The following is a 67,134-nucleotide window of genomic DNA, read 5'->3' as shown; positions in this document are numbered from 1 at the left end:
GGTTAAGTGTCCTCAAAATAGTCAGTGCTTGAGGTTAAGTGTCCTTACAATAGTCAGTGCTTGAGGTTAATTGTCCTAAAAATAGTCAGTGCTTGAGGTTAAGTGTCCTAAAAATAGTTAGTGCTTTGGTTAAGTGTCCTCAAAATAGTTAGTGCTTGAGGTTAAGTGTCCTGGAAATTGTCAGTGCTTGAGGTTAAGTGTCCTCAAAATAGTTAGTGCTTGAGGTTAAGTGTCCTCAAAATAGTCAGTGCTTGAGGTTAAGTGTCCTCAAAATAGTTAGTGCTTGAGGTAAAGTGTCTTCAAAATAGTCAGTGCCTAAGGTTAAGTGTCCTTACAATAGTCAGTGCTTGAGGTTAAGTGTCCTCAAAATAGTTAGTGCTTGAGGTTAAGTGTCCTCAAAATAGTTAATGCGTGAGGTTAAGTGTCCTCAAATAGTTAGTGCTTGAGGTTAAGTGTCCTCAAAATAGTTAGTGCTTGAGGTTAAGTGTCCTCAAAATAGTCAATGCTTGAGGTTAAGTGTCCTCAAAATAGTCAGTGCTTGAGGTTAAGTGTCCTCAAAATAGTTAGTGCTTGAGGTTAAGTGTCCTCAAAATAGTCAGTGCTTGAGGTTAAGTGTCCTTACAATAGTCAGTGCTTGAGGTTAAGTGTCCTCAAAATAGTTAGTGCTTGAGGTTAAGTGTCCTCAAAATAGTCAGTGCTTGAGGTTAAGTGTCCTTACAATAGTCAGTGCTTGAGGTTAATTGTCCTAAAAATAGTCAGTGCTTGAGGTTAAGTGTCCTAAAAATAGTTAGTGCTTTGGTTAAGTGTCCTCAAAATAGTTAGTGCTTGAGGTTAAGTGTCCTGGAAATTGTCAGTGCTTGAGGTTAAGTGTCCTCAAAATAGTTAGTGCTTGAGGTTAAGTGTCCTCAAAATAGTCAGTGCTTGAGGTTAAGTGTCCTCAAAATAGTTAGTGCTTGAGGTAAAGTGTCTTCAAAATAGTCAGTGCCTAAGGTTAAGTGTCCTTACAATAGTCAGTGCTTGAGGTTAAGTGTCCTCAAAATAGTTAGTGCTTGAGGTTAAGTGTCCTCAAAATAGTTAATGCGTGAGGTTAAGTGTCCTCAAATAGTTAGTGCTTGAGGTTAAGTGTCCTCAAAATAGTTAGTGCTTGAGGTTAAGTGTCCTCAAAATAGTCAATGCTTGAGGTTAAGTGTCCTCAAAATAGTCAGTGCTTGAGGTTAAGTGTCCTCAAAATAGTTAGTGCTTGAGGTTAAGTGTCCTCAAAATAGTCAGTGCTTGAGGTTAAGTGTCCTTACAATAGTCAGTGCTTGAGGTTAATTGTCCTAAAAATAGTCAGTGCTTGAGGTTAAGTGTCCTAAAAATAGTTAGTGCTTGAGGTTAAGTGTCCTCAAAATAGTTAATGCGTGAGGTTAAGTGTCCTCAAATAGTTAGTGCTTGAGGTTAAGTGTCCTCAAAATAGTTAGTGCTTGAGGTTAAGTGTCCTCAAAATAGTTAGTGCTTGAGGTTAAGTGTCCTCAAAATAGTCAGTGCTTGAGGTTAAGTGTCCTCAAAATAGTTAGTGCTTGAGGTTAAGTGTCCTTACAATAGTCAGTGCTTGAGGTTAAGTGTCCTCAAAATAGTTAGTGCTTGAGGTTAAGTGTCCTCAAAATAGTTAATGCGTGAGGTTAAGTGTCCTCAAATAGTTAGTGCTTGAGGTTAAGTGTCCTCAAAATAGTTAGTGCTTGAGGTTAAGTGTCCTCAAAATAGTCAATGCTTGAGGTTAAGTGTCCTCAAAATAGTCAGTGCTTGAGGTTAAGTGTCCTCAAAATAGTTAGTGCTTGAGGTTAAGTGTCCTCAAAATAGTCAGTGCTTGAGGTTAAGTGTCCTCAAAATAGTTAGTGCTTGAGGTTAAGTGTCCTCAAAATAGTTAGTGCGTGAAGTTAAGTGTCCTCAAAATAGTTAATGCGTGAGTTTAAGTGTCCTCAAATAGTTAGTGCTTGAGGTTAAGTGTCCTCAAAATAGTCAGTGCTTGAGGTTAAGTGTCCTCAAAATAGTTAGTGCTTGAGGTTAAGTGTCCTTACAATAGTCAGTGCTTGAGGTTAAGTGTCCTCAAAATAGTTAGTGCTTGAGGTTAAGTGTCCTCAAAATAGTTAATGCGTGAGGTTAAGTGTCCTCAAATAGTTAGTGCTTGAGGTTAAGTGTCCTCAAAATAGTTAGTGCTTGAGGTTAAGTGTCCTCAAAATAGTCAATGCTTGAGGTTAAGTGTCCTCAAAATAGTCAGTGCTTGAGGTTAAGTGTCCTCAAAATAGTTAGTGCTTGAGGTTAAGTGTCCTCAAAATAGTTAGTGCTTGAGGTTAAGTGTCCTCGAAATTGTCAGTGCTTGAGGTTAAGTGTCCTCAAAATAGTTAGTGCTTGAGGTTAAGTGTCCTCAAAATAGTTAATGCGTGAGGTTAAGTGTCCTCAAATAGTTAGTGCTTGAGGTTAAGTGTCCTCAAAATAGTTAGTGCTTGAGGTTAAGTGTCCTCAAAATAGTCAATGCTTGAGGTTAAGTGTCCTCAAAATAGTCAGTGCTTGAGGTTAAGTGTCCTCAAAATAGTTAGTGCTTGAGGTTAAGTGTCCTCAAAATAGTCAGTGCTTGAGGTTAAGTGTCCTTACAATAGTCAGTGCTTGAGGTTAATTGTCCTAAAAATAGTCAGTGCTTGAGGTTAAGTGTCCTAAAAACAGTTAGTGCTTGAGGTTAAGTGTCCTCAAAATAGTTAATGCGTGAGGTTAAGTGTCCTCAAATAGTTAGTGCTTGAGGTTAAGTGTCCTCAAAATAGTTAGTGCTTGAGGTTAAGTGTCCTCAAAATAGTTAGTGCTTGAGGTTAAGTGTCCTCAAAATAGTCAGTGCTTGAGGTTAAGTGTCCTCAAAATAGTCAGTGCTTGAGGTTAAGTGTCCTCAAAATAGTTAGTGCTTGAGGTTAAGTGTCCTCAAAATAGTTAGTGCTTGAGGTTAAGTGTCCTCAAAATAATTATTGCGTGAGTTTAAGTGTCCTCAAATATTTAGTGCTTGAGGTTAAGTGTATTAAAATAGTCAGTGCTTGAGGTTAAGTGTCCTCAAAATAGTTAGTGCTTGAGGTTAAGTGTCCTCAAAATAGTTAGTGCTTGAGGTTAGGTGTCCTCAAAATAGTTAATGCGTGAGTTTAAGTGTCCTCAAATAGTTAGTGCTTGAGGTTAAGTGTCCTCAAAATAGTTAGTGCTTGAGGTTAAGTGTCCTCAAATTAGTTAGTGCTTGAGGTTAAGTGTCCTCAAAATAGTCAATGCTTGAGGTTAATTGTCCTCAAAATAGTTAGTGCTTGAGGTTAAGTGTCCTCAAAACAGTCAGTGCTTGAGGTTAATTGTCCTCAAAATAGTTAGTGCTTGAGGTTAAGTGTCCTCAAAATAGTCAGTGCTTGAGGTTAAGTGTCCTCAAAATAGTTAGTGCTTGAGGTTAAGTGTCCTCAAAATAGTCAGTGCTTGAGGTTAAGTGTCCTTACAATAGTCAGTGCTTGAGGTTAAGTGTCCTTACAATAGTCAGTGCTTGAGGTTAAGTGTCCTCAAAATAGTTAGTGCTTGAGGTTAAGTGTCCTCAAAATAGTTAGTGCTTGAGGTTAAGTGTCCTCAAAATAGTTAATGCGTGAGTTTAAGTGTCCTCAAATAGTTAGTGCTTGAGGTTAAGTGTCCTCAAAATAGTTAGTGCTTGAGGTTAAGTGTCCTCAAATTAGATAGTGCTTGAGGTTAAGTGTCCTTACAATAGTCAGTGCTTGAGGTTAAGTGTCCTTACAATAGTCAGTGCTTGAGGTTAATTGTCCTCAAAATAGTTAGTGCTTGAGGTTAAGTGTCCTCAAAATAGTTAATGCGTGAGGTTAAGTGTCCTCAAATAGTTAGTGCTTGAGGTCAAGTGTCCTCAAAATAGTTAGTGCTTGAGGTTAAGTGTCCTCAAAATAGTTAATGCGTGAGGTTAAGTGTCCTCAAATAGTTAGTGCTTGATGTTAAGTGTCCTCAAAATAGTTAGTGCTTGAGGTTAAGTGTCCTCAAAATAGTTAGTGCTTGAGGTTAAGTGTCCTCAAAATAGTCAGTGCTTGAGGTTAAGTGTCCTTACAATAGTCAGTGCTTGAGGTTTAGTGTCCTCAAAATAGTTAGTGCTTGAGGTTAAGTGTCCTCAAAATAGTCAATGCTTGAGGTTAAGTGTCCTCAAAATAGTCAGTGCTTGAGGTTAAGTGTCCTCAAAATAGTTAGTGCTTGAGGTTAAGTGTCCTCAAAATAGTCAGTGCTTGAGGTTAAGTGTCCTTACAATAGTCAGTGCTTGAGGTTAAGTGTCCTAAAAATAGTCAGTGCTTGAGGTTAAGTGTCCTAAAAATAGTTAGTGCTTGAGGTTAAGTGTCCTCAAAATAGTTAATGCGTGAGGTTAAGTGTCCTCAAATAGTTAGTGCCTGAGGTTAAGTGTCCTCAAAATAGTTAGTGCTTGAGGTTAAGTGTCCTCAAAATAGTTAGTGCTTGAGGTTAAGTGTCCTCAAATTAGTTAGTGCTTGAGGTTAAGTGTCCTCAAAATAGTCAATGCTTGAGGTTAATTGTCCTCAAAATAGTTAGTGCTTGAGGTTAAGTGTCCTCAAAACAGTCAGTGCTTGAGGTTAATTGTCCTCAAAATAGTTAGTGCTTGAGGTTAAGTGTCCTCAAAATAGTCAGTGCTTGAGGTTAAGTGTCCTCAAAATAGTTAGTGCTTGAGGTTAAGTGTCCTCAAAATAGTCAGTGCTTGAGGTTAAGTGTCCTTACAATAGTCAGTGCTTGAGGTTAAGTGTCCTTACAATAGTCAGTGCTTGAGGTTAAGTGTCCTCAAAATAGTTAGTGCTTGAGGTTAAGTGTCCTCAAAATAGTTAGTGCTTGAGGTTAAGTGTCCTCAAAATAGTTAATGCGTGAGTTTAAGTGTCCTCAAATAGTTAGTGCTTGAGGTTAAGTGTCCTCAAAATAGTTAGTGCTTGAGGTTAAGTGTCCTCAAATTAGATAGTGCTTGAGGTTAAGTGTCCTTACAATAGTCAGTGCTTGAGGTTAAGTGTCCTTACAATAGTCAGTGCTTGAGGTTAATTGTCCTCAAAATAGTTAGTGCTTGAGGTTAAGTGTCCTCAAAATAGTTAATGCGTGAGGTTAAGTGTCCTCAAATAGTTAGTGCTTGAGGTCAAGTGTCCTCAAAATAGTTAGTGCTTGAAGTTAAGTGTCCTCAAAATAGTTAATGCGTGAGGTTAAGTGTCCTCAAATAGTTAGTGCTTGATGTTAAGTGTCCTCAAAATAGTTAGTGCTTGAGGTTAAGTGTCCTCAAAATAGTTAGTGCTTGAGGTTAAGTGTCCTCAAAATAGTTAGTGCTTGAGGTTAAGTGTCCTCAAAATAGTTAATGCGTGAGTTTAAGTGTCCTCAAATAGTCAGTGCTTGAGGTTAAGTGTCCTCAAAATAGTCAGTGCTTGAGGTTAAGTGTCCTCAAAATAGTCAGTGCTTGAGGTTAAGTGTCCTCAAAATAGTTAGTGCTTGAGGTTAAGTGTCCTCAAAATAGTTAGTGCTTGAGGTTAAGTGTCCTCAAAATAATTATTGCGTGAGTTTAAGTGTCCTCAAATATTTAGTGCTTGAGGTTAAGTGTATTAAAATAGTCAGTGCTTGAGGTTAAGTGTCCTCAAAATAGTTAGTGCTTGAGGTTAAGTGTCCTCAAAATAGTTAATGCGTGAGTTTAAGTGTCCTCAAATAGTTAGTGCTTGAGGTTAAGTGTCCTCAAAATAGTTAGTGCTTGAGGTTAAGTGTCCTCAAATTAGTTAGTGCTTGAGGTTAAGTGTCCTCAAAATAGTCAATGCTTGAGGTTAATTGTCCTCAAAATAGTTAGTGCTTGAGGTTAAGTGTCCTCAAAACAGTCAGTGCTTGAGGTTAATTGTCCTCAAAATAGTTAGTGCTTGAGGTTAAGTGTCCTCAAAATAGTCAGTGCTTGAGGTTAAGTGTCCTCAAAATAGTTAGTGCTTGAGGTTAAGTGTCCTCAAAATAGTCAGTGCTTGAGGTTAAGTGTCCTTACAATAGTCAGTGCTTGAGGTTAAGTGTCCTTACAATAGTCAGTGCTTGAGGTTAAGTGTCCTCAAAATAGTTAGTGCTTGAGGTTAAGTGTCCTCAAAATAGTTAATGCGTGAGGTTAAGTGTCCTCAAATAGTTAGTGCTTGAGGTCAAGTGTCCTCAAAATAGTTAGTGCTTGAGGTTAAGTGTCCTCAAAATAGTTAATGCGTGAGGTTAAGTGTCCTCAAATAGTTAGTGCTTGATGTTAAGTGTCCTCAAAATAGTTAGTGCTTGAGGTTAAGTGTCCTCAAAATAGTTAGTGCTTGAGGTTAAGTGTCCTCAAAATAGTCAGTGCTTGAGGTTAAGTGTCCTTACAATAGTCAGTGCTTGAGGTTAAGTGTCCTCAAAATAGTTAGTGCTTGAGGTTAAGTGTCCTCAAAATAGTCAATGCTTGAGGTTAAGTGTCCTCAAAATAGTTAGTGCTTGAGGTTAAGTGTCCTCAAAATAGTCAGTGCTTGAGGTTAAGTGTCCTTACAATAGTCAGTGCTTGAGGTTAAGTGTCCTAAAAATAGTCAGTGCTTGAGGTTAAGTGTCCTAAAAATAGTTAGTGCTTGAGGTTAAGTGTCCTCAAAATAGTTAATGCGTGAGGTTAAGTGTCCTCAAATAGTTAGTGCTTGAGGTTAAGTGTCCTCAAAATAGTTAGTGCTTGAGGTTAAGTGTCCTCAAAATAGTTAGTGCTTGAGGTTAAGTGTCCTCAAATTAGTTAGTGCTTGAGGTTAAGTGTCCTCAAAATAGTCAATGCTTGAGGTTAATTGTCCTCAAAATAGTTAGTGCTTGAGGTTAAGTGTCCTCAAAACAGTCAGTGCTTGAGGTTAATTGTCCTCAAAATAGTTAGTGCTTGAGGTTAAGTGTCCTCAAAATAGTCAGTGCTTGAGGTTAAGTGTCCTCAAAATAGTTAGTGCTTGAGGTTAAGTGTCCTCAAAATAGTCAGTGCTTGAGGTTAAGTGTCCTTACAAAAGTCAGTGCTTGAGGTTAAGTGTCCTTACAATAGTCAGTGCTTGAGGTTAAGTGTCCTCAAAATAGTTAGTGCTTGAGGTTAAGTGTCCTCAAAATAGTTAGTGCTTGAGGTTAAGTGTCCTCAAAATAGTTAATGCGTGAGTTTAAGTGTCCTCAAATAGTTAGTGCTTGAGGTTAAGTGTCCTCAAAATAGTTAGTGCTTGAGGTTAAGTGTCCTCAAATTAGATAGTGCTTGAGGTTAAGTGTCCTTACAATAGTCAGTGCTTGAGGTTAAGTGTCCTTACAATAGTCAGTGCTTGAGGTTAATTGTCCTCAAAACAGTTAGTGCTTGAGGTTAAGTGTCCTCAAAATAGTTAATGCGTGAGGTTAAGTGTCCTCAAATAGTTAGTGCTTGAGGTCAAGTGTCCTCAAAATAGTTAGTGCTTGAGGTTGAGTGTCCTCAAAATAGTTAATGCGTGAGGTTAAGTGTCCTCAAATAGTTAGTGCTTGATGTTAAGTGTCCTCAAAATAGTTAGTGCTTGAGGTTAAGTGTCCTCAAAATAGTTAGTGCTTGAGGTTAAGTGTCCTCAAAATAGTCAGTGCTTGAGGTTAAGTGTCCTTACAATAGTCAGTGCTTGAGGTTAAGTGTCCTCAAAATAGTTAGTGCTTGAGGTTAAGTGTCCTCAAAATAGTCAATGCTTGAGGTTAAGTGTCCTCAAAATAGTCAGTGCTTGAGGTTAAGTGTCCTCAAAATAGTTAGTGCTTGAGGCTAAGTGTCCTCAAAATAGTCAGTGCTTGAGGTTAAGTGTCCTTACAATAGTCAGTGCTTGAGGTTAAGTGTCCTAAAAATAGTCAGTGCTTGAGGTTAAGTGTCCTAAAAATAGTTAGTGCTTGAGGTTAAGTGTCCTCAAAATAGTTAATGCGTGAGGTTAAGTGTCCTCAAATAGTTAGTGCTTGAGGTTAAGTGTCCTCAAAATAGTTAGTGCTTGAGGTTAAGTGTCCTCAAAATAGTTAGTGCTTGAGGTTAAGTGTCCTCAAAATAGTCAGTGCTTGAGGTTAAGTGTCCTCAAAATAGTCAGTGCTTGAGGTTAAGTGTCCTCAAAATAGTTAGTGCTTGAGGTTAAGTGTCCTCAAAATAGTTAGTGCTTGAGGTTAAGTGTCCTCAAAATAATTATTGCGTGAGTTTAAGTGTCCTCAAATATTTAGTGCTTGAGGTTAAGTGTATTAAAATAGTCAGTGCTTGAGGTTAAGTGTCCTCAAAATAGTTAGTGCTTGGGGTTAAGTGTCCTCAAAATAGTTAATGCGTGAGTTTAAGTGTCCTCAAATAGTTAGTGCTTGAGGTTAAGTGTCCTCAAAACAGTTAGTGCTTGAGGTTAAGTGTCCTCAAAATAGTTAATGCGTGAGGTTAAGTGTCCTCAAATAGTTAGTGCTTGAGGTCAAGTGTCCTCAAAATAGTTAGTGCTTGAGGTTGAGTGTCCTCAAAATAGTTAATGCGTGAGGTTAAGTGTCCTCAAATAGTTAGTGCTTGATGTTAAGTGTCCTCAAAATAGTTAGTGCTTGAGGTTAAGTGTCCTCAAAATAGTTAGTGCTTGAGGTTAAGTGTCCTCAAAATAGTCAGTGCTTGAGGTTAAGTGTCCTTACAATAGTCAGTGCTTGAGGTTAAGTGTCCTCAAAATAGTTAGTGCTTGAGGTTAAGTGTCCTCAAAATAGTCAATGCTTGAGGTTAAGTGTCCTCAAAATAGTCAGTGCTTGAGGTTAAGTGTCCTCAAAATAGTTAGTGCTTGAGGTTAAGTGTCCTCAAAATAGTCAGTGCTTGAGGTTAAGTGTCCTTACAATAGTCAGTGCTTGAGGTTAAGTGTCCTAAAAATAGTCAGTGCTTGAGGTTAAGTGTCCTAAAAATAGTTAGTGCTTGAGGTTAAGTGTCCTCAAAATAGTTAATGCGTGAGGTTAAGTGTCCTCAAATAGTTAGTGCTTGAGGTTAAGTGTCCTCAAAACAGTTAGTGCTTGAGGTTAAGTGTCCTCAAAATAGTTAATGCGTGAGGTTAAGTGTCCTCAAATAGTTAGTGCTTGAGGTTAAGTGTCCTCAAAATAGTTAATGCGTGAGGTTACGTGTCCTCAAATAGTTAGTGCTTGAGGTCAAGTGTCCTCAAAATAGTTAGTGCTTGAAGTTAAGTGTCCTCAAAATAGTTAATGCGTGAGGTTAAGTGTCCTCAAATAGTTAGTGCTTGATGTTAAGTGTCCTCAAAATAGTTAGTGCTTGAGGTTAAGTGTCCTCAAAATAGTTAGTGCTTGAGGTTAAGTGTCCTCAAAATAGTTAGTGCTTGAGGTTAAGTGTCCTCAAAATAGTTAATGCGTGAGTTTAAGTGTCCTCAAATAGTCAGTGCTTGAGGTTAAGTGTCCTCAAAATAGTCAGTGCTTGAGGTTAAGTGTCCTCAAAATAGTCAGTGCTTGAGGTTAAGTGTCCTCAAAATAGTTAGTGCTTGAGGTTAAGTGTCCTCAAAATAGTTAGTGCTTGAGGTTAAGTGTCCTCAAAATAATTATTGCGTGAGTTTAAGTGTCCTCAAATATTTAGTGCTTGAGGTTAAGTGTATTAAAATAGTCAGTGCTTGAGGTTAAGTGTCCTCAAAATAGTTAGTGCTTGAGGTTAAGTGTCCTCAAAATAGTTAATGCGTGAGTTTAAGTGTCCTCAAATAGTTAGTGCTTGAGGTTAAGTGTCCTCAAAATAGTTAGTGCTTGAGGTTAAGTGTCCTCAAATTAGTTAGTGCTTGAGGTTAAGTGTCCTCAAAATAGTCAATGCTTGAGGTTAATTGTCCTCAAAATAGTTAGTGCTTGAGGTTAAGTGTCCTCAAAACAGTCAGTGCTTGAGGTTAATTGTCCTCAAAATAGTTAGTGCTTGAGGTTAAGTGTCCTCAAAATAGTCAGTGCTTGAGGTTAAGTGTCCTCAAAATAGTTAGTGCTTGAGGTTAAGTGTCCTCAAAATAGTCAGTGCTTGAGGTTAAGTGTCCTTACAATAGTCAGTGCTTGAGGTTAAGTGTCCTTACAATAGTCAGTGCTTGAGGTTAAGTGTCCTCAAAATAGTTAGTGCTTGAGGTTAAGTGTCCTCAAAATAGTTAATGCGTGAGGTTAAGTGTCCTCAAATAGTTAGTGCTTGAGGTCAAGTGTCCTCAAAATAGTTAGTGCTTGAGGTTAAGTGTCCTCAAAATAGTTAATGCGTGAGGTTAAGTGTCCTCAAATAGTTAGTGCTTGATGTTAAGTGTCCTCAAAATAGTTAGTGCTTGAGGTTAAGTGTCCTCAAAATAGTTAGTGCTTGAGGTTAAGTGTCCTCAAAATAGTCAGTGCTTGAGGTTAAGTGTCCTTACAATAGTCAGTGCTTGAGGTTAAGTGTCCTCAAAATAGTTAGTGCTTGAGGTTAAGTGTCCTCAAAATAGTCAATGCTTGAGGTTAAGTGTCCTCAAAATAGTTAGTGCTTGAGGTTAAGTGTCCTCAAAATAGTCAGTGCTTGAGGTTAAGTGTCCTTACAATAGTCAGTGCTTGAGGTTAAGTGTCCTAAAAATAGTCAGTGCTTGAGGTTAAGTGTCCTAAAAATAGTTAGTGCTTGAGGTTAAGTGTCCTCAAAATAGTTAATGCGTGAGGTTAAGTGTCCTCAAATAGTTAGTGCTTGAGGTTAAGTGTCCTCAAAATAGTTAGTGCTTGAGGTTAAGTGTCCTCAAAATAGTTAGTGCTTGAGGTTAAGTGTCCTCAAATTAGTTAGTGCTTGAGGTTAAGTGTCCTCAAAATAGTCAATGCTTGAGGTTAATTGTCCTCAAAATAGTTAGTGCTTGAGGTTAAGTGTCCTCAAAACAGTCAGTGCTTGAGGTTAATTGTCCTCAAAATAGTTAGTGCTTGAGGTTAAGTGTCCTCAAAATAGTCAGTGCTTGAGGTTAAGTGTCCTCAAAATAGTTAGTGCTTGAGGTTAAGTGTCCTCAAAATAGTCAGTGCTTGAGGTTAAGTGTCCTTACAAAAGTCAGTGCTTGAGGTTAAGTGTCCTTACAATAGTCAGTGCTTGAGGTTAAGTGTCCTCAAAATAGTTAGTGCTTGAGGTTAAGTGTCCTCAAAATAGTTAGTGCTTGAGGTTAAGTGTCCTCAAAATAGTTAATGCGTGAGTTTAAGTGTCCTCAAATAGTTAGTGCTTGAGGTTAAGTGTCCTCAAAATAGTTAGTGCTTGAGGTTAAGTGTCCTCAAATTAGATAGTGCTTGAGGTTAAGTGTCCTTACAATAGTCAGTGCTTGAGGTTAAGTGTCCTTACAATAGTCAGTGCTTGAGGTTAATTGTCCTCAAAACAGTTAGTGCTTGAGGTTAAGTGTCCTCAAAATAGTTAATGCGTGAGGTTAAGTGTCCTCAAATAGTTAGTGCTTGAGGTCAAGTGTCCTCAAAATAGTTAGTGCTTGAGGTTGAGTGTCCTCAAAATAGTTAATGCGTGAGGTTAAGTGTCCTCAAATAGTTAGTGCTTGATGTTAAGTGTCCTCAAAATAGTTAGTGCTTGAGGTTAAGTGTCCTCAAAATAGTTAGTGCTTGAGGTTAAGTGTCCTCAAAATAGTCAGTGCTTGAGGTTAAGTGTCCTTACAATAGTCAGTGCTTGAGGTTAAGTGTCCTCAAAATAGTTAGTGCTTGAGGTTAAGTGTCCTCAAAATAGTCAATGCTTGAGGTTAAGTGTCCTCAAAATAGTCAGTGCTTGAGGTTAAGTGTCCTCAAAATAGTTAGTGCTTGAGGCTAAGTGTCCTCAAAATAGTCAGTGCTTGAGGTTAAGTGTCCTTACAATAGTCAGTGCTTGAGGTTAAGTGTCCTCAAAATAGTTAGTGCTTGAGGTTAAGTGTCCTCAAAATAGTTAGTGCTTGAGGTTAAGTGTCCTCAAAATAGTCAGTGCTTGAGGTTAAGTGTCCTCAAAATAGTCAGTGCTTGAGGTTAAGTGTCCTCAAAATAGTTAGTGCTTGAGGTTAAGTGTCCTCAAAATAGTTAGTGCTTGAGGTTAAGTGTCCTCAAAATAATTATTGCGTGAGTTTAAGTGTCCTCAAATATTTAGTGCTTGAGGTTAAGTGTATTAAAATAGTCAGTGCTTGAGGTTAAGTGTCCTCAAAATAGTTAGTGCTTGGGGTTAAGTGTCCTCAAAATAGTTAATGCGTGAGTTTAAGTGTCCTCAAATAGTTAGTGCTTGAGGTTAAGTGTCCTCAAAACAGTTAGTGCTTGAGGTTAAGTGTCCTCAAAATAGTTAATGCGTGAGGTTAAGTGTCCTCAAATAGTTAGTGCTTGAGGTCAAGTGTCCTCAAAATAGTTAGTGCTTGAGGTTGAGTGTCCTCAAAATAGTTAATGCGTGAGGTTAAGTGTCCTCAAATAGTTAGTGCTTGATGTTAAGTGTCCTCAAAATAGTTAGTGCTTGAGGTTAAGTGTCCTCAAAATAGTTAGTGCTTGAGGTTAAGTGTCCTCAAAATAGTCAGTGCTTGAGGTTAAGTGTCCTTACAATAGTCAGTGCTTGAGGTTAAGTGTCCTCAAAATAGTTAGTGCTTGAGGTTAAGTGTCCTCAAAATAGTCAATGCTTGAGGTTAAGTGTCCTCAAAATAGTCAGTGCTTGAGGTTAAGTGTCCTCAAAATAGTTAGTGCTTGAGGTTAAGTGTCCTCAAAATAGTCAGTGCTTGAGGTTAAGTGTCCTTACAATAGTCAGTGCTTGAGGTTAAGTGTCCTAAAAATAGTCAGTGCTTGAGGTTAAGTGTCCTAAAAATAGTTAGTGCTTGAGGTTAAGTGTCCTCAAAATAGTTAATGCGTGAGGTTAAGTGTCCTCAAATAGTTAGTGCTTGAGGTTAAGTGTCCTCAAAATAGTTAGTGCTTGAGGTTAAGTGTCCTCAAAATAGTTAGTGCTTGAGGTTAAGTGTCCTCAAAATAGTCAGTGCTTGAGGTTAAGTGTCCTCAAAATAGTCAGTGCTTGAGGTTAAGTGTCCTCAAAATAGTTAGTGCTTGAGGTTAAGTGTCCTCAAAATAGTTAGTGCTTGAGGTTAAGTGTCCTCAAAATAATTATTGCGTGAGTTTAAGTGTCCTCAAATATTTAGTGCTTGAGGTTAAGTGTATTAAAATAGTCAGTGCTTGAGGTTAAGTGTCCTCAAAATAGTTAGTGCTTGAGGTTAAGTGTCCTCAAAATAGTTAATGCGTGAGTTTAAGTGTCCTCAAATAGTTAGTGCTTGAGGTTAAGTGTCCTCAAAATAGTTAGTGCTTGAGGTTAAGTGTCCTCAAAATAGTTAGTGCTTGAGGTTAAGTGTCCTCAAAATAGTTAGTGCTTGAGGTTAAGTGTCCTCAAAATAGTCAGTGCTTGAGGTTAATTGTCCTCAAAATAGTTAGTGCTTGAGGTTAAGTGTCCTCAAAATAGTCAGTGCTTGAGGTTAAGTGTCCTCAAAATAGTTAGTGCTTGAGGTTAAGTGTCCTCAAAATAGTCAGTGCTTGAGGTTAAGTGTCCTTACAAAAGTCAGTGCTTGAGGTTAAGTGTCCTTACAATAGTCAGTGCTTGAGGTTAAGTGTCCTCAAAATAGTTAGTGCTTGAGGTTAAGTGTCCTCAAAATAGTTAGTGCTTGAGGTTAAGTGTCCTCAAAATAGTTAATGCGTGAGTTTAAGTGTCCTCAAATAGTTAGTGCTTGAGGTTAAGTGTCCTCAAAATAGTTAGTGCTTGAGGTTAAGTGTCCTCAAATTAGATAGTGCTTGAGGTTAAGTGTCCTTACAATAGTCAGTGCTTGAGGTTAAGTGTCCTTACAATAGTCAGTGCTTGAGGTTAATTGTCCTCAAAACAGTTAGTGCTTGAGGTTAAGTGTCCTCAAAATAGTTAATGCGTGAGGTTAAGTGTCCTCAAATAGTTAGTGCTTGAGGTCAAGTGTCCTCAAAATAGTTAGTGCTTGAGGTTGAGTGTCCTCAAAATAGTTAATGCGTGAGGTTAAGTGTCCTCAAATAGTTAGTGCTTGATGTTAAGTGTCCTCAAAATAGTTAGTGCTTGAGGTTAAGTGTCCTCAAAATAGTTAGTGCTTGAGGTTAAGTGTCCTCAAAATAGTCAGTGCTTGAGGTTAAGTGTCCTTACAATAGTCAGTGCTTGAGGTTAAGTGTCCTCAAAATAGTTAGTGCTTGAGGTTAAGTGTCCTCAAAATAGTCAATGCTTGAGGTTAAGTGTCCTCAAAATAGTCAGTGCTTGAGGTTAAGTGTCCTCAAAATAGTTAGTGCTTGAGGCTAAGTGTCCTCAAAATAGTCAGTGCTTGAGGTTAAGTGTCCTTACAATAGTCAGTGCTTGAGGTTAAGTGTCCTCAAAATAGTTAGTGCTTGAGGTTAAGTGTCCTCAAAATAGTTAGTGCTTGAGGTTAAGTGTCCTCAAAATAGTCAGTGCTTGAGGTTAAGTGTCCTCAAAATAGTCAGTGCTTGAGGTTAAGTGTCCTCAAAATAGTTAGTGCTTGAGGTTAAGTGTCCTCAAAATAGTTAGTGCTTGAGGTTAAGTGTCCTCAAAATAATTATTGCGTGAGTTTAAGTGTCCTCAAATATTTAGTGCTTGAGGTTAAGTGTATTAAAATAGTCAGTGCTTGAGGTTAAGTGTCCTCAAAATAGTTAGTGCTTGGGGTTAAGTGTCCTCAAAATAGTTAATGCGTGAGTTTAAGTGTCCTCAAATAGTTAGTGCTTGAGGTTAAGTGTCCTCAAAACAGTTAGTGCTTGAGGTTAAGTGTCCTCAAAATAGTTAATGCGTGAGGTTAAGTGTCCTCAAATAGTTAGTGCTTGAGGTCAAGTGTCCTCAAAATAGTTAGTGCTTGAGGTTGAGTGTCCTCAAAATAGTTAATGCGTGAGGTTAAGTGTCCTCAAATAGTTAGTGCTTGATGTTAAGTGTCCTCAAAATAGTTAGTGCTTGAGGTTAAGTGTCCTCAAAATAGTTAGTGCTTGAGGTTAAGTGTCCTCAAAATAGTCAGTGCTTGAGGTTAAGTGTCCTTACAATAGTCAGTGCTTGAGGTTAAGTGTCCTCAAAATAGTTAGTGCTTGAGGTTAAGTGTCCTCAAAATAGTCAATGCTTGAGGTTAAGTGTCCTCAAAATAGTCAGTGCTTGAGGTTAAGTGTCCTCAAAATAGTTAGTGCTTGAGGTTAAGTGTCCTCAAAATAGTCAGTGCTTGAGGTTAAGTGTCCTTACAATAGTCAGTGCTTGAGGTTAAGTGTCCTAAAAATAGTCAGTGCTTGAGGTTAAGTGTCCTAAAAATAGTTAGTGCTTGAGGTTAAGTGTCCTCAAAATAGTTAATGCGTGAGGTTAAGTGTCCTCAAATAGTTAGTGCTTGAGGTTAAGTGTCCTCAAAATAGTTAGTGCTTGAGGTTAAGTGTCCTCAAAATAGTTAGTGCTTGAGGTTAAGTGTCCTCAAAATAGTCAGTGCTTGAGGTTAAGTGTCCTCAAAATAGTCAGTGCTTGAGGTTAAGTGTCCTCAAAATAGTTAGTGCTTGAGGTTAAGTGTCCTCAAAATAGTTAGTGCTTGAGGTTAAGTGTCCTCAAAATAATTATTGCGTGAGTTTAAGTGTCCTCAAATATTTAGTGCTTGAGGTTAAGTGTATTAAAATAGTCAGTGCTTGAGGTTAAGTGTCCTCAAAATAGTTAGTGCTTGAGGTTAAGTGTCCTCAAAATAGTTAATGCGTGAGTTTAAGTGTCCTCAAATAGTTAGTGCTTGAGGTTAAGTGTCCTCAAAATAGTTAGTGCTTGAGGTTAAGTGTCCTCAAATTAGTTAGTGCTTGAGGTTAAGTGTCCTCAAAATAGTTAGTGCTTGAGGTTAAGTGTCCTCAAAATAGTTAATGCGTGAGGTTAAGTGTCCTCAAATAGTTAGTGCTTGAGGTTAAGTGTCCTCAAAATAGTTAGTGCTTGAGGTTAAGTGTCCTCAAAATAGTTAGTGCTTGAGGTTAAGTGTCCTCAAATTAGTTAGTGCTTGAGGTTAAGTGTCCTCAAAATAGTCAATGCTTGAGGTTAATTGTCCTCAAAATAGTTAGTGCTTGAGGTTAAGTGTCCTCAAAACAGTCAGTGCTTGAGGTTAATTGTCCTCAAAATAGTTAGTGCTTGAGGTTAAGTGTCCTCAAAATAGTCAGTGCTTGAGGTTAAGTGTCCTTACAATAGTCAGTGCTTGAGGTTAAGTGTCCTCAAAATAGTTAGTGCTTGAGGTTAAGTGTCCTCAAAATAGTCAATGCTTGAGGTTAAGTGTCCTCAAAATAGTCAGTGCTTGAGGTTAAGTGTCCTCAAAATAGTTAGTGCTTGAGGCTAAGTGTCCTCAAAATAGTCAGTGCTTGAGGTTAAGTGTCCTTACAATAGTCAGTGCTTGAGGTTAAGTGTCCTCAAAATAGTTAGTGCTTGAGGTTAAGTGTCCTCAAAATAGTTAGTGCTTGAGGTTAAGTGTCCTCAAAATAGTCAGTGCTTGAGGTTAAGTGTCCTCAAAATAGTCAGTGCTTGAGGTTAAGTGTCCTCAAAATAGTTAGTGCTTGAGGTTAAGTGTCCTCAAAATAGTTAGTGCTTGAGGTTAAGTGTCCTCAAAATAATTATTGCGTGAGTTTAAGTGTCCTCAAATATTTAGTGCTTGAGGTTAAGTGTATTAAAATAGTCAGTGCTTGAGGTTAAGTGTCCTCAAAATAGTTAGTGCTTGGGGTTAAGTGTCCTCAAAATAGTTAATGCGTGAGTTTAAGTGTCCTCAAATAGTTAGTGCTTGAGGTTAAGTGTCCTCAAAACAGTTAGTGCTTGAGGTTAAGTGTCCTCAAAATAGTTAATGCGTGAGGTTAAGTGTCCTCAAATAGTTAGTGCTTGAGGTCAAGTGTCCTCAAAATAGTTAGTGCTTGAGGTTGAGTGTCCTCAAAATAGTTAATGCGTGAGGTTAAGTGTCCTCAAATAGTTAGTGCTTGATGTTAAGTGTCCTCAAAATAGTTAGTGCTTGAGGTTAAGTGTCCTCAAAATAGTTAGTGCTTGAGGTTAAGTGTCCTCAAAATAGTCAGTGCTTGAGGTTAAGTGTCCTTACAATAGTCAGTGCTTGAGGTTAAGTGTCCTCAAAATAGTTAGTGCTTGAGGTTAAGTGTCCTCAAAATAGTCAATGCTTGAGGTTAAGTGTCCTCAAAATAGTCAGTGCTTGAGGTTAAGTGTCCTCAAAATAGTTAGTGCTTGAGGTTAAGTGTCCTCAAAATAGTCAGTGCTTGAGGTTAAGTGTCCTTACAATAGTCAGTGCTTGAGGTTAAGTGTCCTAAAAATAGTCAGTGCTTGAGGTTAAGTGTCCTAAAAATAGTTAGTGCTTGAGGTTAAGTGTCCTCAAAATAGTTAATGCGTGAGGTTAAGTGTCCTCAAATAGTTAGTGCTTGAGGTTAAGTGTCCTCAAAATAGTTAGTGCTTGAGGTTAAGTGTCCTCAAAATAGTTAGTGCTTGAGGTTAAGTGTCCTCAAAATAGTCAGTGCTTGAGGTTAAGTGTCCTCAAAATAGTCAGTGCTTGAGGTTAAGTGTCCTCAAAATAGTTAGTGCTTGAGGTTAAGTGTCCTCAAAATAGTTAGTGCTTGAGGTTAAGTGTCCTCAAAATAATTATTGCGTGAGTTTAAGTGTCCTCAAATATTTAGTGCTTGAGGTTAAGTGTATTAAAATAGTCAGTGCTTGAGGTTAAGTGTCCTCAAAATAGTTAGTGCTTGAGGTTAAGTGTCCTCAAAATAGTTAATGCGTGAGTTTAAGTGTCCTCAAATAGTTAGTGCTTGAGGTTAAGTGTCCTCAAAATAGTTAGTGCTTGAGGTTAAGTGTCCTCAAATTAGTTAGTGCTTGAGGTTAAGTGTCCTCAAAATAGTTAGTGCTTGAGGTTAAGTGTCCTCAAAATAGTTAATGCGTGAGGTTAAGTGTCCTCAAATAGTTAGTGCTTGAGGTTAAGTGTCCTCAAAATAGTTAGTGCTTGAGGTTAAGTGTCCTCAAAATAGTTAGTGCTTGAGGTTAAGTGTCCTCAAATTAGTTAGTGCTTGAGGTTAAGTGTCCTCAAAATAGTCAATGCTTGAGGTTAATTGTCCTCAAAATAGTTAGTGCTTGAGGTTAAGTGTCCTCAAAACAGTCAGTGCTTGAGGTTAATTGTCCTCAAAATAGTTAGTGCTTGAGGTTAAGTGTCCTCAAAATAGTCAGTGCTTGAGGTTAAGTGTCCTCAAAATAGTTAGTGCTTGAGGTTAAGTGTCCTCAAAATAGTCAGTGCTTGAGGTTAAGTGTCCTTACAATAGTCAGTGCTTGAGGTTAAGTGTCCTTACAATAGTCAGTGCTTGAGGTTAAGTGTCCTCAAAATAGTTAGTGCTTGAGGTTAAGTGTCCTCAAAATAGTTAGTGCTTGAGGTTAAGTGTCCTCAAAATAGTTAATGCGTGAGTTTAAGTGTCCTCAAATAGTTAGTGCTTGAGGTTAAGTGTCCTCAAAATAGTCAGTGCTTGAGGTTAAGTGTCCTTACAATAGTCAGTGCTTGAGGTTAAGTGTCCTCAAAATAGTTAGTGCTTGAGGTTAAGTGTCCTCAAAATAGTCAATGCTTGAGGTTAAGTGTCCTCAAAATAGTCAGTGCTTGAGGTTAAGTGTCCTCAAAATAGTCAATGCTTGAGGTTAAGTGTCCTCAAAATAGTCAGTGCTTGAGGTTAAGTGTCCTCAAAATAGTCAGTGCTTGAGGTTAAGTGTCCTTACAATAGTCAGTGCTTGAGGTTAAGTGTCCTAAAAATAGTCAGTGCTTGAGGTTAAGTGTCCTAAAAATAGTTAGTGCTTGAGGTTAAGTGTCCTCAAAATAGTTAATGCGTGAGGTTAAGTGTCCTCAAATAGTTAGTGCTTGAGGTTAAGTGTCCTCAAAATAGTTAGTGCTTGAGGTTAAGTGTCCTCAAAATAGTTAGTGCTTGAGGTTAAGTGTCCTCAAAATAATTATTGCGTGAGTTTAAGTGTCCTCAAATATTTAGTGCTTGAGGTTAAGTGTATTAAAATAGTCAGTGCTTGAGGTTAAGTGTCCTCAAAATAGTTAGTGCTTGAGGTTAAGTGTCCTCAAAATAGTTAATGCGTGAGTTTAAGTGTCCTCAAATAGTTAGTGCTTGAGGTTAAGTGTCCTCAAAATAGTTAGTGCTTGAGGTTAAGTGTCCTCAAATTAGTTAGTGCTTGAGGTTAAGTGTCCTCAAAATAGTTAGTGCTTGAGGTTAAGTGTCCTCAAAATAGTTAATGCGTGAGGTTAAGTGTCCTCAAATAGTTAGTGCTTGAGGTTAAGTGTCCTCAAAATAGTTAGTGCTTGAGGTTAAGTGTCCTCAAAATAGTTAGTGCTTGAGGTTAAGTGTCCTCAAATTAGTTAGTGCTTGAGGTTAAGTGTCCTCAAAATAGTCAATGCTTGAGGTTAATTGTCCTCAAAATAGTTAGTGCTTGAGGTTAAGTGTCCTCAAAACAGTCAGTGCTTGAGGTTAATTGTCCTCAAAATAGTTAGTGCTTGAGGTTAAGTGTCCTCAAAATAGTCAGTGCTTGAGGTTAAGTGTCCTCAAAATAGTTAGTGCTTGAGGTTAAGTGTCCTCAAAATAGTCAGTGCTTGAGGTTAAGTGTCCTTACAATAGTCAGTGCTTGAGGTTAAGTGTCCTTACAATAGTCAGTGCTTGAGGTTAAGTGTCCTCAAAATAGTTAGTGCTTGAGGTTAAGTGTCCTCAAAATAGTTAGTGCTTGAGGTTAAGTGTCCTCAAAATAGTTAATGCGTGAGTTTAAGTGTCCTCAAATAGTTAGTGCTTGAGGTTAAGTGTCCTCAAAATAGTCAGTGCTTGAGGTTAAGTGTCCTTACAATAGTCAGTGCTTGAGGTTAAGTGTCCTCAAAATAGTTAGTGCTTGAGGTTAAGTGTCCTCAAAATAGTCAATGCTTGAGGTTAAGTGTCCTCAAAATAGTCAGTGCTTGAGGTTAAGTGTCCTCAAAATAGTCAATGCTTGAGGTTAAGTGTCCTCAAAATAGTCAGTGCTTGAGGTTAAGTGTCCTCAAAATAGTCAGTGCTTGAGGTTAAGTGTCCTTACAATAGTCAGTGCTTGAGGTTAAGTGTCCTAAAAATAGTCAGTGCTTGAGGTTAAGTGTCCTAAAAATAGTTAGTGCTTGAGGTTAAGTGTCTTCAAAATAGTTAATGCGTGAGGTTAAGTGTCCTCAAATAGTTAGTGCTTGAGGTTAAGTGTCCTCAAAATAGTTAGTGCTTGAGGTTAAGTGTCCTCAAAATAGTTAGTGCTTGAGGTTAAGTGTCCTCAAATTAGTTAGTGCTTGAGGTTAAGTGTCCTCAAAATAGTCAATGCTTGAGGTTAATTGTCCTCAAAATAGTTAGTGCTTGAGGTTAAGTGTCCTCAAAACAGTCAGTGCTTGAGGTTAATTGTCCTCAAAATAGTTAGTGCTTGAGGTTAAGTGTCCTCAAAATAGTCAGTGCTTGAGGTTAAGTGTCCTCAAAATAGTTAGTGCTTGAGGTTAAGTGTCCTCAAAATAGTCAGTGCTTGAGGTTAAGTGTCCTTACAATAGTCAGTGCTTGAGGTTAAGTGTCCTTACAATAGTCAGTGCTTGAGGTTAAGTGTCCTCAAAATAGTTAGTGCTTGAGGTTAAGTGTCCTCAAAATAGTTAGTGCTTGAGGTTAAGTGTCCTCAAAATAGTTAATGCGTGAGTTTAAGTGTCCTCAAATAGTTAGTGCTTGAGGTTAAGTGTCCTCAAAATAGTTAGTGCTTGAGGTTAAGTGTCCTCAAATTAGATAGTGCTTGAGGTTAAGTGTCCTTACAATAGTCAGTGCTTGAGGTTAAGTGTCCTTACAATAGTCAGTGCTTGAGGTTAATTGTCTTCAAAATAGTTAGTGCTTGAGGTTAAGTGTCCTCAAAATAGTTAATGCGTGAGGTTAAGTGTCCTCAAATAGTTAGTGCTTGAGGTCAAGTGTCCTCAAAATAGTTAGTGCTTGAGGTTAAGTGTCCTCAAAATAGTTAATGCGTGAGGTTAAGTGTCCTCAAATAGTTAGTGCTTGATGTTAAGTGTCCTCAAAATAGTTAGTGCTTGAGGTTAAGTGTCCTCAAAATAGTTAGTGCTTGAGGTTAAGTGTCCTCAAAATAGTCAGTGCTTGAGGTTAAGTGTCCTTACAATAGTCAGTGCTTGAGGTTAAGTGTCCTCAAAATAGTTAGTGCTTGAGGTTAAGTGTCCTCAAAATAGTCAATGCTTGAGGTTAAGTGTCCTCAAAATAGTCAGTGCTTGAGGTTAAGTGTCCTCAAAATAGTCAGTGCTTGAGGTTAAGTGTCCTTACAATAGTCAGTGCTTGAGGTTAAGTGTCCTAAAAATAGTCAGTGCTTGAGGTTAAGTTTCCTAAAAATAGTTAGTGCTTGAGGTTAAGTGTCCTCAAAATAGTTAATGCGTGAGGTTAAGTGTCCTCAAATAGTTAGTGCTTGAGGTTAAGTGTCCTCAAAATAGTCAGTGCTTGAGGTTAAGTGTCCTTACAATAGTCAGTGCTTGAGGTTAAGTGTCCTCAAAATAGTTAGTGCTTGAGGTTAAGTGTCCTCAAAATAGTCAATGCTTGAGGTTAAGTGTCCTCAAAATAGTCAGTGCTTGAGGTTAAGTGTCCTCAAAATAGTCAATGCTTGAGGTTAAGTGTCCTCAAAATAGTCAGTGCTTGAGGTTAAGTGTCCTCAAAATAGTCAGTGCTTGAGGTTAAGTGTCCTTACAATAGTCAGTGCTTGAGGTTAAGTGTCCTAAAAATAGTCAGTGCTTGAGGTTAAGTGTCCTAAAAATAGTTAGTGCTTGAGGTTAAGTGTCTTCAAAATAGTTAATGCGTGAGGTTAAGTGTCCTCAAATAGTTAGTGCTTGAGGTTAAGTGTCCTCAAAATAGTTAGTGCTTGAGGTTAAGTGTCCTCAAAATAGTTAGTGCTTGAGGTTAAGTGTCCTCAAATTAGTTAGTGCTTGAGGTTAAGTGTCCTCAAAATAGTCAATGCTTGAGGTTAATTGTCCTCAAAATAGTTAGTGCTTGAGGTTAAGTGTCCTCAAAACAGTCAGTGCTTGAGGTTAATTGTCCTCAAAATAGTTAGTGCTTGAGGTTAAGTGTCCTCAAAATAGTCAGTGCTTGAGGTTAAGTGTCCTCAAAATAGTTAGTGCTTGAGGTTAAGTGTCCTCAAAATAGTCAGTGCTTGAGGTTAAGTGTCCTTACAATAGTCAGTGCTTGAGGTTAAGTGTCCTTACAATAGTCAGAGCTTGAGGTTAAGTGTCCTCAAAATAGTTAGTGCTTGAGGTTAAGTGTCCTCAAAATAGTTAGTGCTTGAGGTTAAGTGTCCTCAAAATAGTTAATGCGTGAGTTTAAGTGTCCTCAAATAGTTAGTGCTTGAGGTTAAGTGTCCTCAAAATAGTTAGTGCTTGAGGTTAAGTGTCCTCAAAATAGTTAATGCGTAAGGTTAAGTGTCCTCAAATAGTTAGTGCTTGATGTTAAGTGTCCTCAAAATAGTTAGTGCTTGAGGTTAAGTGTCCTCAAAATAGTTAGTGCTTGAGGTTAAGTGTCCTCAAAATAGTCAGTGCTTGAGGTTAAGTGTCCTTACAATAGTCAGTGCTTGAGGTTAAGTGTCCTCAAAATAGTTAGTGCTTGAGGTTAAGTGTCCTCAAAATAGTCAATGCTTGAGGTTAAGTGTCCTCAAAATAGTCAGTGCTTGAGGTTAAGTGTCCTCAAAATAGGCAGTGCTTGAGGTTAAGTGTCCTTACAATAGTCAGTGCTTGAGGTTAAGTGTCCTAAAAATAGTCAGTGCTTGAGGTTAAGTGTCCTAAAAATAGTTAGTGCTTGAGGTTAAGTGTCCTCAAAATAGTTAATGCGTGAGGTTAAGTGTCCTCAAATAGTTAGTGCTTGAGGTTAAGTGTCCTCAAAATAGTTAGTGCTTGAGGTTAAGTGTCCTCAAAATAGTTAGTGCTTGAGGTTAAGTGTCCTCAAAATAGTCAGTGCTTGAGGTTCAGTGTCCTCAAAATAGTCAGTGCTTGAGGTTAAGTGTCCTCAAAATAGTTAGTGCTTGAGGTTAAGTGTCCTCAAAATAGTTAGTGCTTGAGGTTAAGTGTCCTCAAAATAATTATTGCGTGAGTTTAAGTGTCCTCAAATATTTTGTGCTTGAGGTTAAGTGTATTAAAATAGTCAGTGCTTGAGGTTAAGTGTCCTCAAAATAGTTAGTGCTTGAGGTTAAGTGTCCTCAAAATAGTTAATGCGTGAGTTTAAGTGTCCTCAAATAGTTAGTGCTTGAGGTTAAGTGTCCTCAAAATAGTTAGTGCTTGAGGTTAAGTGTCCTCAAATTAGTTAGTGCTTGAGGTTAAGTGTCCTCAAAATAGTTAGTGCTTGAGGTTAAGTGTCCTTACAATAGTCAGTGCTTGAGGTTAATTGTCCTCAAAATAGTTAGTGCTTGAGGTTAAGTGTCCTCAAAATAGTTAATGCGTGAGGTTAAGTGTCCTCAAATAGTTAGTGCTTGATGTTAAGTGTCCTCAAAATATTTAGTGCTTGAGGTTAAGTGTCCTCAAAATAGTTAGTGCTTGAGGGTAAGTGTCCTCAAAATAGTCAGTGCTTGAGGTTAAGTGTCCTTACAATAGTCAGTGCTTGAGGTTAAGTGTCCTCAAAATAGTTAGTGCTTGAGGTTAAGTGTCCTCGAAATTGTCAGTGCTTGAGGTTAAGTGTCCTCAAAATAGTTAGTGCTTGAGGTTAAGTGTCCTCAAAATAGCCAGTGCTTGAGGTTAAGTGTCCTCAAAATAGTTAGTGCTTGAGGTTAAGTGTCTTCAAAATAGTCAGTGCTTGAGGTTAAGTGTCCTTACAATAGTCAGTGCTTGAGGTTAAGTGTCCTCAAAATAGTTAGTGCTTGAGGTTAAGTGTCCTCAAAATAGTTAATGCGTGAGGTTAGGTGTCCTCAAATAGTTAGTGCTTGAGGTTAAGTGTCCTCAAAATAGTTAGTGCTTGAGGTTAAGTGTCCTCAAAATAGTCAATGCTTGAGGTTAAGTGTCCTCAAAATAGTCAGTGCTTGAGGTTAAGTGTCCTCAAAATAGTTAGTGCTTGAGGTTAAGTGTCCTCAAAATAGTCAGTGCTTGAGGTTAAGTGTCCTTACAATAGTCAGTGCTTGAGGTTAATTGTCCTAAAAATAGTCAGTGCTTGAGGTTAAGTGTCCTAAAAATAGTTAGTGCTTGAGGTTAAGTGTCCTCAAAATAGTTAGTGCTTGAGGTTAAGTGTCCTCAAAATAGTTAGTGCTTGAGGTTAAGTGTCCTCAAAATAGTCAGTGCTTGAGGTTAAGTGTCCTCAAAATAGTCAGTGCTTGAGGTTAAGTGTCCTCAAAATAGTTAGTGCTTGAGGTTAAGTGTCCTCAAAATAGTTAGTGCTTGAGGTTAAGTGTCCTCAAAATAATTATTGTGTGAGTTTAAGTGTCCTCAAATATTTAGTGCTTGAGGTTAAGTGTATTAAAATAGTCAGTGCTTGAGGTTAAGTGTCCTCAAAATAGTTAGTGCTTGAGGTTAAGTGTCCTCAAAATAGTTAATGTGTGAGGTTAAGTGTCCTCAAATAGTTAGTGCTTGATGTTAAGTGTCCTCAAAATAGTTAGTGCTTGAGGTTAAGTGTCCTCAAAATAGTTAGTGCTTGAGGTTAAGTGTCCTCAAAATAGTCAGTGCTTGAGGTTAAGTGTCCTTACAATAGTCAGTGCTTGAGGTTAAGTGTCCTCAAAATAGTTAGTGCTTGAGGTTAAGTGTCCTCAAAATAGTCAATGCTTGAGGTTAAGTGTCCTCAAAATAGTTAGTGCTTGAGGTTAAGTGTCCTCAAAATAGTAAGTGCTTGAGGTTAAGTGTCCTTACAATAGTCAGTGCTTGAGGTTAAGTGTCCTAAAAATAGTCAGTGCTTGAGGTTAAGTGTCCTAAAAATAGTTAGTGCTTGAGGTTAAGTGTCCTCAAAATAGTTAATGCGTGAGGTTAAGTGTCCTCAAATAGTTAGTGCTTGAGGTTAAGTGTCCTCAAAATAGTTAGTGCTTGAGGTTAAGTGTCCTCAAAATAGTTAGTGCTTGAGGTTAAGTGTCCTCAAATTAGTTAGTGCTTGAGGTTAAGTGTCCTCAAAATAGTCAATGCTTGAGGTTAATTGTCCTCAAAATAGTTAGTGCTTGAGGTTAAGTGTCCTCAAAACAGTCAGTGCTTGAGGTTAATTGTCCTCAAAATAGTTAGTGCTTGAGGTTAAGTGTCCTCAAAATAGTCAGTGCTTGAGGTTAAGTGTCCTCAAAATAGTTAGTGCTTGAGGTTAAGTGTCCTCAAAATAGTCAGTGCTTGAGGTTAAGTGTCCTTACAAAAGTCAGTGCTTGAGGTTAAGTGTCCTTACAATAGTCAGTGCTTGAGGTTAAGTGTCCTCAAAATAGTTAGTGCTTGAGGTTAAGTGTCCTCAAAATAGTTAGTGCTTGAGGTTAAGTGTCCTCAAAATAGTTAATGCGTGAGTTTAAGTGTCCTCAAATAGTTAGTGCTTGAGGTTAAGTGTCCTCAAAATAGTCAGTGCTTGAGGTTAAGTGTCCTCAAAATAGTTAGTGCTTGAGGTTAAGTGTCCTCAAATATTTAGTGCTTGAGGTTAAGTGTATTAAAATAGTCAGTGCTTGAGGTTAAGTGTCCTCAAAATAGTTAGTGCTTGAGGTTAAGTGTCCTCAAAACAGTTAATGCGTGAGTTTAAGTGTCCTCAAATAGTTAGTGCTTGAGGTTAAGTGTCCTCAAAATAGTCAGTGCTTGAGGTTAAGTGTCCTCAAAATAGTTAGTGCTTGAGGTTAAGTGTCCTCAAAATAGTTAATGCGTGAGTTTAAGTGTCCTCAAATAGTTAGTGCTTGAGGTTAAGTGTCCTCAAAATAGTTAGTGCTTGAGGTTAAGTGTCCTCAAATTAGTTAGTGCTTGAGGTTAAGTGTCCTCAAAATAGTTAGTGCTTGAGGTTAAGTGTCCTTACAATAGTCAGTGCTTGAGGTTAATTGTCCTCAAAATAGTTAGTGCTTGAGGTTAAGTGTCCTCAAAATAGTTAACGCGTGAGGTTAAGTGTCCTCAAATAGTTAGTGCTTGAGGTTAAGTGTCCTCAAAATAGTTAGTGCTTGAGGTTAAGTGTCCTCAAAATAGTCAATGCTTGAGGTTAAGTGTCCTCAAAATAGTCAGTGCTTGAGGTTAAGTGTCCTCAAAATAGTTAGTGCTTGAGGTTAAGTGTCCTCAAAATAGTCAGTGCTTGAGGTTAAGTGTCCTTACAATAGTCAGTGCTTGAGGTTAATTGTCCTAAAAATAGTCAGTGCTTGAGGTTAAGTGTCCTAAAAATAGTTAGTGCTTGAGGTTAAGTGTCCTCAAAATAGTTAATGCGTGAGGTTAAGTGTCCTCAAATAGTTAGTGCTTGAGGTTAAGTGTCCTAAAAATAGTTAGTGCTTGAGGTTAAGTGTCCTCAAAATAGTTAGTGCTTGAGGTTAAGTGTCCTCAAAATAGTCAGTGCTTGAGGTTAAGTGTCCTCAAAATAGTCAGTGCTTGAGGTTAAGTGTCCTCAAAATAGTTAGTGCTTGAGGTTAAGTGTCCTCAAAATAGTTAGTGCTTGAGGTTAAGTGTCCTCAAAATAATTATTGCGTGAGTTTAAGTGTCCTCAAATATTTAGTGCTTGAGGTTAAGTGTATTAAAATAGTCAGTGCTTGAGGTTAAGTGTCCTCAAAATAGTTAGTGCTTGAGGTTAAGTGTCCTCAAAATAGTTAATGCGTGAGTTTAAGTGTCCTCAAATAGTTAGTGCTTGAGGTTAAGTGTCCTCAAAATAGTCAGTGCTTGAGGTTAAGTGTCCTCAAAATAGTTAGTGCTTGAGGTTAAGTGTCCTCAAAATAGTTAATGCGTGAGTTTAAGTGTCCTCAAATAGTTAGTGCTTGAGGTTAAGTGTCCTCAAAATAGTTAGTGCGTGAGGTTAAGTGTCCTCAAATAGTTAGTGCTTGAGGTTAAGTGTCCTCAAAATAGTTATTGCTTGAGGTTAAGTGTCCTCAAAATAGTCAATGCTTGAGGTTAAGTGTCCTCAAAATAGTCAGTGCTTGAGGTTAAGTGTCCTCAAAATAGTTAGTGCTTGAGGTTAAGTGTCCTCAAAATAGTCAGTGCTTGAGGTTAAGTGTCCTTACAATAGTCAGTGCTTGAGGTTACTTGTCCTAAAAATAGTCAGTGCTTGAGGTTAAGTGTCCTAAAAATAGTTAGTGCTTGAGGTTAAGTGTCCTCAAAATAGTTAATGCGTGAGGTTAAGTGTCCTCAAATAGTTAGTGCTTGAGGTTAAGTGTCCTCAAAATAGTTAGTGCTTGAGGTTAAGTGTCCTCAAAATAGTTAGTGCTTGAGGTTAAGTGTCCTCAAAATAGTCAGTGCCTGAGGTTAAGTGTCCTCAAAATAGTCAGTGCTTGAGGTTAAGTGTCCTCAAAATAGTTAGTGCTTGAGGTTAAGTGTCCTCAAAATAGTTAGTGCTTGAGGTTAAGTGTCCTCAAAATAATTATTGCGTGAGTTTAAGTGTCCTCAAATATTTAGTGCTTGAGGTTAAGTGTATTAAAATAGTCAGTGCTTGAGGTTAAGTGTCCTCAAAATAGTTAGTGCTTGAGGTTAAGTGTCCTCAAAATAGTTAATGCGTGAGTTTAAGTGTCCTCAAATAGTTAGTGCTTGAGGTTAAGTGTCCTCAAAATAGTCAGTGCTTGAGGTTAAGTGTCCTCAAAATAGTTAGTGCTTGAGGTTAAGTGTCCTCAAAATAGTTAATGCGTGAGTTTAAGTGTCCTCAAATAGTTAGTGCTTGAGGTTAAGTGTCCTCAAAATAGTTAGTGCTTGAGGTTAAGTGTCCTCAAATTAGTTAGTGCTTGAGGTTAAGTGTCCTCAAATTAGTTAGTGCTTGAGGTTAAGTGTCCTTACAATAGTCAGTGCTTGAGGTTAATTGTCCTCAAAATAGTTAGTGCTTGAGGTTAAGTGTCCTCAAAATAGTTAATGCGTGAGGTTAAGTGTCCTCAAATAGTTAGTGCTTGAGGTTAAGTGTCCTCAAAATAGTTAGTGCTTGAGGTTAAGTGTCCTCAAAATAGTCAATGCTTGAGGTTAAGTGTCCTCAAAATAGTCAGTGCTTGAGGTTAAGTGTCCTCAAAATAGTTAGTGCTTGAGGTTAAGTGTCCTCAAAATAGTCAGTGCTTGAGGTTAAGTGTCATCAAAATAGTTAGTGCTTGAGGTTAAGTGTCCTCAAAATAGTCAGTGCTTGAGGTTAAGTGTCCTCAAAATAGTCAGTGCTTGAGGTTAAGTGTCCTCAAAATAGTTAGTGCTTGAGGTTAAGTGTCCTCAAAATAGTTAGTGCTTGAGGTTAAGTGTCCTCAAAATAATTATTGCGTGAGTTTAAGTGTCCTCAAATATTTAGTGCTTGAGGTTAAGTGTATTAAAATAGTCAGTGCTTGAGGTTAAGTGTCCTCAAAATAGTTAGTGCTTGAGGTTAAGTGTCCTCAAAATAGTTAATGCGTGAGTTTAAGTGTCCTAAAATAGTTAGTGCTTGAGGTTAAGTGTCCTCAAAATAGTCAGTGCTTGAGGTTAAGTGTCCTCAAAATAGTTAGTGCTTGAGGTTAAGTGTCCTCAAAATAGTTAATGCGTGAGTTTAAGTGTCCTCAAATAGTTAGTGCTTGAGGTTAAGTGTCCTCAAAATAGTTAGTGCTTGAGGTTAAGTGTCCTCAAATTAGTTAGTGCTTGAGGTTAAGTGTCCTTACAATAGTCAGTGCTTGAGGTTAATTGTCCTCAAAATAGTTAGTGCTTGAGGTTAAGTGTCCTCAAAATAGTTAATGCGTGAGGTTAAGTGTCCTCAAATAGTTAGTGCTTGAGGTTAAGTGTCCTCAAAATAGTTAGTGCTTGAGGTTAAGTGTCCTCAAAATAGTCAGTGCTTGAGGTTAAGTGTCCTTACAATAGTCAGTGCTTGAGGTTAAGTGTCCTTACAATAGTCAGTGCTTGAGGTTAAGTGTCCTCAAAATAGTTAGTGCTTGAGGTTAAGTGTCCTCAAAATAGTTAGTGCTTGAGGTTAAGTGTCCTCAAAATAGTTAATGCGTGAGTTTAAGTGTCCTCAAATAGTTAGTGCTTGAGGTTAAGTGTCCTCAAAATAGTTAGTGCTTGAGGTTAAGTGTCCTCAAATTAGATAGTGCTTGAGGTTAAGTGTCCTTACAATAGTCAGTGCTTGAGGTTAAGTGTCCTTACAATAGTCAGTGCTTGAGGTTAATTGTCCTCAAAATAGTTAGTGCTTGAGGTTAAGTGTCCTCAAAATAGTTAATGCGTGAGGTTAAGTGTCCTCAAATAGTTAGTGCTTGAGGTCAAGTGTCCTCAAAATAGTTAGTGCTTGAGGTTAAGTGTCCTCAAAATAGTTAATGCGTGAGGTTAAGTGTCCTCAAATAGTTAGTGCTTGATGTTAAGTGTCCTCAAAATAGTTAGTGCTTGAGGTTAAGTGTCCTCAAAATAGTTAGTGCTTGAGGTTAAGTGTCCTCAAAATAGTCAGTGCTTGAGGTTAAGTGTCCTTACAATAGTCAGTGCTTGAGGTTAAGTGTCCTCAAAATAGTTAGTGCTTGAGGTTAAGTGTCCTCAAAATAGTCAATGCTTGAGGTTGAGTGTCCTCAAAATAGTCAGTGCTTGAGGTTAAGTGTCCTCAAAATAGTTAGTGCTTGAGGTTAAGTGTCCTCAAAATAGTCAGTGCTTGAGGTTAAGTGTCCTTACAATAGTCAGTGCTTGAGGTTAAGTGTCCTAAAAATAGTCAGTGCTTGAGGTTAAGTGTCCTAAAAATAGTTAGTGCTTGAGGTTAAGTGTCCTCAAAATAGTTAATGCGTGAGGTTAAGTGTCCTCAAATAGTTAGTGCTTGAGGTTAAGTGTCCTCAAAATAGTTAGTGCTTGAGGTTAAGTGTCCTCAAAAAAGTTAGTGCTTGAGGTTAAGTGTCCTCAAAATAGTCAGTGCTTGAGGTTAAGTGTCCTCAAAATAGTCAGTGCTTGAGGTTAAGTGTCCTCAAAATAGTTAGTGCTTGAGGTTAAGTGTCCTCAAAATAGTTAGTGCTTGAGGTTAAGTGTCCTCAAAATAATTATTGCGTGAGTTTAAGTGTCCTCAAATATTTAGTGCTTGAGGTTAAGTGTATTAAAATAGTTAGTGCTTGAGGTTAAGTGTCCTTACAATAGTCAGTGCTTGAGGTTAATTGTCCTCAAAATAGTTAGTGCTTGAGGTTAAGTGTCCTCAAAATAGTTAATGCGTGAGGTTAAGTGTCCTCAAATAGTTAGTGCTTGAGGTTAAGTGTCCTCAAAATAGTTAGTGCTTGAGGTTAAGTGTCCTCAAAATAGTTAATGCGTGAGGTTAAGTGTCCTCAAATAGTTAGTGCTTGATGTTAAGTGTCCTCAAAATAGTTAGTGCTTGAGGTTAAGTGTCCTCAAAATAGTTAGTGCTTGAGGTTAAGTGTCCTCAAAATAGTCAGTGCTTGAGGTTAAGTGTCCTTACAATAGTCAGTGCTTGAGGTTAAGTGTCCTCAAAATAGTTAGTGCTTAAGGTTAAGTGTCCTCGAAATTGTCAGTGCTTGAGGTTAAGTGTCCTCAAAATAGTTAGTGCTTGAGGTTAAGTGTCCTCAAAATAGTCAGTGCTTGAGGTTAAGTGTCCTCAAAATAGTTAGTGCTTGAGGTTAAGTGTCTTCAAAATAGTCAGTGCTTGAGGTTAAGTGTCCTTACAATAGTCAGTGCTTGAGGTTAAGTGTCCTCAAAATAGTTAGTGCTTGAGGTTAAGTGTCCTCAAAATAGTTAATGCGTGAGGTTAAGTGTCCTCAAATAGTTAGTGCTTGAGGTTAAGTGTCCTCAAAATAGTTAGTGCTTGAGGTTAAGTGTCCTCAAAATAGTCAATGCTTGAGGTTAAGTGTCCTCAAAATAGTCAGTGCTTGAGGTTAAGTGTCCTCAAAATAGTTAGTGCTTGAGGTTAAGTGTCCTCAAAATAGTCAGTGCTTGAGGTTAAGTGTCCTTACAATAGTCAGTGCTTGAGGTTAATTGTCCTAAAAATAGTCAGTGCTTGAGGTTAAGTGTCCTAAAAAAAGTCAGTGCTTGAGGTTAAGTGTCCTCAAAATAGTCAGTGCTTGAGGTTAAGTGTCCTCAAAATAGTTAGTGCTTGAGGTTAAGTGTCCTCAAAATAGTTAGTGCTTGAGGTTAAGTGTCCTCAAAATAATTATTGCGTGAGTTTAAGTGTCCTCAAATATTTAGTGCTTGAGGTTAAGTGTATTAAAATAGTCAGTGCTTGAGGTTAAGTGTCCTCAAAATAGTTAGTGCTTGAGGTTAAGTGTCCTCAAAATAGTTAATGCGTGAGTTTAAGTGTCCTCAAATAGTTAGTGCTTGAGGTTAAGTGTCCTCAAAATAGTCAGTGCTTGAGGTTAAGTGTCCTCAAAATAGTTAGTGCTTGAGGTTAAGTGTCCTTACAATAGTCAGTGCTTGAGGTTAATTGTCCTCAAAATAGTTAGTGCTTGAGGTTAAGTGTCCTCAAAATAGTTAATGCGTGAGGTTAAGTGTCCTCAAATAGTTAGTGCTTGAGGTCAAGTGTCCTCAAAATAGTTAGTGCTTGAGGTTAAGTGTCCTCAAAATAGTTAATGCGTGAGGTTAAGTGTCCTCAAATAGTTAGTGCTTGATGTTAAGTGTCCTCAAAATAGTTAGTGCTTGAGGTTAAGTGTCCTCAAAATAGTTAGTGCTTGAGGTTAAGTGTCCTCAAAATAGTCAGTGCTTGAGGTTAAGTGTCCTTACAATAGTCAGTGCTTGAGGTTAAGTGTCCTCAAAATAGTTAGTGCTTGAGGTTAAGTGTCCTCAAAATAGTCAATGCTTGAGGTTAAGTGTCCTCAAAATAGTCAGTGCTTGAGGTTAAGTGTCCTCAAAATAGTTAGTGCTTGAGGTTAAGTGTCCTCAAAATAGTCAGTGCTTGAGGTTAAGTGTCCTTACAATAGTCAGTGCTTGAGGTTAAGTGTCCTAAAAATAGTCAGTGCTTGAGGTTAAGTGTCCTAAAAATAGTTAGTGCTTGAGGTTAAGTGTCCTCAAAATAGTTAATGCGTGAGGTTAAGTGTCCTCAAATAGTTAGTGCTTGAGGTTAAGTGTCCTTACAATAGTCAGTGCTTGAGGTTAATTGTCCTCAAAATAGTTAGTGCTTGAGGTTAAGTGTCCTCAAAATAGTTAATGCGTGAGGTTAAGTGTCCTCAAATAGTTAGTGCTTGAGGTTAAGTGTCCTCAAAATAGTTAGTGCTTGAGGTTAAGTGTCCTCAAAATAGTTAATGCGTGAGGTTAAGTGTCCTCAAATAGTTAGTGCTTGAGGTTAAGTGTCCTCAAAATAGTTAGTGCTTGAGGTTAAGTGTCCTCAAAATAGTCAATGCTTGAGGTTAAGTGTCCTCAAAATAGTCAGTGCTTGAGGTTAAGTGTCCTCAAAATAGTTAGTGCTTGAGGTTAAGTGTCCTCAAAATAGTCAGTGCTTGAGGTTAAGTGTCCTTACAATAGTCAGTGCTTGAGGTTAATTGTCCTAAAAATAGTCAGTGCTTGAGGTTAAGTGTCCTAAAAAAAGTCAGTGCTTGAGGTTAAGTGTCCTCAAAATAGTCAGTGCTTGAGGTTAAGTGTCCTCAAAATAGTTAGTGCTTGAGGTTAAGTGTCCTCAAAATAGTTAGTGCTTGAGGTTAAGTGTCCTTACAATAGTCAGTGCTTGAGGTTAATTGTCCTCAAAATAGTTAGTGCTTGAGGTTAAGTGTCCTCAAAATAGTTAATGCGTGAGGTTAAGTGTCCTCAAATAGTTAGTGCTTGAGGTTAAGTGTCCTCAAAATAGTTAGTGCTTGAGGTTAAGTGTCCTCAAAATAGTCAGTGCTTGAGGTTAAGTGTCCTTACAATAGTCAGTGCTTGAGGTTAAGTGTCCTTACAATAGTCAGTGCTTGAGGTTAAGTGTCCTCAAAATAGTTAGTGCTTGAGGTTAAGTGTCCTCAAAATAGTTAGTGCTTGAGGTTAAGTGTCCTCAAAATAGTTAATGCGTGAGTTTAAGTGTCCTCAAATAGTTAGTGCTTGAGGTTAAGTGTCCTCAAAATAGTTAGTGCTTGAGGTTAAGTGTCCTCAAATTAGATAGTGCTTGAGGTTAAGTGTCCTTACAATAGTCAGTGCTTGAGGTTAAGTGTCCTTACAATAGTCAGTGCTTGAGGTTAATTGTCCTCAAAATAGTTAGTGCTTGAGGTTAAGTGTCCTCAAAATAGTTAATGCGTGAGGTTAAGTGTCCTCAAATAGTTAGTGCTTGAGGTCAAGTGTCCTCAAAATAGTTAGTGCTTGAGGTTAAGTGTCCTCAAAATAGTTAATGCGTGAGGTTAAGTGTCCTCAAATAGTTAGTGCTTGATGTTAAGTGTCCTCAAAATAGTTAGTGCTTGAGGTTAAGTGTCCTCAAAATAGTTAGTGCTTGAGGTTAAGTGTCCTCAAAATAGTCAGTGCTTGAGGTTAAGTGTCCTTACAATAGTCAGTGCTTGAGGTTAAGTGTCCTCAAAATAGTTAGTGCTTGAGGTTAAGTGTCCTCAAAATAGTCAATGCTTGAGGTTGAGTGTCCTCAAAATAGTCAGTGCTTGAGGTTAAGTGTCCTCAAAATAGTTAGTGCTTGAGGTTAAGTGTCCTCAAAATAGTCAGTGCTTGAGGTTAAGTGTCCTTACAATAGTCAGTGCTTGAGGTTAAGTGTCCTAAAAATAGTCAGTGCTTGAGGTTAAGTGTCCTAAAAATAGTTAGTGCTTGAGGTTAAGTGTCCTCAAAATAGTTAATGCGTGAGGTTAAGTGTCCTCAAATAGTTAGTGCTTGAGGTTAAGTGTCCTCAAAATAGTTAGTGCTTGAGGTTAAGTGTCCTCAAAAAAGTTAGTGCTTGAGGTTAAGTGTCCTCAAAATAGTCAGTGCTTGAGGTTAAGTGTCCTCAAAATAGTCAGTGCTTGAGGTTAAGTGTCCTCAAAATAGTTAGTGCTTGAGGTTAAGTGTCCTCAAAATAGTTAGTGCTTGAGGTTAAGTGTCCTCAAAATAATTATTGCGTGAGTTTAAGTGTCCTCAAATATTTAGTGCTTGAGGTTAAGTGTATTAAAATAGTTAGTGCTTGAGGTTAAGTGTCCTTACAATAGTCAGTGCTTGAGGTTAATTGTCCTCAAAATAGTTAGTGCTTGAGGTTAAGTGTCCTCAAAATAGTTAATGCGTGAGGTTAAGTGTCCTCAAATAGTTAGTGCTTGAGGTTAAGTGTCCTCAAAATAGTTAGTGCTTGAGGTTAAGTGTCCTCAAAATAGTTAATGCGTGAGGTTAAGTGTCCTCAAATAGTTAGTGCTTGATGTTAAGTGTCCTCAAAATAGTTAGTGCTTGAGGTTAAGTGTCCTCAAAATAGTTAGTGCTTGAGGTTAAGTGTCCTCAAAATAGTCAGTGCTTGAGGTTAAGTGTCCTTACAATAGTCAGTGCTTGAGGTTAAGTGTCCTCAAAATAGTTAGTGCTTAAGGTTAAGTGTCCTCGAAATTGTCAGTGCTTGAGGTTAAGTGTCCTCAAAATAGTTAGTGCTTGAGGTTAAGTGTCCTCAAAATAGTCAGTGCTTGAGGTTAAGTGTCCTCAAAATAGTTAGTGCTTGAGGTTAAGTGTCTTCAAAATAGTCAGTGCTTGAGGTTAAGTGTCCTTACAATAGTCAGTGCTTGAGGTTAAGTGTCCTCAAAATAGTTAGTGCTTGAGGTTAAGTGTCCTCAAAATAGTTAATGCGTGAGGTTAAGTGTCCTCAAATAGTTAGTGCTTGAGGTTAAGTGTCCTCAAAATAGTTAGTGCTTGAGGTTAAGTGTCCTCAAAATAGTCAATGCTTGAGGTTAAGTGTCCTCAAAATAGTCAGTGCTTGAGGTTAAGTGTCCTCAAAATAGTTAGTGCTTGAGGTTAAGTGTCCTCAAAATAGTCAGTGCTTGAGGTTAAGTGTCCTTACAATAGTCAGTGCTTGAGGTTAATTGTCCTAAAAATAGTCAGTGCTTGAGGTTAAGTGTCCTAAAAAAAGTCAGTGCTTGAGGTTAAGTGTCCTCAAAATAGTCAGTGCTTGAGGTTAAGTGTCCTCAAAATAGTTAGTGCTTGAGGTTAAGTGTCCTCAAAATAGTTAGTGCTTGAGGTTAAGTGTCCTCAAAATAATTATTGCGTGAGTTTAAGTGTCCTCAAATATTTAGTGCTTGAGGTTAAGTGTATTAAAATAGTCAGTGCTTGAGGTTAAGTGTCCTCAAAATAGTTAGTGCTTGAGGTTAAGTGTCCTCAAAATAGTTAATGCGTGAGTTTAAGTGTCCTCAAATAGTTAGTGCTTGAGGTTAAGTGTCCTCAAAATAGTCAGTGCTTGAGGTTAAGTGTCCTCAAAATAGTTAGTGCTTGAGGTTAAGTGTCCTTACAATAGTCAGTGCTTGAGGTTAATTGTCCTCAAAATAGTTAGTGCTTGAGGTTAAGTGTCCTCAAAATAGTTAATGCGTGAGGTTAAGTGTCCTCAAATAGTTAGTGCTTGAGGTCAAGTGTCCTCAAAATAGTTAGTGCTTGAGGTTAAGTGTCCTCAAAATAGTTAATGCGTGAGGTTAAGTGTCCTCAAATAGTTAGTGCTTGATGTTAAGTGTCCTCAAAATAGTTAGTGCTTGAGGTTAAGTGTCCTCAAAATAGTTAGTGCTTGAGGTTAAGTGTCCTCAAAATAGTCAGTGCTTGAGGTTAAGTGTCCTTACAATAGTCAGTGCTTGAGGTTAAGTGTCCTCAAAATAGTTAGTGCTTGAGGTTAAGTGTCCTCAAAATAGTCAATGCTTGAGGTTAAGTGTCCTCAAAATAGTCAGTGCTTGAGGTTAAGTGTCCTCAAAATAGTTAGTGCTTGAGGTTAAGTGTCCTCAAAATAGTCAGTGCTTGAGGTTAAGTGTCCTTACAATAGTCAGTGCTTGAGGTTAAGTGTCCTAAAAATAGTCAGTGCTTGAGGTTAAGTGTCCTAAAAATAGTTAGTGCTTGAGGTTAAGTGTCCTCAAAATAGTTAATGCGTGAGGTTAAGTGTCCTCAAATAGTTAGTGCTTGAGGTTAAGTGTCCTTACAATAGTCAGTGCTTGAGGTTAATTGTCCTCAAAATAGTTAGTGCTTGAGGTTAAGTGTCCTCAAAATAGTTAATGCGTGAGGTTAAGTGTCCTCAAATAGTTAGTGCTTGAGGTTAAGTGTCCTCAAAATAGTTAGTGCTTGAGGTTAAGTGTCCTCAAAATAGTTAATGCGTGAGGTTAAGTGTCCTCAAATAGTTAGTGCTTGAGGTTAAGTGTCCTCAAAATAGTTAGTGCTTGAGGTTAAGTGTCCTCAAAATAGTCAATGCTTGAGGTTAAGTGTCCTCAAAATAGTCAGTGCTTGAGGTTAAGTGTCCTCAAAATAGTTAGTGCTTGAGGTTAAGTGTCCTCAAAATAGTCAGTGCTTGAGGTTAAGTGTCCTTACAATAGTCAGTGCTTGAGGTTAATTGTCCTAAAAATAGTCAGTGCTTGAGGTTAAGTGTCCTAAAAAAAGTCAGTGCTTGAGGTTAAGTGTCCTCAAAATAGTCAGTGCTTGAGGTTAAGTGTCCTCAAAATAGTTAGTGCTTGAGGTTAAGTGTCCTCAAAATAGTTAGTGCTTGAGGTTAAGTGTCCTCAAAATAATTATTGCGTGAGTTTAAGTGTCCTCAAATATTTAGTGCTTGAGGTTAAGTGTATTAAAATAGTCAGTGCTTGAGGTTAAGTGTCCTCAAAATAGTTAGTGCTTGAGGTTAAGTGTCCTCAAAATAGTTAATGCGTGAGTTTAAGTGTCCTCAAATAGTTAGTGCTTGAGGTTAAGTGTCCTCAAAATAGTCAGTGCTTGAGGTTAAGTGTCCTCAAAATAGTTAGTGCTTGAGGTTAAGTGTCCTCAAAATAGTCAGTGCTTGAGGTTAAGTGTCCTTACAATAGTCAGTGCTTGAGGTTAAGTGTCCTAAAAATAGTCAGTGCTTGAGGTTAAGTGTCCTAAAAATAGTTAGTGCTTGAGGTTAAGTGTCCTCAAAATAGTTAATGCGTGAGGTTAAGTGTCCTCAAAATAGTTAGTGCTTGAGGTTAAGTGTCCTCAAAATAGTTAGTGCTTGAGGTTAAGTGTCCTCAAAAAAGTTAGTGCTTGAGGTTAAGTGTCCTCAAAATAGTCAGTGCTTGAGGTTAAGTGTCCTCAAAATAGTCAGTGCTTGAGGTTAATTGTCCTCAAAATAGTTAATGCTTGAGTTTAAGTGTCCTCAAATAGTTAGTGCTTGAGGTTAAGTGTCCTCAAAATAGTTAGTGCTTGAGGTTAAGTGTCCTCAAATTAGATAGTGCTTGAGGTTAAGTGTCCTTACAATAGTCAGTGCTTGAGGTTAAGTGTCCTTACAATAGTCAGTGCTTGAGGTTAATTGTCCTCAAAATAGTTAGTGCTTGAGGTTAAGTGTCCTCAAAATAGTTAATGCGTGAGGTTAAGTGTCCTCAAATAGTTAGTGCTTGAGGTCAAGTGTCCTCAAAATAGTTAGTGCTTGAGGTTAAGTGTCCTCAAAATAGTTAATGCGTGAGGTTAAGTGTCCTCAAATAGTTAGTGCTTGATGTTAAGTGTCCTCAAAATAGTTAGTGCTTGAGGTTAAGTGTCCTCAAAATAGTTAGTGCTTGAGGTTAAGTGTCCTTACAATAGTCAGTGCTTGAGGTTAAGTGTCCTCAAAATAGTTAGTGCTTGAGGTTAAGTGTCCTCAAAATAGTCAATGCTTGAGGTTAAGTGTCCTCAAAATAGTCAGTGCTTGAGGTTAAGTGTCCTCAAAATAGTTAGTGCTTGAGGTTAAGTGTCCTCAAAATAGTCAGTGCTTGAGGTTAAGTGTCCTTACAATAGTCAGTGCTTGAGGTTAAGTGTCCTAAAAATAGTCAGTGCTTGAGGTTAAGTGTCCTAAAAATAGTTAGTGCTTGAGGTTAAGTGTCCTCAAAATAGTTAATGCGTGAGGTTAAGTGTCCTCAAATAGTTAGTGCTTGAGGTTAAGTGTCCTCAAAATAGTTAGTGCTTGAGGTTAAGTGTCCTCAAAAAAGTTAGTGCTTGAGGTTAAGTGTCCTCAAAATAGTCAGTGCTTGAGGTTAAGTGTCCTCAAAATAGTCAGTGCTTGAGGTTAAGTGTCCTCAAAAAAGTTAGTGCTTGAGGTTAAGTGTCCTCAAAATAGTCAGTGCTTGAGGTTAAGTGTCCTCAAAATAGTCAGTGCTTGAGGTTAAGTGTCCTCAAAATAGTTAGTGCTTGAGGTTAAGTGTCCTCAAAATAGTTAGTGCTTGAGGTTAAGTGTCCTCAAAATAATTATTGCGTGAGTTTAAGTGTCCTCAAATATTTAGTGCTTGAGGTTAAGTGTATTAAAATAGTTAGTGCTTGAGGTTAAGTGTCCTTACAATAGTCAGTGCTTGAGGTTAATTGTCCTCAAAATAGTTAGTGCTTGAGGTTAAGTGTCCTCAAAATAGTTAATGCGTGAGGTTAAGTGTCCTCAAATAGTTAGTGCTTGAGGTTAAGTGTCCTCAAAATAGTTAGTGCTTGAGGTTAAGTGTCCTCAAAATAGTTAATGCGTGAGGTTAAGTGTCCTCAAATAGTTAGTGCTTGATGTTAAGTGTCCTCAAAATAGTTAGTGCTTGAGGTTAAGTGTCCTCAAAATAGTTAGTGCTTGAGGTTAAGTGTCCTCAAAATAGTCAGTGCTTGAGGTTAAGTGTCCTTACAATAGTCAGTGCTTGAGGTTAAGTGTCCTCAAAATAGTTAGTGCTTGAGGTTAAGTGTCCTCGAAATTGTCAGTGTGTGAGGTTAAGTGTCCTCAAAATAGTTAGTGCTTGAGGTTAAGTGTCCTCAAAATAGTCAGTGCTTGAGGTTAAGTGTCCTCAAAATAGTTAGTGCTTGAGGTTAAGTGTCTTCAAAATAGTCAGTGCTTGAGGTTAAGTGTCCTTACAATAGTCAGTGCTTGAGGTTAAGTGTCCTCAAAATAGTTAGTGCTTGAGGTTAAGTGTCCTCAAAATAGTTAATGCGTGAGGTTAAGTGTCCTCAAATAGTTAGTGCTTGAGGTTAAGTGTCCTCAAAATAGTTAGTGCTTGAGGTTAAGTGTCCTCAAAATAGTCAATGCTTGAGGTTAAGTGTCCTCAAAATAGTCAGTGCTTGAGGTTAAGTGTCCTCAAAATAGTTAGTGCTTGAGGTTAAGTGTCCTCAAAATAGTCAGTGCTTGAGGTTAAGTGTCCTTACAATAGTCAGTGCTTGAGGTTAATTGTCCTAAAAATAGTCAGTGCTTGAGGTTAAGTGTCCTAAAAAAAGTCAGTGCTTGAGGTTAAGTGTCCTCAAAATAGTCAGTGCTTGAGGTTAAGTGTCCTCAAAATAGTTAGTGCTTGAGGTTAAGTGTCCTCAAAATAGTTAGTGCTTGAGGTTAAGTGTCCTCAAAATAATTATTGCGTGAGTTTAAGTGTCCTCAAATATTTAGTGCTTGAGGTTAAGTGTATTAAAATAGTCAGTGCTTGAGGTTAAGTGTCCTCAAAATAGTTAGTGCTTGAGGTTAAGTGTCCTCAAAATAGTTAATGCGTGAGTTTAAGTGTCCTCAAATAGTTAGTACTTGAGGTTAAGTGTCCTCAAAATAGTCAGTGCTTGAGGTTAAGTGTCCTCAAAATAGTTAGTGCTTGAGGTTAAGTGTCCTCAAAATAGTCAGTGCTTGAGGTTAAGTGTCCTTACAATAGTCAGTGCTTGAGGTTAAGTGTCCTAAAAATAGTCAGTGCTTGAGGTTAAGTGTCCTAAAAATAGTTAGTGCTTGAGGTTAAGTGTCCTCAAAATAGTTAATGCGTGAGGTTAAGTGTCCTCAAATAGTTAGTGCTTGAGGTTAAGTGTCCTCAAAATAGTTAGTGCTTGAGGTTAAGTGTCCTCAAAAAAGTTAGTGCTTGAGGTTAAGTGTCCTCAAAATAGTCAGTGCTTGAGGTTAAGTGTCCTCAAAATAGTCAGTGCTTGAGGTTAATTGTCCTCAAAATAGTTAATGCGTGAGTTTAAGTGTCCTCAAATAGTTAGTGCTTGAGGTTAAGTGTCCTCAAAATAGTTAGTGCTTGAGGTTAAGTGTCCTCAAATTAGTTAGTGCTTGAGGTTAAGTGTCCTCAAAATAGTTAGTGCTTGAGGTTAAGTGTCCTTACAATAGTCAGTGCTTGAGGTTAATTGTCCTCAAAATAGTTAGTGCTTGAGGTTAAGTGTCCTCAAAATACTAACGCGTGAGGTTAAGTGTCCTCAAATAGTTAGTGCTTGAGGTTAAGTGTCCTCAAAATAGTTAGTGCTTGAGGTTAAGTGTCCTCAAAATAGTTAATGCGTGAGGTTAAGTGTCCTCAAATAGTTAGTGCTTGATGTTAAGTGTCCTCAAAATAGTTAGTGCTTGAGGTTAAGTGTCCTCAAAATAGTTAGTGCTTGAGGTTAAGTGTCCTCAAAATAGTCAGTGCTTGAGGTTAAGTGTCCTTACAATAGTCAGTGCTTGAGGTTAAGTGTCCTCAAAATAGTTAGTGCTTGAGGTTAAGTGTCCTCGAAATTGTCAGTGCTTGAGGTTAAGTGTCCTCAAAATAGTTAGTGCTTGAGGTTAAGTGTCCTCAAAATAGTCAGTGCTTGAGGTTAAGTGTCCTCAAAATAGTTAGTGCTTGAGGTTAAGTGTCTTCAAAATAGTCAGTGCTTGAGGTTAAGTGTCCTTACAATAGTCAGTGCTTGAGGTTAAGTGTCCTCAAAATAGTTAGTGCTTGAGGTTAAGTGTCCTCAAAATAGTTAATGCGTGAGGTTAAGTGTCCTCAAATAGTTAGTGCTTGAGGTTAAGTGTCCTCAAAATAGTTAGTGCTTGAGGTTAAGTGTCCTCAAAATAGTCAATGCTTGAGGTTAAGTGTCCTCAAAATAGTCAGTGCTTGAGGTTAAGTGTCCTCAAAATAGTTAGTGCTTGAGGTTAAGTGTCCTCAAAATAGTCAGTGCTTGAGGTTAAGTGTCCTTACAATAGTCAGTGATTGAGGTTAATTGTTCTAAAAATAGTCAGTGCTTGAGGTTAAGTGTCCTAAAAATAGTTAGTGCTTGAGGTTAATTGTCCTAAAAATAGTCAGTGCTTGAGGTTAAGTGTCCTAAAAATAGTTAGTGCTTGAGGTTAAGTGTCCTCAAAATAGTTAATGCTTGAGGTTAAGTGTCCTCAAAATAGTTAGTGCTTGAGGTTAAGTGTCCTCAAAAAAGTCAGTGCTTGAGGTTAAGTGTCCTCAAAATAGTCAGTGCTTGAGGTTAAGTGTCCTCAAAATAGTTAGTGCTTGAGGTTAAGTGTCCTCAAAATAGTTAGTGCTTGAGGTTAAGTGTCCTCAAAATAATTATTGCGTGAGTTTAAGTGTCCTCAAATATTTAGTGCTTGAGGTTAAGTGTATTAAAATAGTCAGTGCTTGAGGTTAAGTGTCCTCAAAATAGTTAGTGCTTGAGGTTAAGTGTCCTCAAAATAGTTAATGCGTGAGTTTAAGTGTCCTCAAATAGTTAGTGCTTGAGGTTAAGTGTCCTCAAAATAGTCAGTGCTTGAGGTTAAGTGTCCTCAAAATAGTTAGTGCTTGAGGTTAAGTGTCCTCAAAATAGTTAGTGCTTGAGGTTAAGTGTCCTTACAATAGTCAGTGCTTGAGGTTAAGTGTCCTAAAAATAGTCAGTGCTTGAGGTTAAGTGTCCTAAAAATAGTTAGTGCTTGAGGTTAAGTGTCCTCAAAATAGTTAATGCGTGAGGTTAAGTGTCCTCAAATAGTTAGTGCTTGAGGTTAAGTGTCCTCAAAATAGTTAGTGCTTGAGGTTAAGTGTCCTCAAAAAAGTTAGTGCTTGAGGTTAAGTGTCCTCAAAATAGTCAGTGCTTGAGGTTAAGTGTCCTCAAAATAGTCAGTGCTTGAGGTTAAGTGTCCTCAAAATAGTTAGTGCTTGAGGTTAAGTGTCCTCAAAATAGTTAGTGCTTGAGGTTAAGTGTCCTCAAAATAATTATTGCGTGAGTTTAAGTGTCCTCAAATATTTAGTGCTTGAGGTTAAGTGTATTAAAATAGTCAGTGCTTGAGGTTAAGTGTCCTCAAAATAGTTAGTGCTTGAGGTTAAGTGTCCTCAAAATAGTTAATGCGTGAGTTTAAGTGTCCTCAAATAGTTAGTGCTTGAGGTTAAGTGTCCTCAAAATAGTTAGTGCTTGAGGTTAAGTGTCCTCAAATTAGTTAGTGCTTGAGGTTAAGTGTCCTCAAAATAGTTAGTGCTTGAGGTTAAGTGTCCTTACAATAGTCAGTGCTTGAGGTTAATTGTCCTCAAAATAGTTAGTGCTTGAGGTTAAGTGTCCTCAAAATAGTTAATGCGTGAGGTTAAGTGTCCTCAAATAGTTAGTGCTTGATGTTAAGTGTCCTCAAAATAGTTAGTGCTTGAGGTTAAGTGTCCTCAAAATAGTTAGTGCTTGAGGTTAAGTGTCCTCAAAATAGTCAGTGCTTGAGGTTAAGTGTCCTTACAATAGTCAGTGCTTGAGGTTAAGTGTCCTCAAAATAGTTAGTGCTTGAGGTTAAGTGTCCTCGAAATTGTCAGTGCTTGAGGTTAAGTGTCCTCAAAATAGTTAGTGCTTGAGGTTAAGTGTCCTCAAAATAGTCAGTGCTTGAGGTTAAGTGTCCTCAAAATAGTTAGTGCTTGAGGTTAAGTGTCTTCAAAATAGTCAGTGCTTGAGGTTAAGTGTCCTTACAATAGTCAGTGCTTGAGGTTAAGTGTCCTCAAAATAGTTAGTGCTTGAGGTTAAGTGTCCTCAAAATAGTTAATGCGTGAGGTTAAGTGTCCTCAAATAGTTAGTGCTTGAGGTAAAGTGTCCTCAAAATAGATTAGTGCTTGAGGTTAAGTGTCCTCAAAATAGTCAATGCTTGAGGTTAAGTGTCCTCAAAATAGTTAGTGCTTGAGGTTAAGTGTCCTCAAAATAGTTAGTGCTTGAGGTTAAGTGTCCTCAAAATAGTTAGTGCGTTGAGGTTAAGTGTCCTCAAAATAGTTAGTGCTTGAGGTTAAGTGTCCTCAAAATAGTTAGTGCTTGAGGTTAAGTGTCCTCAAAATAGTTATTATTGCGTGAGGTTTAAGTGTCCTCAAATAGTTTAGTGCTTGAGGTTAAGTGTCCTCATTAAAATAGTCAGTGCTTGAGGTTAAGTGTCCTCAAAATAGTTAGTGCTTGAGGTTAAGTGTCCTCAAAATAGTTAATGCGTGAGTTTAAGTGTCCTCAAATAGTTAGTGCTTGAGGTTTAAGTGTCCTCAAAATAGTCAGTGCTTGAGGTTAAGTGTCCTCAAAATAGTTAGTGCTTGAGGTTAAGTGTCCTCAAAATAGTCAGTGCTTGAGGTTAAGTGTCCTTACAATAGTCAGTGCTTGAGGTTAAGTGTCCTAAAAATAGTCAGTGCTTGAGGTTAAGTGTCCTAAAAATAGTTAGTGCTTGAGGTTAAGTGTCCTCAAAATAGTTAATGCGTGAGGTTAAGTGTCCTCAAATAGTTAGTGCTTGAGGTTAAGTGTCCTCAAAATAGTTAGTGCTTGAGGTTAAGTGTCCTCAAAAAAGTTAGTGCTTGAGGTTAAGTGTCCTCAAAATAGTCAGTGCTTGAGGTTAAGTGTCCTCAAAATAGTCAGTGCTTGAGGTTAAGTGTCCTCAAAATAGTTAGTGCTTGAGGTTAAGTGTCCTCAAAATAGTTAGTGCTTGAGGTTAAGTGTCCTCAAAATAATTATTGCGTGAGTTTAAGTGTCCTCAAATATTTAGTGCTTGAGGTTAAGTGTATTAAAATAGTCAGTGCTTGAGGTTAAGTGTCCTCAAAATAGTTAGTGCTTGAGGTTAAGTGTCCTCAAAATAGTTAATGCGTGAGTTTAAGTGTCCTCAAATAGTTAGTGCTTGAGGTTAAGTGTCCTCAAAATAGTTAGTGCTTGAGGTTAAGTGTCCTCAAATTAGTTAGTGCTTGAGGTTAAGTGTCCTCAAAATAGTTAGTGCTTGAGGTTAAGTGTCCTTACAATAGTCAGTGCTTGAGGTTAATTGTCCTCAAAATAGTTAGTGCTTGAGGTTAAGTGTCCTCAAAATAGTTAATGCGTGAGGTTAAGTGTCCTCAAATAGTTAGTGCTTGAGGTTAAGTGTCCTCAAAATAGTTAGTGCTTGAGGTTAAGTGTCCTCAAAATAGTTAGTGCTTGAGGTTAAGTGTCCTCAAATAGTTAGTGCTTGAGGTTAAGTGTCCTCAAAATAGTTAGTGCTTGAGGTTAAGTGTCCTCAAAATAGTTAGTGCTTGAGGTTAAGTGTCCTCAAAATAGTCAGTGCTTGAGGTTAAGTGTCCTCAAAATAGTTAGTGCTTGAGGTTAAGTGTCCTCAAAATAGTTAGTGCTTGAGGTTAAGTGTCCTCGAAATTGTTAGTGCTTGAGGTTAAGTGTCCTCAAAATAGTTAGTGCTTGAGGTTAAGTGTCCTCAAAATAGTCAGTGCTTGAGGTTAAGTGTCCTCAAAATAGTTAGTGCTTGAGGTTAAGTGTCCTCAAAATAGTCAGTGCTTGAGGTTAAGTGTCCTTACAATAGTCAGTGCTTGAGGTTAAGTGTCCTCAAAATAGTTAGTGCTTGAGGTTAAGTGTCCTCAAAATAGTTAATGCTGTGAGGTTAAGTGTCCTCAAATAGTTAGTGCTTGAGGTTAAGTGTCCTCAAAATAGTTAGTGCTTGAGGTTAAGTGTCCTCAAAATAGTCAATGCTTGAGGTTAAGTGTCCTCAAAATAGTTAGTGCTTGAGGTTAAGTGTCCTCAAAATAGTTAGTGCTTGAGGTTAAGTGTCCTCAAAATAGTTAGTGCTTGAGGTTAAGTGTCCTCACAATAGTCAGTGCTTGAGGTTAAGTGTCCTAAAAATAGTCAGTGCTTGAGGTTAAGTGTCCTAAAAATAGTTAGTGCTTGAGGTTAAGTGTCCTAAAAATAGTCAGTGCTTGAGGTTAAGTGTCCTAAAAATAGTTAGTGCTTGAGGTTAAGTGTCCTCAAAATAGTTAATGCTTGAGGTTAAGTGTCCTCAAAATAGTTAGTGCTTGAGGTTAAGTGTCCTCAAAAAAGTCAGTGCTTGAGGTTAAGTGTCCTCAAAATAGTCAGTGCTTGAGGTTAAGTGTCCTCAAAATAGTTAGTGCTTGAGGTTAAGTGTCCTCAAAATAGTTAGTGCTTGAGGTTAAGTGTCCTCAAAATAATTATTGCGTGAGTTTAAGTGTCCTCAAATATTTAGTGCTTGAGGTTAAGTGTATTAAAATAGTCAGTGCTTGAGGTTAAGTGTCCTCAAAATAGTTAGTGCTTGAGGTTAAGTGTCCTCAAAATAGTTAATGCGTGAGTTTAAGTGTCCTCAAATAGTTAGTGCTTGAGGTTAAGTGTCCTCAAAATAGTCAGTGCTTGAGGTTAAGTGTCCTCAAAATAGTTAGTGCTTGAGGTTAAGTGTCCTCAAAATAGTTAATGCGTGAGTTTAAGTGTCCTCAAATAGTTAGTGCTTGAGGTTAAGTGTCCTCAAAATAGTTAGTGCTTGAGGTTAAGTGTCCTCAAATTAGTTAGTGCTTGAGGTTAAGTGTCCTCAAAATAGTTAGTGCTTGAGGTTAAGTGTCCTTACAATAGTCAGTGCTTGAGGTTAATTGTCCTCAAAATAGTTAGTGCTTGAGGTTAAGTGTCCTCAAAATAGTTAATGCGTGAGGTTAAGTGTCCTTAAATAGTTAGTGCTTGAGGTTAAGTGTCCTCAAAATAGTTAGTGCTTGAGGTTAAGTGTCCTCAAAATAGTTAATGCGTGAGGTTAAGTGTCCTCAAATAGTTAGTGCTTGATGTTAAGTGTCCTCAAAATAGTTAGTGCTTGAGGTTAAGTGTCCTCAAAATAGTTAGTGCTTGAGGTTAAGTGTCCTCAAAATAGTCAGTGCTTGAGGTTAAGTGTCCTTACAATAGTCAGTGCTTGAGGTTAAGTGTCCTCAAAATAGTTAGTGCTTGAGGTTAAGTGTCCTCGAAATTGTCAGTGCTTGAGGTTAAGTGTCCTCAAAATAGTTAGTGCTTGAGGTTAAGTGTCCTCAAAATAGTCAGTGCTTGAGGTTAAGTGTCCTCAAAATAGTTAGTGCTTGAGGTTAAGTGTCTTCAAAATAGTCAGTGCTTGAGGTTAAGTGTCCTTACAATAGTCAGTGCTTGAGGTTAAGTGTCCTCAAAATAGTTAGTGCTTGAGGTTAAGTGTCCTCAAAATAGTTAATGCGTGAGGTTAAGTGTCCTCAAATAGTTAGTGCTTGAGGTTAAGTGTCCTCAAAATAGTTAGTGCTTGAGGTTAAGTGTCCTCAAAATAGTCAATGCTTGAGGTTAAGTGTCCTCAAAATAGTCAGTGCTTGAGGTTAAGTGTCCTCAAAATAGTTAGTGCTTGAGGTTAAGTGTCCTCAAAATAGTCAGTGCTTGAGGTTAAGTGTCCTTACAATAGTCAGTGCTTGAGGTTAATTGTCCTAAAAATAGTCAGTGCTTGAGGTTAAGTGTCCTAAAAATAGTTAGTGCTTGAGGTTAAGTGTCCTCAAAATAGTTAATGCGTGAGGTTAAGTGTCCTCAAATAGTTAGTGCTTGAGGTTAAGTGTCCTCAAAATAGTTAGTGCTTGAGGTTAAGTGTCCTCAAAATAGTTAGTGCTTGAGGTTAAGTGTCCTCAAAATAGTCAGTGCTTGAGGTTAAGTGTCCTCAAAATAGTCAGTGCTTGAGGTTAAGTGTCCTCAAAATAGTTAGTGCTTGAGGTTAAGTGTCCTCAAAATAGTTAGTGCTTGAGGTTAAGTGTCCTCAAAATAATTATTGCGTGAGTTTAAGTGTCCTCAAATATTTAGTGCTTGAGGTTAAGTGTATTAAAATAGTCAGTGCTTGAGGTTAAGTGTCCTCAAAATAGTTAGTGCTTGAGGTTAAGTGTCCTCAAAATAGTTAATGCGTGAGTTTAAGTGTCCTCAAATAGTTAGTGCTTGAGGTTAAGTGGCCTCAAAATAGTTAGTGCTTGAGGTTAAGTGTCCTCAAATTAGTTAGTGCTTGAGGTTAAGTGTCCTCAAAATAGTCAATGCTTGAGGTTAATTGTCCTCAAAATAGTTAGTGCTTGAGGTTAAGTGTCCTCAAAATAGTCAGTGCTTGAGGTTAATTGTCCTCAAAATAGTTAGTGCTTGAGGTTAAGTGTCCTCAAAATAGTCAGTGCTTGAGGTTAAGTGTCCTCAAAATAGTTAGTGCTTGAGGTTAAGTGTCCTCAAAATAGTTAGTGCTTGAGGTTAAGTGTCCTCAAAATAGTTAATGCGTGAGTTTAAGTGTCCTCAAATAGTTAGTGCTTGAGGTTAAGTGTCCTCAAAATAGTCAGTGCTTGAGGTTAAGTGTCCTCAAAATAGTTAGTGCTTGAGGTTAAGTGTCCTCAAAATAGTTAATGCGTGAGTTTAAGTGTCCTCAAATAGTTAGTGCTTGAGGTTAAGTGTCCTCAAATTAGTTAGTGCTTGAGGTTAAGTGTCCTCAAAATAGTTAGTGCTTGAGGTTAAGTGTCCTTACAATAGTCAGTGCTTGAGGTTAATTGTCCTCAAAATAGTTAGTGCTTGAGGTTAAGTGTCCTCAAAATAGTTAATGCGTGAGGTTAAGTGTCCTCAAATAGTTAGTGCTTGAGGTTAAGTGTCCTCAAAATAGTTAGTGCTTGAGGTTAAGTGTCCTCAAAATAGTTAATGCGTGAGGTTAAGTGTCCTCAAATAGTTAGTGCTTGATGTTAAGTGTCCTCAAAATAGTTAGTGCTTGAGGTTAAGTGTCCTCAAAATAGTTAGTGCTTGAGGTTAAGTGTCCTCAAAATAGTCAGTGCTTGAGGTTAAGTGTCCTTACAATAGTCAGTGCTTGAGGTTAAGTGTCCTCAAAATAGTTAGTGCTTGAGGTTAAGTGTCCTCGAAATTGTCAGTGCTTGAGGTTAAGTGTCCTCAAAATAGTTAGTGCTTGAGGTTAAGTGTCCTCAAAATAGTCAGTGCTTGAGGTTAAGTGTCCTCAAAATAGTTAGTGCTTGAGGTTAAGTGTCTTCAAAATAGTCAGTGCTTGAGGTTAAGTGTCCTTACAATAGTCAGTGCTTGAGGTTAAGTGTCCTCAAAATAGTTAGTGCTTGAGGTTAAGTGTCCTCAAAATAGTTAATGCGTGAGGTTAAGTGTCCTCAAATAGTTAGTGCTTGAGGTTAAGTGTCCTCAAAATAGTTAGTGCTTGAGGTTAAGTGTCCTCAAAATAGTCAATGCTTGAGGTTAAGTGTCCTCAAAATAGTCAGTGCTTGAGGTTAAGTGTCCTCAAAATAGTTAGTGCTTGAGGTTAATTGTCCTAAAAATAGTCAGTGCTTGAGGTTAAGTGTCCTAAAAATAGTTAGTGCTTGAGGTTAAGTGTCCTCAAAATAGTTAATGCGTGAGGTTAAGTGTCCTCAAATAGTTAGTGCTTGAGGTTAAGTGTCCTCAAAATAGTTAGTGCTTGAGGTTAAGTGTCCTCAAAATAGTTAGTGCTTGAGGTTAAGTGTCCTCAAAATAGTCAGTGCTTGAGGTTAAGTGTCCTCAAAATAGTCAGTGCTTGAGGTTAAGTGTCCTCAAAATAGTTAGTGCTTGAGGTTAAGTGTCCTCAAAATAATTATTGCGTGAGTTTAAGTGTCCTCAAATATTTAGTGCTTGAGGTTAAGTGTATTAAAATAGTCAGTGCTTGAGGTTAAGTGTCCTCAAAATAGTTAGTGCTTGAGGTTAAGTGTCCTCAAAATAGTTAATGCGTGAGTTTAAGTGTCCTCAAATAGTTAGTGCTTGAGGTTAAGTGGCCTCAAAATAGTTAGTGCTTGAGGTTAAGTGTCCTCAAATTAGTTAGTGCTTGAGGTTAAGTGTCCTCAAAATAGTCAATGCTTGAGGTTAATTGTCCTCAAAATAGTTAGTGCTTGAGGTTAAGTGTCCTCAAAATAGTCAGTGCTTGAGGTTAATTGTCCTCAAAATAGTTAGTGCTTGAGGTTAAGTGTCCTCAAAATAGTCAGTGCTTGAGGTTAAGTGTCCTCAAAATAGTTAGTGCTTGAGGTTAAGTGTCCTCAAAATAGTTAGTGCTTGAGGTTAAGTGTCCTCAAAATAGTTAATGCGTGAGTTTAAGTGTCCTCAAATAGTTAGTGCTTGAGGTTAAGTGTCCTCAAAATAGTCAGTGCTTGAGGTTAAGTGTCCTCAAAATAGTTAGTGCTTGAGGTTAAGTGTCCTCAAAATAGTTAATGCGTGAGTTTAAGTGTCCTCAAATAGTTAGTGCTTGAGGTTAAGTGTCCTCAAATTAGTTAGTGCTTGAGGTTAAGTGTCCTCAAAATAGTTAGTGCTTGAGGTTAAGTGTCCTTACAATAGTCAGTGCTTGAGGTTAATTGTCCTCAAAATAGTTAGTGCTTGAGGTTAAGTGTCCTCAAAATAGTTAATGCGTGAGGTTAAGTGTCCTCAAATAGTTAGTGCTTGAGGTTAAGTGTCCTCAAAATAGTTAGTGCTTGAGGTTAAGTGTCCTCAAAATAGTTAATGCGTGAGGTTAAGTGTCCTCAAATAGTTAGTGCTTGATGTTAAGTGTCCTCAAAATAGTTAGTGCTTGAGGTTAAGTGTCCTCAAAATAGTTAGTGCTTGAGGTTAAGTGTCCTCAAAATAGTCAGTGCTTGAGGTTAAGTGTCCTTACAATAGTCAGTGCTTGAGGTTAAGTGTCCTCAAAATAGTTAGTGCTTGAGGTTAAGTGTCCTCGAAATTGTCAGTGCTTGAGGTTAAGTGTCCTCAAAATAGTTAGTGCTTGAGGTTAAGTGTCCTCAAAATAGTCAGTGCTTGAGGTTAAGTGTCCTCAAAATAGTTAGTGCTTGAGGTTAAGTGTCTTCAAAATAGTCAGTGCTTGAGGTTAAGTGTCCTTACAATAGTCAGTGCTTGAGGTTAAGTGTCCTCAAAATAGTTAGTGCTTGAGGTTAAGTGTCCTCAAAATAGTTAATGCGTGAGGTTAAGTGTCCTCAAATAGTTAGTGCTTGAGGTTAAGTGTCCTCAAAATAGTTAGTGCTTGAGGTTAAGTGTCCTCAAAATAGTCAATGCTTGAGGTTAAGTGTCCTCAAAATAGTCAGTGCTTGAGGTTAAGTGTCCTCAAAATAGTTAGTGCTTGAGGTTAAGTGTCCTCAAAATAGTCAGTGCTTGAGGTTAAGTGTCCTTACAATAGTCAGTGCTTGAGGTTAATTGTCCTAAAAATAGTCAGTGCTTGAGGTTAAGTGTCCTAAAAATAGTTAGTGCTTGAGGTTAAGTGTCCTCAAAATAGTTAATGCGTGAGGTTAAGTGTCCTCAAATAGTTAGTGCTTGAGGTTAAGTGTCCTCAAAATAGTTAGTGCTTGAGGTTAAGTGTCCTCAAAATAGTTAGTGCTTGAGGTTAAGTGTCCTCAAAATAGTCAGTGCTTGAGGTTAAGTGTCCTCAAAATAGTCAGTGCTTGAGGTTAAGTGTCCTCAAAATAGTTAGTGCTTGAGGTTAAGTGTCCTCAAAATAATTATTGCGTGAGTTTAAGTGTCCTCAAATATTTAGTGCTTGAGGTTAAGTGTATTAAAATAGTCAGTGCTTGAGGTTAAGTGTCCTCAAAATAGTTAGTGCTTGAGGTTAAGTGTCCTCAAAATAGTTAATGCGTGAGTTTAAGTGTCCTCAAATAGTTAGTGCTTGAGGTTAAGTGGCCTCAAAATAGTTAGTGCTTGAGGTTAAGTGTCCTCAAATTAGTTAGTGCTTGAGGTTAAGTGTCCTCAAAATAGTCAATGCTTGAGGTTAATTGTCCTCAAAATAGTTAGTGCTTGAGGTTAAGTGTCCTCAAAATAGTCAGTGCTTGAGGTTAATTGTCCTCAAAATAGTTAGTGCTTGAGGTTAAGTGTCCTCAAAATAGTCAGTGCTTGAGGTTAAGTGTCCTCAAAATAGTTAGTGCTTGAGGTTAAGTGTCCTCAAAATAGTTAGTGCTTGAGGTTAAGTGTCCTCAAAATAGTTAATGCGTGAGTTTAAGTGTCCTCAAATAGTTAGTGCTTGAGGTTAAGTGTCCTCAAAATAGTCAGTGCTTGAGGTTAAGTGTCCTCAAAATAGTTAGTGCTTGAGGTTAAGTGTCCTCAAAATAGTTAATGCGTGAGTTTAAGTGTCCTCAAATAGTTAGTGCTTGAGGTTAAGTGTCCTCAAATTAGTTAGTGCTTGAGGTTAAGTGTCCTCAAAATAGTTAGTGCTTGAGGTTAAGTGTCCTTACAATAGTCAGTGCTTGAGGTTAATTGTCCTCAAAATAGTTAGTGCTTGAGGTTAAGTGTCCTCAAAATAGTTAATGCGTGAGGTTAAGTGTCCTCAAATAGTTAGTGCTTGAGGTTAAGTGTCCTCAAAATAGTTAGTGCTTGAGGTTAAGTGTCCTCAAAATAGTTAATGCGTGAGGTTAAGTGTCCTCAAATAGTTAGTGCTTGATGTTAAGTGTCCTCAAAATAGTTAGTGCTTGAGGTTAAGTGTCCTCAAAATAGTTAGTGCTTGAGGTTAAGTGTCCTCAAAATAGTCAGTGCTTGAGGTTAAGTGTCCTTACAATAGTCAGTGCTTGAGGTTAAGTGTCCTCAAAATAGTTAGTGCTTGAGGTTAAGTGTCCTCGAAATTGTCAGTGCTTGAGGTTAAGTGTCCTCAAAATAGTTAGTGCTTGAGGTTAAGTGTCCTCAAAATAGTCAGTGCTTGAGGTTAAGTGTCCTCAAAATAGTTAGTGCTTGAGGTTAAGTGTCTTCAAAATAGTCAGTGCTTGAGGTTAAGTGTCCTTACAATAGTCAGTGCTTGAGGTTAAGTGTCCTCAAAATAGTTAGTGCTTGAGGTTAAGTGTCCTCAAAATAGTTAATGCGTGAGGTTAAGTGTCCTCAAATAGTTAGTGCTTGAGGTTAAGTGTCCTCAAAATAGTTAGTGCTTGAGGTTAAGTGTCCTCAAAATAGTCAATGCTTGAGGTTAAGTGTCCTCAAAATAGTCAGTGCTTGAGGTTAAGTGTCCTCAAAATAGTTAGTGCTTGAGGTTAAGTGTCCTAAAAATAGTCAGTGCTTGAGGTTAAGTGTCCTAAAAATAGTTAGTGCTTGACGTTAAGTGTCCTCAAAATAGTTAATGCGTGAGGTTAAGTGTCCTCAAATAGTTAGTGCTTGAGGTTAAGTGTCCTCAAAATAGTTAGTGCTTGAGGTTAAGTGTCCTCAAAATAATTATTGCGTGAGTTTAAGTGTCCTCAAATATTTAGTGCTTGAGGTTAAGTGTATTAAAATAGTCAGTGCTTGAGGTTAAGTGTCCTCAAAATAGTTAGTGCTTGAGGTTAAGTGTCCTCAAAATAGTTAATGCGTGAGTTTAAGTGTCCTCAAATAGTTAGTGCTTGAGGTTAAGTGTCCTCAAAATAGTCAGTGCTTGAGGTTAAGTGTCCTCAAAATAGTTAGTGCTTGAGGTTAAGTGTCCTCAAAATAGTTAATGCGTGAGTTTAAGTGTCCTCAAATAGTTAGTGCTTGAGGTTAAGTGTCCTCAAAATAGTTAGTGCTTGAGGTTAAGTGTCCTCAAATTAGTTAGTGCTTGAGGTTAAGTGTCCTCAAAATAGTTAGTGCTTGAGGTTAAGTGTCCTTACAATAGTCAGTGCTTGAGGTTAATTGTCCTCAAAATAGTTAGTGCTTGAGGTTAAGTGTCCTCAAAATAGTTAATGCGTGAGGTTAAGTGTCCTCAAATAGTTAGTGCTTGAGGTTAAGTGTCCTCAAAATAGTTAGTGCTTGAGGTTAAGTGTCCTCAAAATAGTTAATGCGTGAGGTTAAGTGTCCTCAAATAGTTAGTGCTTGATGTTAAGTGTCCTCAAAATAGTTAGTGCTTGAGGTTAAGTGTCCTCAAAATAGTTAGTGCTTGAGGTTAAGTGTCCTCAAAATAGTCAGTGCTTGAGGTTAAGTGTCCTTACAATAGTCAGTGCTTGAGGTTAAGTGTCCTCAAAATAGTTAGTGCTTGAGGTTAAGTGTCCTCGAAATTGTCAGTGCTTGAGGTTAAGTGTCCTCAAAATAGTTAGTGCTTGAGGTTAAGTGTCCTCAAAATAGTCAGTGCTTGAGGTTAAGTGTCCTCAAAATAGTTAGTGCTTGAGGTTAAGTGTCTTCAAAATAGTCAGTGCTTGAGGTTAAGTGTCCTCAAAATAGTTAGTGCTTGAGGTTAAGTGTCCTCAAAATAGTCAGTGCTTGAGGTTAAGTGTCCTTACAATAGTCAGTGCTTGAGGTTAATTGTCCTAAAAATAGTCAGTGCTTGAGGTTAAGTGTCCTAAAAATAGTTAGTGCTTGAGGTTAAGTGTCCTCAAAATAGTTAATGCGTGAGGTTAAGTGTCCTCAAATAGTTAGTGCTTGAGGTTAAGTGTCCTCAAAATAGTTAGTGCTTGAGGTTAAGTGTCCTCAAAATAGTTAGTGCTTGAGGTTAAGTGTCCTCAAAATAGTCAGTGCTTGAGGTTAAGTGTCCTCAAAATAGTCAGTGCTTGAGGTTAAGTGTCCTCAAAATAGTTAGTGCTTGAGGTTAAGTGTCCTCAAAATAATTATTGCGTGAGTTTAAGTGTCCTCAAATATTTAGTGCTTGAGGTTAAGTGTATTAAAATAGTCAGTGCTTGAGGTTAAGTGTCCTCAAAATAGTTAGTGCTTGAGGTTAAGTGTCCTCAAAATAGTTAATGCGTGAGTTTAAGTGTCCTCAAATAGTTAGTGCTTGAGGTTAAGTGGCCTCAAAATAGTTAGTGCTTGAGGTTAAGTGTCCTCAAATTAGTTAGTGCTTGAGGTTAAGTGTCCTCAAAATAGTCAATGCTTGAGGTTAATTGTCCTCAAAATAGTTAGTGCTTGAGGTTAAGTGTCCTCAAAATAGTCAGTGCTTGAGGTTAATTGTCCTCAAAATAGTTAGTGCTTGAGGTTAAGTGTCCTCAAAATAGTCAGTGCTTGAGGTTAAGTGTCCTCAAAATAGTTAGTGCTTGAGGTTAAGTGTCCTCAAAATAGTTAGTGCTTGAGGTTAAGTGTCCTCAAAATAGTTAATGCGTGAGTTTAAGTGTCCTCAAATAGTTAGTGCTTGAGGTTAAGTGTCCTCAAAATAGTCAGTGCTTGAGGTTAAGTGTCCTCAAAATAGTTAGTGCTTGAGGTTAAGTGTCCTCAAAATAGTTAATGCGTGAGTTTAAGTGTCCTCAAATAGTTAGTGCTTGAGGTTAAGTGTCCTCAAATTAGTTAGTGCTTGAGGTTAAGTGTCCTCAAAATAGTTAGTGCTTGAGGTTAAGTGTCCTTACAATAGTCAGTGCTTGAGGTTAATTGTCCTCAAAATAGTTAGTGCTTGAGGTTAAGTGTCCTCAAAATAGTTAATGCGTGAGGTTAAGTGTCCTCAAATAGTTAGTGCTTGAGGTTAAGTGTCCTCAAAATAGTTAGTGCTTGAGGTTAAGTGTCCTCAAAATAGTTAATGCGTGAGGTTAAGTGTCCTCAAATAGTTAGTGCTTGATGTTAAGTGTCCTCAAAATAGTTAGTGCTTGAGGTTAAGTGTCCTCAAAATAGTTAGTGCTTGAGGTTAAGTGTCCTCAAAATAGTCAGTGCTTGAGGTTAAGTGTCCTTACAATAGTCAGTGCTTGAGGTTAAGTGTCCTCAAAATAGTTAGTGCTTGAGGTTAAGTGTCCTCGAAATTGTCAGTGCTTGAGGTTAAGTGTCCTCAAAATAGTTAGTGCTTGAGGTTAAGTGTCCTCAAAATAGTCAGTGCTTGAGGTTAAGTGTCCTCAAAATAGTTAGTGCTTGAGGTTAAGTGTCTTCAAAATAGTCAGTGCTTGAGGTTAAGTGTCCTTACAATAGTCAGTGCTTGAGGTTAAGTGTCCTCAAAATAGTTAGTGCTTGAGGTTAAGTGTCCTCAAAATAGTTAATGCGTGAGGTTAAGTGTCCTCAAATAGTTAGTGCTTGAGGTTAAGTGTCCTCAAAATAGTTAGTGCTTGAGGTTAAGTGTCCTCAAAATAGTCAATGCTTGAGGTTAAGTGTCCTCAAAATAGTCAGTGCTTGAGGTTAAGTGTCCTCAAAATAGTTAGTGCTTGAGGTTAAGTGTCCTTACAATAGTCAGTGCTTGAGGTTAATTGTCCTAAAAATAGTCAGTGCTTGAGGTTAAGTGTCCTAAAAATAGTTAGTGCTTGAGGTTAAGTGTCCTCAAAATAGTTAATGCGTGAGGTTAAGTGTCCTCAAATAGTTAGTGCTTGAGGTTAAGTGTCCTCAAAATAGTTAGTGCTTGAGGTTAAGTGTCCTCAAAATAGTTAGTGCTTGAGGTTAAGTGTCCTCAAAATAGTCAGTGCTTGAGGTTAAGTGTCCTCAAAATAGTCAGTGCTTGAGGTTAAGTGTCCTCAAAATAGTTAGTGCTTGAGGTTAAGTGTCCTCAAAATAATTATTGCGTGAGTTTAAGTGTCCTCAAATATTTAGTGCTTGAGGTTAAGTGTATTAAAATAGTCAGTGCTTGAGGTTAAGTGTCCTCAAAATAGTTAGTGCTTGAGGTTAAGTGTCCTCAAAATAGTTAATGCGTGAGTTTAAGTGTCCTCAAATAGTTAGTGCTTGAGGTTAAGTGGCCTCAAAATAGTTAGTGCTTGAGGTTAAGTGTCCTCAAATTAGTTAGTGCTTGAGGTTAAGTGTCCTCAAAATAGTTAGTGCTTGAGGTTAAGTGTCCTCAAAATAGTTAGTGCTTGAGGTTAAGTGTCCTCAAAATAGTCAGTGCTTGAGGTTAAGTGTCCTCAAAATAGTTAGTGCTTGAGGTTAAGTGTCCTCAAAATAATTATTGCGTGAGTTTAAGTGTCCTCAAATATTTAGTGCTTGAGGTTAAGTGTATTAAAATAGTCAGTGCTTGAGGTTAAGTGTCCTCAAAATAGTTAGTGCTTGAGGTTAAGTGTCCTCAAAATAGTTAATGCGTGAGTTTAAGTGTCCTCAAATAGTTAGTGCTTGAGGTTAAGTGGCCTCAAAATAGTTAGTGCTTGAGGTTAAGTGTCCTCAAATTAGTTAGTGCTTGAGGTTAAGTGTCCTCAAAATAGTCAATGCTTGAGGTTAATTGTCCTCAAAATAGTTAGTGCTTGAGGTTAAGTGTCCTCAAAATAGTCAGTGCTTGAGGTTAATTGTCCTCAAAATAGTTAGTGCTTGAGGTTAAGTGTCCTCAAAATAGTCAGTGCTTGAGGTTAAGTGTCCTCAAAATAGTTAGTGCTTGAGGTTAAGTGTCCTCAAAATAGTTAGTGCTTGAGGTTAAGTGTCCTCAAAATAGTTAATGCGTGAGTTTAAGTGTCCTCAAATAGTTAGTGCTTGAGGTTAAGTGTCCTCAAAATAGTCAGTGCTTGAGGTTAAGTGTCCTCAAAATAGTTAGTGCTTGAGGTTAAGTGTCCTCAAAATAGTTAATGCGTGAGTTTAAGTGTCCTCAAATAGTTAGTGCTTGAGGTTAAGTGTCCTCAAATTAGTTAGTGCTTGAGGTTAAGTGTCCTCAAAATAGTTAGTGCTTGAGGTTAAGTGTCCTTACAATAGTCAGTGCTTGAGGTTAATTGTCCTCAAAATAGTTAGTGCTTGAGGTTAAGTGTCCTCAAAATAGTTAATGCGTGAGGTTAAGTGTCCTCAAATAGTTAGTGCTTGAGGTTAAGTGTCCTCAAAATAGTTAGTGCTTGAGGTTAAGTGTCCTCAAAATAGTTAATGCGTGAGGTTAAGTGTCCTCAAATAGTTAGTGCTTGATGTTAAGTGTCCTCAAAATAGTTAGTGCTTGAGGTTAAGTGTCCTCAAAATAGTTAGTGCTTGAGGTTAAGTGTCCTCAAAATAGTCAGTGCTTGAGGTTAAGTGTCCTTACAATAGTCAGTGCTTGAGGTTAAGTGTCCTCAAAATAGTTAGTGCTTGAGGTTAAGTGTCCTCGAAATTGTCAGTGCTTGAGGTTAAGTGTCCTCAAAATAGTTAGTGCTTGAGGTTAAGTGTCCTCAAAATAGTCAGTGCTTGAGGTTAAGTGTCCTCAAAATAGTTAGTGCTTGAGGTTAAGTGTCTTCAAAATAGTCAGTGCTTGAGGTTAAGTGTCCTTACAATAGTCAGTGCTTGAGGTTAAGTGTCCTCAAAATAGTTAGTGCTTGAGGTTAAGTGTCCTCAAAATAGTTAATGCGTGAGGTTAAGTGTCCTCAAATAGTTAGTGCTTGAGGTTAAGTGTCCTCAAAATAGTTAGTGCTTGAGGTTAAGTGTCCTCAAAATAGTCAATGCTTGAGGTTAAGTGTCCTCAAAATAGTCAGTGCTTGAGGTTAAGTGTCCTCAAAATAGTTAGTGCTTGAGGTTAAGTGTCCTAAAAATAGTCAGTGCTTGAGGTTAAGTGTCCTAAAAATAGTTAGTGCTTGAGGTTAAGTGTCCTCAAAATAGTTAATGCGTGAGGTTAAGTGTCCTCAAATAGTTAGTGCTTGAGGTTAAGTGTCCTCAAAATAGTTAGTGCTTGAGGTTAAGTGTCCTCAAAATAATTATTGCGTGAGTTTAAGTGTCCTCAAATATTTAGTGCTTGAGGTTAAGTGTATTAAAATAGTCAGTGCTTGAGGTTAAGTGTCCTCAAAATAGTTAGTGCTTGAGGTTAAGTGTCCTCAAAATAGTTAATGCGTGAGTTTAAGTGTCCTCAAATAGTTAGTGCTTGAGGTTAAGTGTCCTCAAAATAGTCAGTGCTTGAGGTTAAGTGTCCTCAAAATAGTTAGTGCTTGAGGTTAAGTGTCCTCAAAATAGTTAATGCGTGAGTTTAAGTGTCCTCAAATAGTTAGTGCTTGAGGTTAAGTGTCCTCAAAATAGTTAGTTCTTGAGGTTAAGTGTCCTCAAATTAGTTAGTGCTTGAGGTTAAGTGTCCTCAAAATAGTTAGTGCTTGAGGTTAAGTGTCCTTACAATAGTCAGTGCTTGAGGTTAATTGTCCTCAAAATAGTTAGTGCTTGAGGTTAAGTGTCCTCAAAATAGTTAATGCGTGAGGTTAAGTGTCCTCAAATAGTTAGTGCTTGAGGTTAAGTGTCCTCAAAATAGTTAGTGCTTGAGGTTAAGTGTCCTCAAAATAGTTAATGCGTGAGGTTAAGTGTCCTCAAATAGTTAGTGCTTGATGTTAAGTGTCCTCAAAATAGTTAGTGCTTGAGGTTAAGTGTCCTCAAAATAGTTAGTGCTTGAGGTTAAGTGTCCTCAAAATAGTCAGTGCTTGAGGTTAAGTGTCCTTACAATAGTCAGTGCTTGAGGTTAAGTGTCCTCAAAATAGTTAGTGCTTGAGGTTAAGTGTCCTCGAAATTGTCAGTGCTTGAGGTTAAGTGTCCTCAAAATAGTTAGTGCTTGAGGTTAAGTGTCTTCAAAATAGTCAGTGCTTGAGGTTAAGTGTCCTTACAATAGTCAGTGCTTGAGGTAAAGTGTCCTCAAAATAGTTAGTGCTTGAGGTTAAGTGTCCTCAAAATAGTTAATGCGTGAGGTTAAGTGTCCTCAAATAGTTAGTGCTTGAGGTTAAGTGTCCTCAAAATAGTTAGTGCTTGAGGTTAAGTGTCCTCAAAATAGTCAATGCTTGAGGTTAAGTGTCCTCAAAATAGTCAGTGCTTGAGGTTAAGTGTCCTCAAAATAGTTAGTGCTTGAGGTTAAGTGTCCTCAAAATAGTCAGTGCTTGAGGTTAAGTGTCCTTACAATAGTCAGTGCTTGAGGTTAAGTGTCCTAAAAATAGTCAGTGCTTGAGGTTAAGTGTCCTAAAAATAGTTAGTGCTTGAGGTTAAGTGTCCTCAAAATAGTTAATGCTTGAGGTTAAGTGTCCTCAAATAGTTAGTGCTTGAGGTTAAGTGTCCTCAAAATAGTTAGTGCTTGAGGTTAAGTGTCCTCATAATAGTTAGTGCTTGTGGTTAAGTGTCTTCAAAATAGTCAGTGCTTGAGGTTAAGTGTCCTCAAAATAGTCAGTGCTTGAGGTTAAGTGTCCTCAAAATAGTTAGTGCTTGAGGTTAAGTGTCCTCAAAATAGTTAGTGCTTGAGGTTAAGTGTCCTCAAAATAGTTAATGCGTGAGGTTAAGTGTCCTCAAATAGTTAGTGCTTGATGTTAAGTGTCCTCAAAATAGTTAGTGCTTGAGGTTAAGTGTCCTCAAAATAGTTAGTGCTTGAGGTTAAGTGTCCTCAAAATAGTCAGTGCTTGAGGTTAAGTGTCCTTACAATAGTCAGTGCTTGAGGTTAAGTGTCCTCAAAATAGTTAGTGCTTGAGGTTAAGTGTCCTCGAAATTGTCAGTGCTTGAGGTTAAGTGTCCTCAAAATAGTTAGTGCTTGAGGTTAAGTGTCCTCAAAATAGTCAGTGCTTGAGGTTAAGTGTCCTCAAAATAGTTAGTGCTTGAGGTTAAGTGTCTTCAAAATAGTCAGTGCTTGAGGTTAAGTGTCCTTACAATAGTCAGTGCTTGAGGTTAAGTGTCCTCAAAATAGTTAGTGCTTGAGGTTAAGTGTCCTCAAAATAGTTAATGCGTGAGGTTAAGTGTCCTCAAATAGTTAGTGCTTGAGGTTAAGTGTCCTCAAAATAGTTAGTGCTTGAGGTTAAGTGTCCTCAAAATAGTCAATGCTTGAGGTTAAGTGTCCTCAAAATAGTCAGTGCTTGAGGTTAAGTTTCCTCAAAATAGTTAGTGCTTGAGGTTAAGTGTCCTCAAAATAGTCAGTGCTTGAGGTTAAGTGTCCTTACAATAGTCAGTGCTTGAGGTTAATTGTCCTAAAAATAGTCAGTGCTTGAGGTTAAGTGTCCTAAAAATAGTTAGTGCTTGAGGTTAAGTGTCCTCAAAATAGTTAATGCGTGAGGTTAAGTGTCCTCAAATAGTTAGTGCTTGAGGTTAAGTGTCCTCAAAATAGTTAGTGCTTGAGGTTAAGTGTCCTCAAAATAGTTAGTGCTTGAGGTTAAGTGTCCTCAAAATAGTCAGTGCTTGAGGTTAAGTGTCCTCAAAATAGTCAGTGCTTGAGGTTAAGTGTCCTCAAAATAGTTAGTGCTTGAGGTTAAGTGTCCTCAAAATAGTTAGTGCTTGAGGTTAAGTGTCCTCAAAATAATTATTGCGTGAGTTTAAGTGTCCTCAAATATTTAGTGCTTGAGGTTAAGTGTATTAAAATAGTCAGTGCTTGAGGTTAAGTGTCCTCAAAATAGTTAGTGCTTGAGGTTAAGTGTCCTCAAAATAGTTAATGCGTGAGTTTAAGTGTCCTCAAATAGTTAGTGCTTGAGGTTAAGTGGCCTCAAAATAGTTAGTGCTTGAGGTTAAGTGTCCTCAAATTAGTTAGTGCTTGAGGTTAAGTGTCCTCAAAATAGTCAATGCTTGAGGTTAATTGTCCTCAAAATAGTTAGTGCTTGAGGTTAAGTGTCCTCAAAATAGTCAGTGCTTGAGGTTAATTGTCCTCAAAATAGTTAGTGCTTGAGGTTAAGTGTCCTCAAAATAGTCAGTGCTTGAGGTTAAGTGTCCTCAAAATAGTTAGTGCTTGAGGTTAAGTGTCCTCAAAATAGTTAGTGCTTGAGGTTAAGTGTCCTCAAAATAGTTAATGCGTGAGTTTAAGTGTCCTCAAATAGTTAGTGCTTGAGGTTAAGTGTCCTCAAAATAGTCAGTGCTTGAGGTTAAGTGTCCTCAAAATAGTTAGTGCTTGAGGTTAAGTGTCCTCAAAATAGTTAATGCGTGAGTTTAAGTGTCCTCAAATAGTTAGTGCTTGAGGTTAAGTGTCCTCAAATTAGTTAGTGCTTGAGGTTAAGTGTCCTCAAAATAGTTAGTGCTTGAGGTTAAGTGTCCTTACAATAGTCAGTGCTTGAGGTTAATTGTCCTCAAAATAGTTAGTGCTTGAGGTTAAGTGTCCTCAAAATAGTTAATGCGTGAGGTTAAGTGTCCTCAAATAGTTAGTGCTTGAGGTTAAGTGTCCTCAAAATAGTTAGTGCTTGAGGTTAAGTGTCCTCAAAATAGTTAATGCGTGAGGTTAAGTGTCCTCAAATAGTTAGTGCTTGATGTTAAGTGTCCTCAAAATGGTTAGTGCTTGAGGTTAAGTGTCCTCAAAATAGTTAGTGCTTGAGGTTAAGTGTCCTCAAAATAGTCAGTGCTTGAGGTTAAGTGTCCTTACAATAGTCAGTGCTTGAGGTTAAGTGTCCTCAAAATAGTTAGTGCTTGAGGTTAAGTGTCCTCGAAATTGTCAGTGCTTGAGGTTAAGTGTCCTCAAAATAGTTAGTGCTTGAGGTTAAGTGTCCTCAAAATAGTCAGTGCTTGAGGTTAAGTGTCCTCAAAATAGTTAGTGCTTGAGGTTAAGTGTCCTCAAAATAGTCAGTGCTTGAGGTTAAGTGTCCTCAAAATAGTTAGTGCTTGAGGTTAAGTGTCCTCAAAATAGTCAGTGCTTGAGGTTAAGTGTCCTCAAAATAGTTAGTGCTTGAGGTTAAGTGTCTTCAAAATAGTCAGTGCTTGAGGTTAAGTGTCCTTACAATAGTCAGTGCTTGAGGTTAAGTGTCCTCAAAATAGTTAGTGCTTGAGGTTAAGTGTCCTCAAAATAGTTAATGCGTGAGGTTAAGTGTCCTCAAATAGTTAGTGCTTGAGGTTAAGTGTCCTCAAAATAGTTAGTGCTTGAGGTTAAGTGTCCTCAAAATAGTCAATGCTTGAGGTTAAGTGTCCTCAAAATAGTCAGTGCTTGAGGTTAAGTGTCCTCAAAATAGTTAGTGCTTGAGGTTAAGTGTCCTAAAAATAGTCAGTGCTTGAGGTTAAGTGTCCTAAAAATAGTTAGTGCTTGAGGTTAAGTGTCCTCAAAATAGTTAATGCGTGAGGTTAAGTGTCCTCAAATAGTTAGTGCTTGAGGTTAAGTGTCCTCAAAATAGTTAGTGCTTGAGGTTAAGTGTCCTCAAAATAGTTAGTGCTTGAGGTTAAGTGTCCTCAAAATAGTCAGTGCTTGAGGTTAAGTGTCCTCAAAATAGTCAGTGCTTGAGGTTAAGTGTCCTCAAAATAGTCAGTGCTTGAGGTTAAGTGTCCTCAAAATAGTTAGTGCTTGAGGTTAAGTGTCCTCAAAATAGTTAGTGCTTGAGGTTAAGTGTCCTCAAAATAATTATTGCGTGAGTTTAAGTGTCCTCAAATATTTAGTGCTTGAGGTTAAGTGTATTAAAATAGTCAGTGCTTGAGGTTAAGTGTCCTCAAAATAGTTAGTGCTTGAGGTTAAGTGTCCTCAAAATAGTTAATGCGTGAGTTTAAGTGTCCTCAAATAGTTAGTGCTTGAGGTTAAGTGGCCTCAAAATAGTTAGTGCTTGAGGTTAAGTGTCCTCAAAATAGTTAGTGCTTGAGGTTAAGTGTCCTCAAAATAGTCAATGCTTGAGGTAAGTGTCCTCAAAATAGTCAGTGCTTGAGGTTAAGTGTCCTCAAAATAGTTAGTGCTTGAGGTTAAGTGTCCTAAAAATAGTCAGTGCTTGAGGTTAAGTGTCCTAAAAATAGTTAGTGCTTGAGGTTAAGTGTCCTCAAAATAGTTAATGCGTGAGGTTAAGTGTCCTCAAATAGTTAGTGCTTGAGGTTAAGTGTCCTCAAAATAGTTAGTGCTTGAGGTTAAGTGTCCTCAAAATAGTTAGTGCTTGAGGTTAAGTGTCCTCAAAATAGTCAGTGCTTGAGGTTAAGTGTCCTCAAAATAGTCAGTGATTGAGGTTAAGTGTCCTCAAAATAGTTAGTGCTTGAGGTTAAGTGTCCTCAAAATAGTTAGTGCTTGAGGTTAAGTGTCCTCAAAATAATTATTGCGTGAGTTTAAGTGTCCTCAAATATTTAGTGCTTGAGGTTAAGTGTATTAAAATAGTCAGTGCTTGAGGTTAAGTGTCCTCAAAATAGTTAGTGCTTGAGGTTAAGTGTCCTCAAAATAGTTAATGCGTGAGTTTAAGTGTCCTCAAATAGTTAGTGCTTGAGGTTAAGTGGCCTCAAAATAGTTAGTGCTTGAGGTTAAGTGTCCTCAAATTAGTTAGTGCTTGAGGTTAAGTGTCCTCAAAATAGTCAATGCTTGAGGTTAATTGTCCTCAAAATAGTTAGTGCTTGAGGTTAAGTGTCCTCAAAATAGTCAGTGCTTGAGGTTAATTGTCCTCAAAATAGTTAGTGCTTGAGGTTAAGTGTCCTCAAAATAGTCAGTGCTTGAGGTTAAGTGTCCTCAAAATAGTTAGTGCTTGAGGTTAAGTGTCCTCAAAATAGTCAGTGCTTGAGGTTAAGTGTCCTTACAATAGTCAGTGCTTGAGGTTAAGTGTCCTTACAATAGTCAGTGCTTGAGGTTAAGTGTCCTCAAAATAGTTAGTGCTTGAGGTTAAGTGTCCTCAAAATAGTTAGTGCTTGAGGTTAAGTGTCCTCAAAATAGTTAATGCGTGAGTTTAAGTGTCCTCAAAATAGTTAATGCGTGAGTTTAAGTGTCCTCAAATAGTTAGTGCTTGAGGTTAAGTGTCCTCAAAATAGTTAGTGCTTGAGGTTAAGTGTCCTCAAATTAGATAGTGCTTGAGGTTAAGTGTCCTTACAATAGTCAGTGCTTGAGGTTAAGTGTCCTTACAATAGTCAGTGCTTGAGGTTAATTGTCCTCAAAATAGTTAGTGCTTGAGGTTAAGTGTCCTCAAAATAGTTAATGCGTGAGGTTAAGTGTCCTCAAATAGTTAGTGCTTGAGGTCAAGTGTCCTCAAAATAGTTAGTGCTTGAGGTTAAGTGTCCTCAAAATAGTTAATGCGTGAGGTTAAGTGTCCTCAAATAGTTAGTGCTTGATGTTAAGTGTCCTCAAAATAGTTAGTGCTTGAGGTTAAGTGTCCTCAAAATAGTTAGTGCTTGAGGTTAAGTGTCCTCAAAATAGTCAGTGCTTGAGGTTAAGTGTCCTTACAATAGTCAGTGCTTGAGGTTAAGTGTCCTCAAAATAGTTAGTGCTTGAGGTTAAGTGTCCTCAAAATTGTCAGTGCTTGAGGTTAAGTGTCCTCAAAATAGTTAATGCGTGAGTTTAAGTGTCCACAAATAGTTAGTGCTTGAGGTTAAGTGTCCTTACAATAGTCAGTGATTGAGGTTAATTGTTCTAAAAATAGTCAGTGCTTGAGGTTAAGTGTCCTAAAAATAGTCAGTGCTTGAGGTTAAGTGTCCTAAAAATAGTCAGTGCTTGAGGTTAAGCGTCCTAAAAATAGTTAGTGCTTGAGGTTAAGTGTCCTCAAAATAGTTAATGCGTGAGGTTAAGTGTCCTCAAATAGTTAGTGCTTGAGGTTAAGTGTCCTCAAAATAGTTAGTGCTTGAGGTTAAGTGTCCTCAAAATAGTTAGTGCTTGAGGTTAAGTGTCCTCAAAATAGTCAGTGCTTGAGGTTAAGTGTCCTCAAAATAGTCAGTGCTTGAGGTTAAGTGTCCTCAAAATAGTTAGTGCTTGAGGTTAAGTGTCCTCAAAATAGTTAGTGCTTGAGGTTAAGTGTCCTCAAAATAATTATTGCGTGAGTTTAAGTGTCCTCAAATATTTAGTGCTTGAGGTTAAGTGTATTAAAATAGTCAGTGCTTGAGGTTAAGTGTCCTCAAAATAGTTAGTGCTTGAGGTTAAGTGTCCTCAAAATAGTTAATGCGTGAGTTTAAGTGTCCTCAAATAGTTAGTGCTTGAGGTTAAGTGGCCTCAAAATAGTTAGTGCTTGAGGTTAAGTGTCCTCAAATTAGTTAGTGCTTGAGGTTAAGTGTCCTCAAAATAGTCAATGCTTGAGGTTAATTGTCCTCAAAATAGTTAGTGCTTGAGGTTAAGTGTCCTCAAAATAGTCAGTGCTTGAGGTTAATTGTCCTCAAAATAGTTAGTGCTTGAGGTTAAGTGTCCTCAAAATAGTCAGTGCTTGAGGTTAAGTGTCCTCAAAATAGTTAGTGCTTGAGGTTAAGTGTCCTCAAAATAGTCAGTGCTTGAGGTTAAGTGTCCTTACAATAGTCAGTGCTTGAGGTTAAGTGTCCTTACAATAGTCAGTGCTTGAGGTTAAGTGTCCTCAAAATAGTTAGTGCTTGAGGTTAAGTGTCCTCAAAATAGTTAGTGCTTGAGGTTAAGTGTCCTCAAAATAGTTAGTGCTTGAGGTTAAGTGTCCTCAAAATAGTTAGTGCTTGAGGTTAAGTGTCCTCAAAATAGTTAATGCGTGAGTTTAAGTGTCCTCAAAATAGTTAATGCGTGAGTTTAAGTGTCCTCAAATAGTTAGTGCTTGAGGTTAAGTGTCCTCAAAATAGTTAGTGCTTGAGGTTAAGTGTCCTCAAATTAGATAGTGCTTGAGGTTAAGTGTCCTTACAATAGTCAGTGCTTGAGGTTAAGTGTCCTTACAATAGTCAGTGCTTGAGGTTAATTGTCCTCAAAATAGTTAGTGCTTGAGGTTAAGTGTCCTCAAAATAGTTAATGCGTGAGGTTAAGTGTCCTCAAATAGTTAGTGCTTGAGGTCAAGTGTCCTCAAAATAGTTAGTGCTTGAGGTTAAGTGTCCTCAAAATAGTTAATGCGTGAGGTTAAGTGTCCTCAAATAGTTAGTGCTTGATGTTAAGTGTCCTCAAAATAGTTAGTGCTTGAGGTTAAGTGTCCTCAAAATAGTTAGTGCTTGAGGTTAAGTGTCCTCAAAATAGTCAGTGCTTGAGGTTAAGTGTCCTTACAATAGTCAGTGCTTGAGGTTAAGTGTCCTAAAAATAGTCAGTGCTTGAGGTTAAGTGTCCTAAAAATAGTTAGTGCTTGAGGTTAAGTGTCCTCAAAATAGTTAATGCGTGAGGTTAAGTGTCCTCAAATAGTTAGTGCTTGAGGTTAAGTGTCCTCAAAATAGTTAGTGCTTGAGGTTAAGTGTCCTCAAAATAGTTAGTGCTTGAGGTTAAGTGTCCTCAAAATAGTCAGTGCTTGAGGTTAAGTGTCCTCAAAATAGTCAGTGCTTGAGGTTAAGTGTCCTCAAAATAGTTAGTGCTTGAGGTTAAGTGTCCTCAAAATAGTTAGTGCTTGAGGTTAAGTGTCCTCAAAATAATTATTGCGTGAGTTTAAGTGTCCTCAAATATTTAGTGCTTGAGGTTAAGTGTATTAAAATAGTCAGTGCTTGAGGTTAAGTGTCCTCAAAATAGTTAGTGCTTGAGGTTAAGTGTCCTCAAAATAGTTAATGCGTGAGTTTAAGTGTCCTCAAATAGTTAGTGCTTGAGGTTAAGTGGCCTCAAAATAGTTAGTGCTTGAGGTTAAGTGTCCTCAAATTAGTTAGTGCTTGAGGTTAAGTGTCCTCAAAATAGTCAATGCTTGAGGTTAATTGTCCTCAAAATAGTTAGTGCTTGAGGTTAAGTGTCCTCAAAATAGTCAGTGCTTGAGGTTAATTGTCCTCAAAATAGTTAGTGCTTGAGGTTAAGTGTCCTCAAAATAGTCAGTGCTTGAGGTTAAGTGTCCTCAAAATAGTTAGTGCTTGAGGTTAAGTGTCCTCAAAATAGTCAGTGCTTGAGGTTAAGCGTCCTTACAATAGTCAGTGCTTGAGGTTAAGTGTCCTTACAATAGTCAGTGCTTGAGGTTAAGTGTCCTCAAAATAGTTAGTGCTTGAGGTTAAGTGTCCTCAAAATAGTTAGTGCTTGAGGTTAAGTGTCCTCAAAATAGTTAGTGCTTGAGGTTAAGTGTCCTCAAAATAGTTAGTGCTTGAGGTTAAGTGTCCTCAAAATAGTTAATGCGTGAGTTTAAGTGTCCTCAAAATAGTTAATGCGTGAGTTTAAGTGTCCTCAAATAGTTAGTGCTTGAGGTTAAGTGTCCTCAAAATAGTTAGTGCTTGAGGTTAAGTGTCCTCAAATTAGATAGTGCTTGAGGTTAAGTGTCCTTACAATAGTCAGTGCTTGAGGTTAAGTGTCCTTACAATAGTCAGTGCTTGAGGTTAATTGTCCTCAAAATAGTTAGTGCTTGAGGTTAAGTGTCCTCAAAATAGTTAATGCGTGAGGTTAAGTGTCCTCAAATAGTTAGTGCTTGAGGTCAAGTGTCCTCAAAATAGTTAGTGCTTGAGGTTAAGTGTCCTCAAAATAGTTAATGCGTGAGGTTAAGTGTCCTCAAATAGTTAGTGCTTGATGTTAAGTGTCCTCAAAATAGTTAGTGCTTGAGGTTAAGTGTCCTCAAAATAGTTAGTGCTTGAGGTTAAGTGTCCTCAAAATAGTCAGTGCTTGAGGTTAAGTGTCCTTACAATAGTCAGTGCTTGAGGTTAAGTGTCCTCAAAATAGTTAGTGCTTGAGGTTAAGTGTCCTCAAAATTGTCAGTGCTTGAGGTTAAGTGTCCTCAAAATAGTTAATGCGTGAGTTTAAGTGTCCACAAATAGTTAGTGCTTGAGGTTAAGTGTCCTTACAATAGTCAGTGCTTGAGGTTAAGTGTCC

The sequence above is a fragment of the Hypomesus transpacificus genome, chromosome 21, assembly GCF_021917145.1.
Source record: "Hypomesus transpacificus isolate Combined female chromosome 21, fHypTra1, whole genome shotgun sequence".
NCBI classification, from domain to species: domain Eukaryota; kingdom Metazoa; phylum Chordata; class Actinopteri; order Osmeriformes; family Osmeridae; genus Hypomesus; species Hypomesus transpacificus.
The sequence above is the reverse complement of the archived record's forward strand: the minus strand, read 5'-3'. Positions refer to the sequence as shown.